General features: G+C 41.2%; 7 protein-coding genes and 1 long non-coding RNA gene across 8 annotated transcripts in view; 7 read left to right on the forward strand and 1 right to left on the reverse strand.

The window, feature by feature from the left end:
* Positions 1 to 82, forward strand: part of LOC107380062 (extracellular calcium-sensing receptor-like) — a 10,756-nt gene extending 10,674 nt beyond the window's left edge. Inside the window, exon 8 of the mRNA XM_015951090.3 lies at positions 1 to 82. This exon is cut by the window's left edge and continues 817 nt beyond it. Coding sequence (XP_015806576.3) covers positions 1 to 82 — 82 coding nt within the window.
* A 3,407-nt stretch (positions 83 to 3,489) lies between these two features.
* LOC107380061 (extracellular calcium-sensing receptor) lies at positions 3,490 to 7,598 on the forward strand. The gene is made up of 8 exons (XM_015951088.3): positions 3,490 to 3,638; positions 4,223 to 4,517; positions 4,633 to 4,922; positions 5,087 to 5,382; positions 5,499 to 5,704; positions 6,092 to 6,313; positions 6,399 to 6,522; positions 6,605 to 7,598. The coding sequence occupies exons 1-8, from the start codon at positions 3,532 to 3,534 to the stop codon at positions 7,513 to 7,515; spliced, it is 2,451 nt and encodes an 816-aa protein (XP_015806574.3). The 5' UTR covers positions 3,490 to 3,531; the 3' UTR covers positions 7,516 to 7,598.
* A 10,385-nt stretch (positions 7,599 to 17,983) lies between these two features.
* On the forward strand, positions 17,984 to 22,460 carry LOC129163792 (extracellular calcium-sensing receptor-like). The gene is made up of 8 exons (XM_054742499.2): positions 17,984 to 18,238; positions 19,082 to 19,376; positions 19,460 to 19,749; positions 19,916 to 20,211; positions 20,671 to 20,876; positions 20,957 to 21,178; positions 21,268 to 21,391; positions 21,461 to 22,460. Exons 1-8 carry the CDS (start codon positions 18,180 to 18,182, stop codon positions 22,357 to 22,359), a joined length of 2,391 nt encoding a protein of 796 aa, XP_054598474.2. The 5' UTR covers positions 17,984 to 18,179; the 3' UTR covers positions 22,360 to 22,460.
* A 2,850-nt stretch (positions 22,461 to 25,310) lies between these two features.
* Positions 25,311 to 29,907, forward strand: LOC107380588 (extracellular calcium-sensing receptor). Its single transcript, XM_054742505.2, has 10 exons — positions 25,311 to 25,580; positions 25,708 to 25,860; positions 25,941 to 26,141; positions 26,332 to 26,694; positions 26,772 to 26,902; positions 27,014 to 27,110; positions 27,184 to 27,307; positions 27,421 to 27,893; positions 27,975 to 28,055; positions 29,348 to 29,907. The coding sequence occupies exons 1-10, from the start codon at positions 25,311 to 25,313 to the stop codon at positions 29,702 to 29,704; spliced, it is 2,250 nt and encodes a 749-aa protein (XP_054598480.2). The 3' UTR covers positions 29,705 to 29,907.
* Positions 29,908 to 36,000: 6,093 nt separating this feature from the next.
* Positions 36,001 to 40,403, forward strand: LOC107380651 (extracellular calcium-sensing receptor-like). The gene is made up of 10 exons (XM_070543835.1): positions 36,001 to 36,273; positions 36,383 to 36,535; positions 36,619 to 36,819; positions 37,773 to 38,165; positions 38,260 to 38,390; positions 38,634 to 38,730; positions 38,820 to 38,943; positions 39,088 to 39,560; positions 39,651 to 39,731; positions 39,858 to 40,403. Exons 1-10 carry the CDS (start codon positions 36,001 to 36,003, stop codon positions 40,212 to 40,214), a joined length of 2,283 nt encoding a protein of 760 aa, XP_070399936.1. The 3' UTR covers positions 40,215 to 40,403.
* A 6,182-nt stretch (positions 40,404 to 46,585) lies between these two features.
* LOC107380650 (extracellular calcium-sensing receptor-like) lies at positions 46,586 to 50,548 on the forward strand. The gene is made up of 10 exons (XM_070543836.1): positions 46,586 to 46,858; positions 46,975 to 47,127; positions 47,206 to 47,406; positions 47,639 to 48,025; positions 48,109 to 48,239; positions 48,450 to 48,546; positions 48,655 to 48,778; positions 49,371 to 49,843; positions 49,948 to 50,028; positions 50,192 to 50,548. Exons 1-10 carry the CDS (start codon positions 46,586 to 46,588, stop codon positions 50,546 to 50,548), a joined length of 2,277 nt encoding a protein of 758 aa, XP_070399937.1.
* A 3,028-nt stretch (positions 50,549 to 53,576) lies between these two features.
* On the forward strand, positions 53,577 to 56,927 carry LOC107380587 (extracellular calcium-sensing receptor). The gene is made up of 10 exons (XM_070543837.1): positions 53,577 to 53,852; positions 53,964 to 54,116; positions 54,193 to 54,393; positions 54,633 to 55,019; positions 55,102 to 55,232; positions 55,329 to 55,425; positions 55,535 to 55,658; positions 55,772 to 56,244; positions 56,348 to 56,428; positions 56,564 to 56,927. Exons 1-10 carry the CDS (start codon positions 53,577 to 53,579, stop codon positions 56,924 to 56,926), a joined length of 2,286 nt encoding a protein of 761 aa, XP_070399938.1. The 3' UTR covers position 56,927.
* Positions 56,928 to 63,482: 6,555 nt separating this feature from the next.
* Positions 63,483 to 65,804, reverse strand: LOC129163795 (uncharacterized). Its single transcript, XR_008563586.2, has 2 exons — positions 64,184 to 65,804; positions 63,483 to 63,963 (listed from the first exon to the last, which is right to left on the reverse strand). It is a non-coding gene; the product is annotated as an uncharacterized lncRNA (long non-coding RNA).
* Positions 65,805 to 68,975: the final 3,171 nt, after the last annotated feature.

Below are 68,975 nucleotides of genomic sequence, written 5' to 3' on the forward strand. Positions count from 1 at the left end.
GTGTATATTTGCTCCAAAGTGTTTCATCATCTTATTTCAGCCTGAGAAGAATTCTAAGAAACATGTAATGAACAAAAACTGAATTATGACCTGTGTTAAGACTTTAACATCTTAACAATATTTACACCTTTGAACAATTTGAAGAATCAATTTTGATGTGATGTTTTTTTTTCCATAATAAACACTTTTCCTGTTATTCTGTTGGGCACTTGTTGTTTAATGTGTTAAATAAAAGAAATATTGTTCCTATTCATCTCATTAAGATTTCTTTACTATTTCAAAAAGAGAAAACCAATAAACAACAAATGTAGTTATTGTTTCTCAAGAACTGGAGTGATATGGTGAAATGGGCCAGTCAAAAGACAGGCTGAACTCTTTTGAACTAGCTGCAGCCTAGCAATACACTCAATACACCTAACCCTAACCCATGATTAACACCAAAGTAAAGACTATTTCAGTAGTCTAAATGAGATATTATAAATGCATAAGCTTCTCGAAATCATTCCTAATCAAAAAATACTTCACCTTATTAAGATTCCTTAGGTGAAAAAAGCTTACTCGAACCACATTATTGACTTGAACATCAAAATTAAACTGAGAGTCTTTCTCAAAACCCAAATTAGACACAACATCCTTTGCGTCATATGAGAAGCCACTCATCAAAGACTGAGTAACTACAGGAGCACCACTCGGTGCAAACATAATCAACTCAGTCTTAGAATTGTTAATCTGCAGAAAATTACAAACCATCCAATCATTAACCTCACGAAGACACATTAGAGCTACTTTCTTAGCTTTACTAGGAGCATAGACCTGACAGTCATCAGCATAGAAATGAAAGCTCAGCTCATATTTTCTAAAAATGGCCCCAAATGGGAGTAAAAATTGAAAAGCAGAGGACCAAGTACAGAGCTCTGTGGGACCCCAAACTTCAGGGGAACATTACTCGAGCAGAAACTACCAATCTTAACAGTCACATACCTGCCAGACAGGTAGGAACTCATCCAGGATAGCGCTGAACCAGAGAGACCAACACACTTCTCCAGTTGATCGAGAAATATAACATGATAAAGAGTATCAAAAGCAGCTGTCAGATCTAAGAATAATAAAATGGCTATGTAACCCGCATCGGTATAATTGTGAATATCAATGAACACTCTCACAAGTACAATGTCAGTACTATGCTTTGCTCTAAAATCCGATTGAAAAACTTCAAAAATTTGGGAATTATCTAGATGGTTAGACAATTGCTTTAAAACGACTTTCCCAAAGAAATGGTAGTGTAGAAATAGGTTGATAGTTGGATAATACCAAGACATCAAGACTGAGTTTCTGGAGAAGGGATTTGATTACAGCTCATTTCAGACTTTTCGGAACTTACCCAGACTGCAAACTAGAGTTGATGATTTTTTGAACCATATTTGAAATAGCTGGCCAAACGTCCTTAACAATAGAGGACGGAATAATGTCAGGCGCAGAGCTAGACAGTTTCATGCTTTTAACATTTTCATCCAACATAGCTTTGGATACAGACTCCAAAGAATTCAAAGTTGTCGAATCAAAACAGATATCGTCATCAATAAAACAAGATTGCTGGGGAATTTGAGCTCGAATAGCTTCAGTTTTGCCTATAAAATATGTCTGAAACCTCTCAGCAGTAGGCGAAGAGGCTTCTAGTCCACTGACACATGAAGGATTTAAAATCCCATCCATGGTAGAAAAAAGTTATCTTAGGTTATGCTCATTAGAGCTAATAATATCAGATAAAAAAGTAGATTTTGCCTTTTTTTTACAGCCATTTGATAGGAGCACCATGCAGACCTCATGTCTTCAGATGAAGCCTGTGACCTAGATTTTTTCTAGCTCCGCTCACATTTCCTGCAGTGTCTTGCACGAGTGCCATCATTCAGCCATGGCTCCCCCTTACATTTAAATCTGCAAGATCAATAGGTGGCAATTTTATCTAAATCAAGGAGACAAGATGCATTGAGTCTCTCCACCAGCTCAGTAGTAAACAAGTATTCTAAAATAGCAGCATCAGCAGACAAGCCCAAGATGTGACTGTGAAACTCAGTTGAAAACAATTGAGCAATAGAGGAATTTACAATTCTTCTACTGCTAGACTGGACACTGCTTAATGCAGGTAAAAAAGCAACTAAAACTTCAAACAGAGTAGGACAATGATCAGAAAAAAACAGCATCTTGAGCCAATAGATTAGTCACTGACACATCTCTCGTTTAAATGCATATATATATATATATATATATATATATATATATATATATATATATATATATATATATATATAGAGAGAGAGAGAGAGAGAGAGAGAGAGAGAGAGAGAGAGAGAGAGAGAGAGATGTCGATGGTTAAAACAAGATCCAGCAAATGTCCATCAGAATGAGTCGGAACAGAAACAAGTTGATTCCAATCAAAACAGTCCAAAATATTTAAAAATTCCCTCACAAGCGGTTTATTTGGACAGCAAAGGTGAATATTAAAATCACCCATAATAAGAAGTCTATCATATCTAGTAATACAACAAGCCAAAAAAATCAGAAAATTAATCCTTGTTGTATATCGGTGGTCTATAAACCACTGCACAAAGACTTTTGTCTTTTTCATAGTAAAACTTGACCATTTTTGTCACAAAGGGTGTGGCTTAGATGACATCATATTTTGTCATTGGCCAAATGAGGAACAAACGCATCAAGTTTTGTGAATTCATGATCTTCAGAGTTAAAATTATAGGAATTTATATTGTTTGGACAGTAGTCAAAGTTTGAGGCCTACATGCTCAGAAAGTCACAATTTTTAACAACGTTTAACACGTCTTATGAGAAAACCCACTTAATTGCAAGTCAAACGGCCAAGTTCAAATGGCCAAAGGTACAAGTGTACCAAATTTCATAACTCAGCGACGAACTAATGTCAATGAGGACGCTGTTTTGAAACCTTCTAGGGGGTGCTGTTCTTCTATTTCTATTGCAAATTTTCAACATCCTTAAAATGTTAATTTTACCACATGCAGAATTTATTGAGTTTTTCGACATGCTGAAGTCTTCAAAAAGCACGAAAAATTTTGGGAAGAAAAATAATAATAAGCACTTGAAGAGCAGGAGGCCATCACAATGCTTTTGCTGCCCAGGCCTAATAAAATATTATGTAAATAAAAACCTCAAGAGTTAAGTCTAAAACACTGAAAGGATTTAATAAACAGTATCAAAGAACACTGGAGGGATTTTTTTTTAAGAAGGTTGAACTGACGTGCAACAGCTGAGGCATATAAACCGATGCAAACCCACTGGCGCAAACAGACGAAAGGAATGGAGATCTGGACTATTTTTATTGGTCTGAGATTGGCTGTGAGTTTGTTTGAGCTGATGTCAGTTATTGTTCTGGGTGGCTCACTGGAGGGTGAGAAGCAAAGGATCGTGCCTACAAAGGCTCTGGTTGCAGCTGGTGGCAGTACCGAGGCATCATTGATGAAATGTTCCCTACAGGGATCTCCTTGTTTACCTGCATTCTCAATGGATGGAGACTTTGTTGTTGGAGGTGTCTTCTCTTTTCACTATCAGCTGTACACGGTGATTCATAACTACACCATCAAGCCTGAGCCTCTACGATGCACAGGGAGGTTAGTCAGACAGAGAGATTAAAAAGAATTTGCATAAAAATGTGTATATATAGAAATAGCTGTGTGGAAAGTTTGTTGTTAACAAATTCATATTTTTGATGGTTACACAGTATTTTTAACTGGTCAAAAGTGTAGATACAGCATTTATATTGTGCTCATTTGCACTTTATTGGAATATAATTTTACACGTGCAGCTCATCACTAGTAGTGCATTTTGCCTCATGTAAAAAATATTTTATAATACTTTTAGATTTCTGTCTTTTTTGCTTTCTTTGTTATTTCATATGTCCGATACTGACATTACAGTAATATTTAAAAAGGCATTCATTTCACATACATATGAATCACTCAGATATATAAAATTTTGTTAAATTTATCTTTTTTAAATGTTTAAAATGCAACATTTTATTTGAAAATGTTATTTGACTCAGACATTAATTCTTGCTGTTGATTATTTTTTAAACAAAAAACCTTTTCCTTTACCATACTTTGATAGGCTGAAATTTTCAATGATTTTAAGGTTTTTGGTTCATTTTTTTTAATTTCATGTGAATTTTGTCCCCTACCTGATTAACTTTGTGCAGGTTTAATGCAAGAGATCTGCGCTTCTCTTTTACTATGATCTTTGCGATTGAAGAGATCAACAACAGCACAGCGCTGCTGCCAGGCATTAAACTTGGGTACCAGATCTACGATTCATGTGCTTCAGTCCCTATGGCCACCCAGGTGGCATTTCAACTATCAAATGGTCAGGACCCTGTGTTTTATAAAGATAGCAATTGTTCCCAGTCTGAAATGGTGGCGGCAGCTATTGGGGACTCCGGATCCACGCCATCCATCACCATGACACGCATCATTGGGTCCTTCAACATTCCACTGGCAAGTAATTTGAATTTATGGCAAAGTAAAAACCTGAAATGAGTTTAGGTCTGTGATGATTTAAAATCTATGAACCTTTTATGTTAAACAGCTACTTTGATCTTTCTCTCTTCAGGTCAGCCACTTTGCCACTTGTGCCTGTCTGTCAGACAAGCAGCAGTACCCTTCTTTTTTCAGAACCATTCCCAGTGACCAGTTCCAGGCTGATGCACTGGCCAAGCTGGTGAAACACTTTGGCTGGACTTGGATAGGCGCTGTCCGCTCAGACTCAGATTATGGAAATTATGGCATGGCGTCTTTTCTTGCTGCAGCACACAGAGAGGGAATCTGTGTGGAGTACTCCATATCCTTCTATCGAACTGACCCACTAAGCAAGATTCAGAGAGTAGCTGATGTTATCCGCAGGTTTTTGCATATGTTTTATGTGTAATGTGCATGAGAAGGTGCTAAACAAAAATATTAAATGTGTTTAGTAAAACATAAGATTGATTCAAAGTACAGATAGACGTGCTTGTCTTAACAAAATTACACATTATGCAATGCAGGTAAAAAAGTGTGTCTATGTCCAGGTCAACAGCAACAGTAGTTGTGGCTTTTACAGCTTCTGGTGAAACAAGAGTTTTGTTAGAGGAGCTGGCTCGAGAGCTTCCACCGCCTCGTCAGTGGATAGGAAGCGAGGGTTGGATAACTGACCCCAGCTACTTGAGCTACAGCTTCTGTGCAGGAGCCATCGGAGTAGCTATCCAGCGATCTGTCATCCCAGGTCTGAGAGACTTCCTACTGGATCTTTCTCCCTCTGAAGTAGCCACCTCCTCAGTGCTGACTGAGTTCTGGGAGGATGCTTTCAACTGTTCACTGAAAAAAAGTGAGGTGTGCCACATGTGCCTTTATTAATCAGAAATTTTATTTAAATAAATGTACTGTTTTTAGACATAATTATGAACATCTAGAAATCGGCCTCCTGTTTTCTGTCATTTTTAGATGCTAATCCAGATAAAAGAGTGTGTGATGGATTTGAAGACATAAAAACGCTGAAAAACCCGTTCACTGATACATCGCAGTTAAGAATATCTAACATGGTGTACAAGGCTGTTTATGCAATAGCTCATGCTATTCACAATGCAGTGTGTTGGGAAACAAACTTCACAACTCAGTGTGACAAACTCATCAGACGGGATTCTAAACAGGTCAGTTAAAATAGAAAAATGTGATACACTGAATCAGTGGTACACACTGCTGGTCCTGGAGAGCCGATAACCATGTTTCCCTTGTTCTTCTGCTCCAACACACCTAATTCGGCAGCTGAATCACCTGTAGAGCAGCTCATCAGGCACTGCAGAAGCCTGTTAATTACCTGCTGGTTGAAATCAGTGTGTTGAATCAGGGTTGAAACTAAAACATGCTGGATACCAGCACTCCAGGACCAGGAGTGAGTAGTACTGCCCTGGACGGTTTAGTATGTTCTATATTTTTTGAGTGGCAATTGTTTCTTTCCCTTTTTTGATATATTTTTTAAGATGATTTTACCAACATGTGTTAATTTTTGTAACTGAAACACTGATTTCACTTTATAGGTTTTAACTGAACTCAAAATGGTTAACTTTTCTCGAAACGGTTATCCTGTATCATTTGATGCTAATGGAGATCCTGTAGCATTTTATGAGCTGGTCAATTGGCAGAAGAGTGAGAGTGGAGTTGTTGAGCTGGTAACAGTAGGGTACTACGATGCATCACTGCCAGAAGGCCAGCAGTTCCGTCTCATGAGAAACATGAGCTGGGTGGAAGGCAGCAAACACGTAAATAGATGGATACTAAGAAATATTTGTATATTTCGTTTAAATTAATTTTATTTGAACCTATTTAATGTGTTCCCTCTAACAGGTCCCAGTATCAGTGTGCACTGAGAGTTGTCCTCCAGGAACTCGTAAAGTCCTGCAGAAAGGAAAACCCATCTGCTGCTATGATTGTACACCATGTCCTGAAGGAGAGATTAGTAACACAACAGGTTAAGTCAAATACCACTCGTGGTAATGGACATTTTTAATTATTGACAGCTCTTTTTTTTACTTTTTTTTTTTTTTTTGCAGATTCTCCAGACTGTTTGCCATGTCCCAGTGAATTGTGGCCTAATGCACAAAGAGACGCCTGTTTCCCCAAACCTGTGGAGTTTCTTTCCTATGATGAAGTCCTGGCAATCATCCTGGCTGCATTCTCTGTTAGTGGGGCCTGTCTGGCCATCATAACAGCAGCTATTTTCTTTCATCACAGAACAACTCCAATTGTCAGAGCCAACAACTCTGAGCTGAGCTTCCTGCTGCTCTTCTCTCTGACTCTGTGTTTCTTATGTTCATTAACTTTCATCGGAGCTCCCTCTGATTGGTCCTGCATGCTGCGACACACAGCGTTTGGTATCACCTTTGTTCTCTGTATCTCCTGTGTTCTTGGCAAAACTGTAGTGGTTTTAATGGCCTTTAAAGCTACACTTCCAGGTAGTAATGTCATGAAATGGTTTGGGCCTCCACAGCAAAGACTGACTGTTGTTTTTTTTACTTTAATTCAAGTTTTAATCTGTACTGTGTGGTTGTTACTCAGCCCTCCCTACCCAATGAAGAATCTGAGCACATACAAGGAGAAGATCATCCTGGAATGTGCATTAGGTTCTGCTGTTGGGTTCTGGGCTGTGCTCGGGTACATTGGCCTGCTGGCTGTTTTCTGCTTTGTGTTAGCTGTTCTAGCTCGGAAACTACCTGATAATTTTAATGAAGCCAAGCTGATAACCTTCAGCATGCTGATATTCTGTGCAGTGTGGCTCACCTTCATCCCAGCATATGTCAGCTCTCCTGGAAAATTTACTGTAGCTGTGGAGATATTTGCTATTCTGGCCTCCAGTTTTGGACTGATTCTGTGTATATTTGCTCCAAAGTGTTTCATTATCTTATTTCAGCCTGAGAAGAATTCTAAGAAAAATTTAATAAGCAAAACATTACTGCAAGATTAGAAATTTAGAAGTATGACTTGAAATATCTGTAGATTGAGAACAGTAATAAACCCTTTAAATGTTCTGTTTTACTGCAGTTAATAAAATCCTCAGTCACATAAAATGTCTCAGACCATCATTTGCATGACTGTTAAGTTGACTGATCTACTAGAACTACCATCTTACTGTAGTAGAGGAATCTAAGTGCCCTGATGATCAGTATAATGTTATGTTACATTAAGAGTGTTTGCCCCACTGTTTGCTATCTTTATTGAACCACTAGCTGCAGCAGTTAAGCAAACAACAGGTATTAAAAGGGATAAAGTGTAAGAAAATAGAACATAAGATCAGTCTTTATGCAGATGATGTTTTACTCTCTCCGGAATTCTCAATCCTCTCTCATTCAATAGAACTGATAAACTCTTTTTCAAAAGTTTCAGATTACTCTATAAACGGGTTAAAATCCACAGTTCTACCAATTTCTCTTTTGTCAATTTACTTAATACACAATTGGAGTCAGGGAATATCACATACCTGGGAATTGATGTCTCTCCCAAGTTAGCAGATCTAACCAAACTAAACTACATCCCACTTTTAAAGAAAGTGGAAGATGATCTTGCAAGATGGAAATCCTTACCGATATCACTCATGGGGAGAGTTGCTACAATTAAAATGATGGTCTTACCCAGAATAAATTACTTATTTTCAATGATCCCAAACAAACCACCAGCTGACTGGTTTAGATCTCTGGACTCCTCAATTACCAAATTCATTTGGCAGGATAAACCTCCACGAATTAGCTTAAAACGCTTCAGAAGACCAAAGGCAGAGGAGGACTGGATCTACCCAAATTTTATTATTATTTCTTAGCCAACAGGCTGCAATATATACCAAGATGGTTGCAAGATAACCCACTAGATGAGTCTTGGTTAGACATAGAACAGACACTTTGCAATACGATAGAGCTTTCAGACTTACCATCTATTAGCTCAAGCATAAGAAAACATGAAGGCTTCAAAAGTATTAGTATCAGCAGCTCTCTGACAGCATGGTGGGAGTTTCTAAAAATGACAGAGTCTTCACTAGTACCATGCAGATGCGCACCTATCTGGGATAATCCTGATATTTTGCAAAATAATAAAATGATTAACCTTCCAGACTGGAAAAATAAAGAAATCCTATACCTGGAACACATATAAGGATTGGACTTCATCCCATTTAATAGAATAGTCTCCCAATTTGGAATAGATAAGAATAGCTTTTTAGAATACCACCAAATTAAATCTGTGGTCAAACAAAAATTTCAGATCAGTAAAATAGAATTACAAACACCACCAATGGTATTAGACTTCTATAATCTCAAAACCCCCAAACTACTGTCTAAAGTATGTAAGACACTGTCCAAAATAGACAATAGATCCACCTCCCATTTTTCAATAGGGATTGCTATTCTATCAGTCAGCTTTGACCAGAACTTCTGGTCCCAAACTTGTTTAAAAACTTTTAAAATGATCAGACACTCCAATTTACAATTAATTCAGTACAAAATTCTACACAGAGTACACTATACAGGTCATCGGATGTTAAAGATGGGGTTTGTGTCATCTGACACCTGTACACACTGCACAAACAACATTCCTGACAATTACATTGTTTATTTTATGTTTACTAATGTAGCAGACACTTTTATCCAAAGCGACTTACAATTTATAACCTATAGGGCATGTTGTGATAACATTCATGCACTGTGGTCCTGTCCACCAGTCCAGGATTTTTGGGGTAGAGTATGTGAAGACCTGTCAAAGTGTCTGAAATGTCATATCCCAACCGCCCTCTCTCTTTGTTTACTGGTGTTGTGACTTTTGGTCAAACAAATAATTTGTGAGCTTTTACTTACTTTTTGGATTCATCAATAAATTCGTAAATATGGAAATATTTACCGATTTATTAATTAATTTGGATATTAGAATATCCACGGGGCACCACCCCTTTTAACAGGGGAAAAATTGAATTCAAACCTCTTATCAATCTTGTCTAAACGCTCCGTGAATCTTAACGAGCTGCAGTTAAATTTCATACCACACAAATAAACTCAATCTGAGAAAAAAATCTTAACTCGTTCACTGCCAGCCATTTCCTGATCGCTAACGGCCTTCGCTGCCAGCGTTTCTCACCGTTTTTACTGTTTTTTTAAGAGTCACAGAACGTTGCGCGCTAGGATTATGTTGATGCCAAGACAACCAAAACAAAGAGGAGACTCACTTCTTACATCAGGAAGAGTCCGTGTGTTTCGAAAGTTAGCCTGTTCTTTCATAATCCGTTGTTGAATTGTGATTGGCAGAAGCTTTTCCGGTTTGCGCCTCATTTTTTTACAGGAACGGCCCAAAACGATCTCCTAATACATGGATGGTCTGCTTCCTGGTCATGTGATCTGTGACGTATGCGGATGAAGATCGGCTTCAGGGCACAGATGTTTGTTCTCTCAGTGCGGGGGCTCGTTCTGCTGCTCAAACAGTAAAAAAAATGCAAATGACGACTTTAGTCGTCATTGGCAGTGAATGGTTGGATCTAAAATGACGACTTTAGTCGTCAATGGCAGTGAATGAGTTAATTAGCAATACATTTATTAACTAATGATCACTTCAGCTCCTTCTGAAGCGGTTAGCCAATCAATATTAACCAACTTATTTTATCAACAACAATTAACAATGAAACAATGAAATGATCCTGTAAAACAATCTGACCCAATATGTGTGTGTTTTAGTCTTGTGTCCTCCTAAACACTGAAAACAAGTATGTGTGTGTGTGTGTGTGTGTGCATGGGTAACTTGCACTTTAAACTTCCGAAGTCTTTCAATCACAGTAACTTAAAACTGAACTTCAAAAACCGCTTCACAAAAATCAAGAAACAACACAAAAGATCAATCATAAATGAATATCTGATAGTTTGTCAGCCTGGCCACAGCATAAAAACTATTTAAGATATTAAACAATGACGAACAAAACTTACTCTTAAAAAGATCCGATGGGCGTATTTTGGTACGGAGATAGAGAAAGCCGTTGGTATTTTGAAGCAAATTGCGCGGTGTGGTTGCGTATTCTGAACTATATCAGACAGAAGAAAAGATCGATAGGAAGAAAAAAAACTTGCAGGAGCAAACTCTTCTCTGAGCGACTTCAAGGCGTCCCTTGCAATCGCGCTGAGCCAGACGATGATTTTACGCTGCTCCTCAGCGGTTCCGTTGCTTTTCAGCCGTCAGGCCTCGTGCCTGAGTCCGGAGCTGGAAAACGAGTGCCTCTTCACGCCAGTTGAACTGGAACAAAAGACGGAGTTAAGTTTCGTTTCGCTGGGATTTATAGCTTCCGGCAGGAAGACTCTGTGTGGTTCCAGCACATGCGCAGAACTTGTGTTCCGGGTACGACGGTGACGTAATCACGTTGCTTCCAGCTCAAGGAATCATGGGAAATGAAGTCTCTCTTGGCGCTGGAATTTATTATCTGCTTTTTCAGAGCACAGATGACACAGTTTTTGGAGAAAATGCTGCGTAGCAATTTTCTCATGAGGGCAGACGCTCCAGGGCAATTTTGGCACAGTCTTTTGGAGAAATTACTGCATAGTAATTTTCTCATGAGGGCAGACCCTCAACACTGGGAAACCTGGACGACGTCCTGATTGTAACATCGTTGGCTCACGTGGTTCTGACTGCCATACACATCGCTAAGAAAACTATCCTCTTGAATTCTCAAAATAGAGATACTCTTTGCATCAACCAGTATAGAAATCTTTTGTTAGATCATATTACACTTGATATAGCCTCTGCTTCCACTTCAAATCAATCTCTCTGGGCTCCTTTGATCGGTTCCATCACATAGCGATGACGGGGGACCATTGATATTGTCCTGCGGGATGATGTGGGTGGGGGGGTGGAGGGTCTGAGTTTGGAGTATCTGGATGTTCCTTGGAGGTGGGTTCACTGGGGGTGTCTGGGACTGGAGGGCCGTTGCCCCCCTCTGGAGGTGCTTGGGTTGCCTCAGGGGTGGACTACTGGCGATTGTGAGTGGGGCCCCTTGGAGGTCTTGGCGGTGGCCATGGGTTACTGCCCAGCGGCTGCATGGCACCTGGGCGGGTCTGGGTGGGGGCTCGGGGTGGCTGGTCCCATGGGGGGATCTGGGTGGGTCCTTAGGAGTCGGGTCCTGACATTTATGCTGCCGGGGAGAAGGCAGGAACATGCAGCAGTGCCTGACTCGGGTTCAGGGGCCTCCGGTAGACCTTGGCTCCTTTGCTGTCCCATCACAGGGGAGGGGGGAGTCCAGGAAGGGGAGGACCGAACCTTACCTGGATGTCCTATGTCTTTTATAGTCCGGAAGTTGTGCAAATGCAGGGATGGGCGTAGATATTCTGCTGGGTTGGGGCTAGGTTGGTGCCCTCGGACTCCGTGAGGCACTGTGATGCTGCTGCTTTGGGCTCTGGCAGGATGGGCTGGGGTCTCCATGCTCTGGGTGGCATTTTGACCAATGGAGGTGCCTATTGGGGCCAGTGGGGGAGCTGGCTCCCTGGAGGGCTAAGCCCAACCAGCCATTCCTCCCCATCCCCACACATTTCTCTCCTCCTGCTCCCTCACATCATCACACAAACATGCACATAGGACCTTGGGGGGTGGACAAGTCAGGAAGTGCGGGTATGGATCCCATTTCGGCATTCCTGTGGCAACCTGCCCCCCAATTTTTCCTGCACCTTAAACACTTCCACCAACGACATTCCACGCAAACACACACTTAGGGCCTTGGGAGTGAGCACATTCAACGGCATTTGGCAGGGGGATTTCTCAGCCTCATCGCAAGTGCCGGTGCCCACTTCCAATTTTAGACTGCACTTAGACGCTGAGGGCTATGGGTGCAAGTGGGGTGGTGTGGTGGCATCAGCTGGCATAGGCAGGTGGGGCCTTTGACTCCTCCCTTCTTCTGGGACTTCTTTTGATGATATACTGTAGATCTTCGTCCCCCCTCTCCCTGCCACACCTGGTGTGGAGTGCGGTGCCTTGGTCTGCCTGGGTCGTGGCTCCTGGGTCAGGGAGTTTAATATTTTTGGCATCTGTCTGACCAATCCTGGTGGCTGCCTGGTGGGGTCTGGGTCCCTGGGCTCTGCTGGGTCCCCAGCGGGGGTGGTCAGCCCTGGGTCCCGGGTCATTGGGTCCCGGGCTCGGCCGGCTAGGAGGTGGGAGGCTGCGGGCGGGCCTGTGGGCTTGCCGCCGATATCTCCCGGGACTCTGCCGGCTGCTGGTTGTGGGCCCCCGGGGCGATCCTCTGCGCCTCTCGAGGGGAGCGGGGGCTTTTCTGGTCGCAGTCTCCCTGGAGTTCCTGTGCTCTGGGGCAACTCCTGGATCTCTGGGACTTGGAGCTCCCTCCGTCTCCTGCACATCTTTAGGGGGCAGATCTGTGGCCCCTTACACTCTCTATTGGACGCTCCTATAGAGAAACCTTACATAAACAAGCGCGTGTACACACACAGGTGCTCACATGGTGCTCTCATAAGTATGGACTTGGGCAAGTTCAACACAGGTCTTAAGGCTATGGTGGGCACTTAATGCACTGTGATTTATTATCGTGTGATTGTTCAGTTAAACAATGTTGATTAAATATTTCTTCATCAAGTTGACGCAGTGATAGCTTGATGTTGTTGTATTGTTGTTGTGTCCCATTTTTTTTGTTTTTTGCTTTTTTTCTTCTCTTTCTGCAGGTCTAGAAGCAGATTCTTGTTCATTATTATTTTTATTTTCTGAGTCTGATTACAGCTCTGTGATTATTTGCACAAAAAATGGCTTTATTTTGCATGTAATTGGGGTCGAATTGAATTTAGTTGATGATCCTTGTTTTCTTTGAGGGAGAGTGAATGGCCATTTGATTACCATTTGTTTTGAACTATTGATGTATTGCATAACTACTGAATTCAGTTCAACCTAGCAGCAAGGCAGTTGAGAGTTCTTTTCTTGGCCATCTGTATGGAGTTAGCTTGTTCTACATATACATGCATGTGTTTTATCCAGTTTCTGCCCACAGGCCAAAAACTGATGCAGCCTTGAAGCCTGGTGTGCCCCAGGGCTCTGTTTTTGGTCCAATTCAGTTTTCTTTGTACATGTTGCCTCTGGTGTACTGCATGCCTTTCCATTATCTTGCTGATGACTTTCAAGTGTATCTTCCTCTAAAATAGAGAGGGGGTTCTGATTTGACTAATGAAATGCCTCATTGATGTCAAGCATTGGATGGCCCTAAACTTTTAAAAGTGGAATGAGGGTAAAACATAAATATTGTGCAATCTTGCTTGCCTTGATGTTCAGGATATTCCACTAGGCCATTTGTCCTTTGATCACTAGTCTGTGGTGAAAGATCTCAGTGTGTTCATTGATGGGTCACATACATTTTCGAAGCAGGTTTGTGCAGTAGTACAGTCAAGTTTTTTCATCTAAGACTTCTAGCAAAGATTAAGCCATGTCTTCCTGCTAAGGTGTCCAGACAAGTTTTTCACCTGGAGACTAGACTGTTGCAACTGCCTCTATTTCGGTTCAGAGCAGAGCGCTATCGCACTCCTTCAGATGGTCCTGAATGTGGCTGTTTGCTTACTGACAGGTGCAAAGTGAAATGAGTTTCACCAGTCTTGAAGTCTGTTCATTGGCTTTCAGTTCACATCAATCAAGGTTAATAACCCATTGTTTGTCTTTCAATCCATCATTGATCTTGACCCCTCTTATTTGATGGAGCTTTCAGTACCTCATACTCCAGCTCTCAGTTACTTCTGGAGGTCCCAAGAACCAAACTGAAAACCCGTGGTGAAAGAATCAGGCCAGAAACTCTGGAACAGCTTACCATTTTTGGTTAGCTCTGCTCAAACTTTAGAATCTTTTACTGAAGACCTATTGATTTGACCAAACAATGGAGATCATAGTTAGTTTATTTTATTGTAATTTATTGGCTGTTATTAATTTCCTTGTGTATTTTAGTACTAATTCTAGCTTCATTACTGTTTATTGCTTTGATTGTCTCATACACTTTATCCTTGTATTCTGTTTTAGGTTTTGGTCAGCTCAGCTTTTGTTAAATGACATATATAAATACATTTGACCTTGACCCACAAAGGTCGGTCCTCAGACCTAAACTGTTCATATTGTTTATTAATGACCTTATAAATGTATCTAATCTATTTGGTGCAGTTTTATTTGCAGATGATACTACATTGTTTTATTCAGGATCAAATATACGTGATGTAACTCAACAGTGAACTGATAAAAGTAAAAAAAATGGTTTGATATATAAATAGACTGTCACTGAACCTGAACAAAACAAACTTCATACTGTTCAACAACAAAAAAGCTGTGATGTATTTTTAATAATGGATGGAATGGAATTTCAGAGTAAAGCAATAGTAGTATTATATAAATTCAAGTTTCTGCTCAATTGTTCTGGATTATTAATGTTGTATCACTCATTGATTGAACCATACTTAGTTTACTGTGTAGAAATTTGGGAAGAAACATAAAACATTTACACAACCTTTGCCAATTCTACAAAAAAGAGCATTGATAATCATTAATAACTGTCACGGTTTGGTTTGGACCCAAAATGCAGTTACCCAGGATGACATGAGGCAGGAGTAGATGTATAAAGACAAATCCTTTTATTTTAGGAAGAACCCCAAAACTAATATAAAATCCAAAAGGGCAGGAAGGCAAAGTCAAAAATCAGGAAATCCAAAAACACAAGAGGAACGAGCAGACTGAGAATAAATGACGCTGACAACAACAATGAACAGACACCAGACACAGACAAGACAGAGCTTATATACACAGGGAGAAGTGATTAGGGAAAATGGCGGCAGGTGTGTGGAGTAAGAGCTGGAGGGAAGACAGGTGAACCTAATAATCAAAATGGGCAAACAGAAACAGAGGAGGGCCAAATAAACCTAAAAAACTCTAAAACACAAAACTGAACCTAAAGGCTGTGGGAAGGATTAACGCACACACACGCACACACACACACACACACGCACACACACACACACACACACACACACACACACACACACACACACACACACACACACACACACACACACACACACACACACACACACACACACACACACACACACAAAATGAACTGGGTAATGGACACACACCCACACACAGCTGGGGACAAAGAGGCTGGAGCTGCAACTTGGGGCACAGAGGATAACTAAATGAACACTGGACCTGAGGGGATGATAAAAAGGTCTACAAACAGAAGACACCATATAGAGACGCAGACATGACACATGAGGGCGGTAGAGGACAACAAAAGGAGCACCTAGAGAACAAATGGAAGACAAAAGTAGACACATGAGATGAGACGCCGACACAGACCATGACAATAACAGTAACTAGAGTTCACCCTAATCCATTATTCATTAGATATAAAATACTGAAATTTCCTGACCTGGTAGAGTGGAACAGATTACAAATAATGTACAGAGCAAATACAAGTACTTTACCAACTAATATTCAGTAAATGTTCCACTCGATGCATGTTAAAAAGAACTGGTCTTTAAAAAACTTAAATTCAGAACCAAAATGAAGGACAGTAATACTTCTGTAAATGATGTAAGATTATGGTAAATGGTAAATGGCCTGTATTCATATAGCGCTTTCTTAGGGTTAAAAGACCCCCCAAGGTGCTTCACAACACAATCAGTCACACACACATTCACACACTGGTGCCCTGGGGCGCGCTGACAGAGGCGAGGCTGCCGAACACTGGAACCACCAGTCTCTCCGACCACCACCAGCAGGCAAGGTGGGTTAAGTGTCTTGCCCAATAACACAACAGCAGAATTCTTTGGTCAGAGCCAGGATCAAACCTGCAACCTTCCATTTACTGGACAACTGATTGCTGGCTGTCCAGCAACTTTCTTGTCCTAAATGCTAACAAGACAGAGACCCTGATCGCTGCACCCCAGGAACTTCAGCCAAAAATTGAGCAAGAAATTGCCTCCTTTTGCCCATCAGCCAAGGCCAACATTAGAAAACTAGGAGTTATTTTTGATCCAGCCTTAGGTTTAGAGCTCTTAACAACCAGGCTCCAAGCTACCTATCTGAGCTTTTATCCCCACACACCACCTCTCGGAACCTTAGATCCACATCTGAAAACCTCCTGGCTGTTCCTCGAACCAGACTGAAAACCAAAGGGGACAGGGCCTTTCAGACTATTGCACCCAGACTTTGGAACAGTCTACCTTCAAATCTCCATCTCTCTAACACTGTATAGGTCTTTTAAAATCATCTAAAAACTCACCTTTTCATCCAGGCATTCCCTCTCTAAATGTTTCAAAAAGATGGCTTTGTTCGGGTTCACACCTTCACTTTGTTTATACTCATGATTTAATTTTCTACGTTTATCACTGCTATTGTTTTTCTGATGTTTTTATTTGTTAGAGGTATTTGCCCTGATCTTTATCATGTTGTACAGCGCTTTGTGATTTATATCTGTGAAAGGTGCTATATAAATAAACTTTTACTTACTTACTTACTTACTCTACAACCTGCTCCACCTCCTGAGCTACTGCTGTCCCCTGCAATGTCCTTAAAGGGCAAATTAAAGAATCAAGTTAACTTTCTATATTTTAAAATTGCATAAAATCAAATGCATTTATAAATTATGAAAATGTAAATTAAATGCCAATGATTATATAAAGAGATGGTGGTTATATTAGTGTGTATGTTTGACAGATAATTTTCTTTTGTAAAATGGAGCAGAAATTATAAGATTTTTTTCTTCTATCTGCTCCTTTCCATTCAAATGTGGGTTATTTTCCATATGTTTATGTATATTTTATTTGTTTGTGTTTATTTTTATAATTTTTGAATTAAATAAATTTAAAAAAGCTAATTGGTCGCCCTAACATGTGTGTTGTGTGTGAGTATGTGGATGGGTGTTTGTTTCGCTGTGGTCCTGTGATGGACTAACAACCTTGCAGGGTACCCTACTGCATGAGATAGGCACTAGCTCTCTGTGACCCTACTCAGGATAAAATCTTTAGGAAAATTAATCATTTATTGAATTAAAATCAGCTTAAAATTATGTATTACAACTTCAATGATGAAAGTGCTTACCTTTATTGGACAAATGCAGCAAAATTCAGATGTGCTTCCATGCTTTATTAAAATCTGAGATTAAAAGGCTTCATAAACTTGCACAAATGCAAGAAGCTAGTAGGGAAAGAAGAGCTATTTCTGTTTTCACTGGAAACTACAAAAGTATGAAAAAAGAAGAGAGTGATGCCTTTATGCAGATAAAGTAAATGCACTAAATGTTTAAAATTAAACAATATGTCTGTGTGACATCATCTCTAATCCCCTCCTTACACACAAGAAAACGTTAAAAGAGAGCTTGAGCACACCAACATGAACACTGTCAGGGGGATGGAGATCCTAGTTTTCTTTTTTGGCCTGAGACTGGCTCTGAGTCTGTTTGAAGCAAATTCATTTGTTTCACTTAACAAGTCCTTGAACAGTCTGCTAAACGTAGCTAACCTTACTGTTGGTGCTGGTACTGAAGCTTCATCTGCTAAATGTGACTTGCAGGGTCCAGCTCGTTTACCAGCTTTCTCTGCAGACGGAGACTTCAGTGTTGGGGGTGTTTTTTCCATCCACAACAACATGCATACAGTCATGCATAACTACACCGCTGCTCCAGAGCCTCCACGATGCACAGGAAGGTTTGTACTAGGGAGGTTTGATGGAGATAATGTTGTGATTTAGGCAGCTGTTTACTTTAATATCTTAAAAATGTATTACTCTTGCATGCACGTTTATAGACGTTTATAGCTAGTGATTTAAAAAGATGTAGTTCATTTTCCTTGTTTAAAAGTATGTTTAAAACCAAAAGTATTAGAAAAAATATATAAACCAAAAATGAAAAGAGCAATAATAACAATACTCAAACTCTTGATTGTTTTGCTTTGATGTAGTTACTTATCTAAGGTGTAAAGTGTTTTGTTTTGTTTGTTTGTTTGTTCCTGTGTACAGGAGCTGCATGCAAAAAGATCTTTGTTAAAAGGGGTGACGTAATAAGCAAATGCTTCAGCCAATATCTTTTGATTAGCCTTGTTTCATGTTTCTTGCTTTGTGGAAATCTCTATTCTGTATTCACTTAGATATTTGAATGCTAATCAACAAAAAATCAATCAATCTAAATGTGTGTGTGTGTGTGTGTGTGTGTGTGTGTGTGTGTGTGTGTGTGTGTGTGTGTGTGTGTGTGTGTGTGTGTGTGTGTGTGTGTGTGTGTGTGTGTGTGTGTGTGTGTGTGTGTGTAAAATATTCCAGTTTTGTGATTACTATCTACAGAATGGGTTTTATCACTAAACTAACACCTAACCTATTATTTATAGTTTCACTTTTAAATGTTGAACATGTGTTGCAAACAGTTTGTTTCGTGCGTGCACTGAAATGTCTGTCACTGTGCCAGAACGATTTAGCTGGTGTTGTTTGGTTTAAACTATGAAATAGACTTGTTAATATGTCTTTACAACCTTTAAGCAGCATTGACTCTTTGTGTGCAGCATTGACTCCAGGGAGGTACGTTTTTCACGTGCAATGATCTTTGCTATCAAGGAAATAAACAACAGCACAGAGCTGCTGCCGGGCATCAAACTTGGATATCAGATCTATGATTCTTGTGCGTCGGTGCCCGTGGCTGCACATGTGGCCTTTCAAATAACAAACGGTCAGGACCCTGTGTTTTACAAAGACGGAAATTGCTCCCAGTCTGGTGTGGTGCTGGCTGTAGTTGGAGAGTCTGGCTCCACACCGTCCATCAGCATTGCACGCATCATTGGATCTTTTAACATCCCTCTGGTAAATCTAAAAAAATACTGCAGACAAAATATGCTTGTAAAAGTGTAAAAAAGCATTTTGCTGACTTTAATTTTTTTCTTTAGGTGAGTCATTACGCCACGTGTGCCTGTCTGTCAAATAAGCAGCAGTTCCCAACGTTTTTCAGAACAATTCCCAGTGACCAGTTCCAGGCTGATGCACTGGCCAAGCTGGTGAAACACTTTGGCTGGACTTGGATAGGCGCTGTCCGCTCAGACTCTGATTATGGAAACTATGGCATGGCGTCTTTTCTTGCAGCAGCGCAGAGAGAGGGAATCTGTGTGGAATATTCTGAATCGTTCTATCGGACCAACCCACGTAGCAAGATCCAGAGAGTAGCCGATGTCATCCGCAGGTTTCAACATCACTGATTTGTTGTGTTTTCAAGCTCATGAGAGTAATTGTCACGACTACCTAAGTAGGCAATATATTAGAATTAGTTTATCATATGATTAAAATGTCTTGATATAATGAAATGAATAAAACAAATGAATGGCAAATGTATCTAAATGTTTCCCCAGGTCAACAGCAAGGGTTGTTGTGGCTTTTGCAGCTGTAGGGGACATGACTATTCTGTTAGAAGAGCTGGCTCGTGATCCTCCACCACCTCGTCAGTGGATAGGAAGTGAGGCCTGGGCAACTGACCCCCTCTTGATGAGCTTCAGTTTCTGTGCAGGAGCCATCGGAGTAGCTATTCAGCGATCTGTCATCCCAGGTCTGAGAGACTTCCTGCTGGATCTTTCTCCCACTGAAGCAGCCGCCTCCTCGGTGCTTACTGAGTTCTGGGAAGATGCTTTCAACTGTTCACTGACAAAAAGTGAGACAGCAGTTATAACAGGCTGTTGCTTTATATTTTATTAGTGTTTTTTTAATAAAAACAAAAAGTGTAGCCATTTGACATAATATAAAAAAAGAGATAAGTGCATGAATAATAATTTGAACATAATGCAATGGAGACATGTACCTTTTAGCATGGAAGAATGTTTACTTCTGTAAGTGCAAAAACTCATAAAATCACTTTACTCTTTTCCAGATGAGATTCATAAAATATTAATACAAAACAAGCATTTCTAACAGAAATAAGGTGAAAACCAGTATAGGTCGTCCATTTTTATTTGCTAGGAAAATATTTCATTTTTCATCACTTTTTACAGATTTTGAGACTTTAATTAGACACGTTTTCCAATGTAATCCTATGAGCATACATTTGCAAAAAGAGAAGAATACTGAGGAGATGCAGTTTTTAAAAGATTTATCTTTTTTCTCCCTTTTTTAGCTGCAGATTCAAAAAAGAGAGTTTGTACTGGAAGTGAAGACATCAAGACCCTCAAAAGCCCGTACACAGAAACATCTCAGTTAAGAATTACCAACATGATGTACAAGGCTGTTTATGCAATAGCTCATGCCTTTCACAATGCTGTGTGTCAGGAAACTAATTTCACCATTCAGTGTGACAAACACTACAGACTGGACTCCAAACAGGTCTGTTGAAATAGGAGCTATTCTTAAGATTTTCATGACCTGCACATTTCTGTAAATTAAACACTAATTTCACTTCAAAGGTTTTCACCAAAATACAAAATGTCAACTTTTCCCGTAATGGTTATCCTGTATCATTTGATGCTAACGGGGATCCTGTAGCTTTTTATGAGCTGGTCAACTGGCAGAAGAGTGAGAGTGGAGTTATTGAGCCGGTAACAGTAGGGTACTATGATGCATCACTGCCTAAAGGACAGGAGTTTCATATCAACAGGAACATAACCTGGATGGATGGTGGCACACAAGTAATTACAATTATGCAAAGAAAAAACTAATCTTTCATTTTAAGTTACATTTTAAAATTGATAATGTTTCACTTTTTCTTTTGCAACAGGTCCCAGTATCAGTGTGCTCTGAGAGTTGTTATCCAGGAACTCGTAAAGTCCTGCAGAAAGGAAAACCCATCTGCTGCTATGATTGTATACCATGTCCTGAAGGAGAGATTAGTAACATGACAAGTAAAGTAAAGCATTTATTTCCCCCAAAAGTATTACATATTCCTGTGTTAACACATTTTTATTTGACAGATTCTCCAGACTGTTTCCCGTGTCCCAGTGAATCGTGGCCTAATGCACAAAGAGACGCTTGTTTCCCCAAACCTGTGGAGTTTCTTTCCTATGATGAAGTCCTGGCAATCATCCTGGCTGCATTCTCTGTTAGTGGGGCCTGTCTGGCCATCATAACAGCAGCTATTTTCTTTCATCACAGGACAACTCCAATTGTCAGAGCCAACAACTCTGAGCTGAGCTTCCTGCTGCTCTTCTCTCTGACTCTGTGTTTCTTATGTTCATTAACTTTCATCGGAGCTCCCTCTGATTGGTCCTGCATGCTGCGACACACAGCGTTTGGTGTCACCTTTGTTCTCTGTATCTCCTGTGTTCTTGGCAAAACTGTAGTGGTTTTAATGGCCTTTAAAGCTACACTTCCAGGTAGTAATGTCATGAAATGGTTTGGGCCTCCACAACAAAAAATGACTGTTGTGTTTTTTACTTTAGTTCAAATTATAATCTGTACTGTGTGGCTGTTACTCAGCCCTCCATACCCAATGAAGAATCTGAGCACATACAAGGAGAAGATCATCCTGGAATGTGCATTAGGTTCTGCTGTTGGGTTCTGGGCTGTGCTCGGGTACATTGGCCTGCTGGCTGTTTTCTGCTTTGTGTTAGCTGTTCTAGCTCGGAAACTACCTGATAATTTTAATGAAGCCAAGCTGATAACCTTCAGCATGCTGATATTCTGTGCAGTGTGGCTCACCTTCATCCCAGCATATGTCAGCTCTCCTGGAAATTTTACTGTAGCTGTGGAGATATTTGCTATTCTGGCCTCCAGTTTTGGACTGATTCTGTGTATATTTGCTCCAAAGTGTTTCATCATCTTGTTTCAGCCTGAGAAGAACTCTAAGAAACATGTAATGAACAAAAACTGACAATGGCAGAAAGTATGTGTAAACCTATTTTGAACGAATGTTCTGTTGGATCTGCTTGATCCGTTACGTGAATCTAGTTGATGCTTTCGTTTATTTAGAATATTTGGTAATATTTTGATTGGGTTCTTTTTTGTTTTGACAGAATACAATTTAAAATTGTTGTCACAACACAGTGGTGTTTTTTCCCCTTCCGTGCAGATTGCAGCCCAGTAACTCCTAAAGCAGTAATTTGACAACTGTAACTACATGGATCTTTTGTTGTCCTTGCTTCCTGACTTTTCGCTGTATGTCTTTTATGGCCATATTATTATTTAAAAAAATTAAAATATAAAAAAAGAAATGTGGTTAATGTATCTTTTACCCACATATATGTGTGTGTCCTTAATAAAGTGGACATCAGCAATTGACTATGATAGACCAGTTTCAGTATCCCAGGTCTCCGCCCGCTCATTATTTCCATTTTCCCTTATGCTCATTTGTTAGATTTCTTTTCATCCATGCAAGAAGGGAAGTGTTTACGAAACTCTATTATCAAAAAAATGGATTCCCATTATGTAACCCAGAGTTCTTTATATATATTTTTACTTGTTCTGTGCTTAAATGGCAGATTTTGCCCACTCCTGGATCACTTGTCCATCCTGAGGTAGTGCACTGCAGCAACAACTGCTTATCTCTCACGACGGTTTCACACTGGAAGCATCGGCGGCGTGAAACGGCAGTGGAACGGTTTACTCGCGACCTTCAAAGCGGTCCATTTCACGTCGGGAGAGTCTCGGCAGCAGCACGGCTTCCTCGCTGTGCTCTTCCCTGGACTCACGAGATCACAAGATCTCGAGTCTTCAGGTCACTGTTTGTTTCTGCAATCCGCCATTAAACCATAAAATGGAAATCACGTTTTATATTTATTTTTGATGTCATGTATGATGTTGTTCCTTTCCACTGCCAGGAATAAAGTCGCACACCGCTGCACTTCTGGAACGATGCTGTAAATAAATAAGACGCTGGGTCACACGTAAGCTTCATACATATGAAACTGCATTGCTGCAGTACTTTTATTTTGAAATTCACCAGTGATTTTACACTGAAACGTGTGTGATTTCCTGTCTAGTCCTATGTTAACTGCGGAAATGGATGCATCCCAGAAGTGGCATGCGGCAAAAATAGAACCTGATCCTATCTTTAGCGGCGCCGCAGCTGGTTTGAAATACTCCATAGACTATAATGGCTTTTGTCTGAAATAGTGACGTTCTACAGCCGTTCCGCGCCGCTGATGCTTTCAGTGTGAAACCGGGTTTACGCCTGGAACGCACCAGACACAGAAGCGTGTCGATGCACCGCAAAGCACAGTGGCATGACCAGCGCATCTATTCGGCGCCCTTGTTAACTTACGCCCTCGGTGAAATCAGCTGCAAAGCGCCGAGAAGCGCCACGAAGACTTGCGCCGTGCAGCAATCGTTTCAGTGTGAGCTCAAATTTTTTCAGAAGCCGCGAGTGAGCCGCATCAATTCTGGCAGGAAGTCAAACCAAAACAGAAAAAGCAGGCTGGTAAATTTAACCAAATAAATAAATTTTTCTAAAGGAAAACGTCAGCCTTACGCCCGGAACACAACAGCTGCAAAGAGTCAGGTAAACTCTTGACAAGGTTCAGGTGAAACATGAAATGATGACAATGGCAGGCGGAAGTGGGGCACTTCCGTGTATGGGTGGGGTTGGAGAAATGAGTAGGAACTCCAGTGTGGTGCATGCTGGGCAGTGGAGCTCTGGGGTAGATCAGGTGTGAATTGGAGGCCGGGGAGTCGGGACCATGGCACCGTTATCCAGCATGTTCTAGTTGTTTCCCTGTTCCAACACACCTGATTTTAATCGACAGCTGATTATCAGGCTTTGCTGAGCTTGTTGACCTGCTGAACAGGTGATTCAACCACTGAATCAGCAGCGTTACAACTAAAACATGCTCAATAGTGGCACCCGAGGACCAGGATTGCCCACCCCTGCAATAGAGCAATATGTGCACCAATAAAAATCACTATTTTTCTAATAGCCCTTTTATTTTCCTTGGCAACCCCATAGTTTATATATGCTGTGTTGTGCATTATCATTGCATCTACATGTTTCATGTCTCCATATAATTTATATTTCCAGCGACAAAGGAAACATTTTTCTACAAGTCTATTGTCAATTTTCAAACTGGTACATGAACAGTAACTCATGGGGCACCTTCAACAATGCTGGGTGTGAAATCAGCCAAGGTAATGGAAGCCAAAACTATTGGTTAAAGTTCACCGTGGAGTTGCAAGTGTCTGTAATTGGTTGTTTGTGAGATGACTCGTGTGGCCAATGAACAGAGGCGTATAGATGTGCCCTCGCCTGTTTTTATAACCCCTTTAACCAACTTGCCTGTCAGATGCTGCGTCAGGAAACAGCGTGAGCAAATCAAACTTCTTTATGGGGTTAGTGTGGGAAAAGCAGCCATTCCTTCATGGGCCTTTTATGTTAGTGCTTCTTTGTCTTTCATTGTGCCTTTATTTTAACGTGCTGTCTGCTGTTGAATCGATGAAAATGAGAGCTACTATGACTGCAGAGGAAGAGGTTGGAAAAGCAAAGGAGGGAAAAAAAGACAGGATGGAAGCTAATAGTGTTAATTTCCATGTGTCTCAGTGTGTGAAACTAAAGGAAAGCGAGCTTTTGGCTTTGCAGTCTGAGGGGGATGTTGTTATTGGAGGGTTTTTTCATCTGCACTACGATGCTCCAGAGCCACAGCAGAACTACAACAGCAAACCCCATAAGATTGCTTGCAGCGGGTCAGTGCATGAGCATGTCTGCTTTTGGTCAACTTTATTCTGCATTACACCTTAAAACATTCATTCTATATGTTATTTGATGTACTCATCATACGCCTCTGCTGTTCACAAATGATTCCCTGCAGGTTTGACCTTAGAGCATTTCGGTGGATGATGACTATGGTGTTTGCAGTGGAGGAAATTAATAAGTCTGATCTGTTACCGGGGGTCAAACTAGGCTATCGCATCATGGACTGTTGTGATAACATCCACACAGCTTTGAGAGCTTTTTCGTCTTTGGTCAGTTTCTCTGAGGTGACAGCACAGTTTGAACCTCCCACCTGCTTCTTTGATTCTCCCATTCCTGCAATTATTGGTCTCGCATCGTCTTCCCCATCGAGAGCTGTAGCTCAAACTCTTGGTTCATTCAACATCCCACTGGTAAGGGAGAAAAAAATGACTAAATGTGCAAACTTTTTATAATAGGTTGTGTTGAATTTCACTTTTTATAGTTATGACTTAAAATTATTTTTGTTTTGATAATTAAATGTACTCGGTCTCATCCTAGGTGAGTTATTTTGCCACTTGTACTTGTCTAAGCGACAAGCAAACATACCCATCATTCCTGAGAACTGTGCCGAGTGACTTTTTTCAAGTTAAAGGTCTCGTGCAGCTGGTTACGTTCTTTGACTGGTTCTGGGTGGGCACAGTCGGAACCACGGTGAGATGTTTTGTTTTAATCTTCCAGAATTTTTCTGCTTCACTCAACAAAACTAATTGCAAAATCGTCATCTTTTACAGGACGACTACAGTATATATGGGATCCAAGCTTTCACAGATCAGTTCAGATCACATGGTGGTTGTGTGGAATATCATCTCACTATTCCAACGTCCCCTACAGTGTCTGAGATGCAATACATTGCAAATAGAGTTCAGGGTTCCACCGCAAACGTCGTTGTGGCTTTTGCTTCCGAGGGTCAAATACTACATCTGTTTTTAGAAGTAAGAACCGCATCAATTTGTCAATGTGAGACATGACAGAGGTTTGTTTGTAACTTGAAACTAATGCATTTTTTAACTCATATCTTTCCAGCTAGCTCAACGAAATGTAACAGGAATCCAGTGGATAGCAAGTGAATCGTGGGTAGCGGCCACTCTTCTGTCCCAACCACACTTCCACCGTCTTTTACAGGGGACACTTGGCTTCTCTTTTCCTGGAGTCAGAATACCTGGATTAAAAGATTTCTTACTGAGCGTCCGGCCATCTCCGGAACCAGGAATGGAATTTATCAACATGTTTTGGGAAGAGCAGTTTGGTTGTAAGCTCAAGTTTGAAGGAGAAGTGATGAAAGATAATGGGACTGCATGCACAGGTTTAGAAGATCTGAGTCTCACTTCCAGCAGGTATACGGATGTATCCAAGGTCAGAATATCCTACAATGTCTATAAAGCTGTCTTTGCCATTGCACATGCTCTGCATGCTTTACTGGACTGTAAAACAGAAGGGCCTTTCAGCGGAACATGTGAGAAGCAGAAACAGTTCACCTCTAAGCAGGTAAGAAAAACGTAATCAGTGTTATTATTTCTGTTTAGTAGGGTTTTTGATGAGATACGTTGCTTATGTTCAAACAGCTGCTGTATCATCTTAAAAAAGTCAATTTCACCAACCAGTTTGGAGAGAGAATTTATTTCAACTCCAACGGAGAGCCGGCACCTCTCTATGAGGTCGTTAACTGGCAGAAGGACAGCAGCGGTGAAATCAGGTCTGTTTTCAGGAGATATTTAGTAGTAGTATGTAGTAGATGTAACTGGGTTGAATGATGAGCTGGTACCACAATTATCAAAACTGCATATTGTACACATTTTTTTAATAGATTTGTCAAAGTGGGAAGTTATGATAGTTCAGCAGCACCTGGACAGAAGCTGCAGGTTCAGCAGAGCAGCATTATATGGACTAGAGGAGACTCACAGGTGGAGGAATTATTACAACTTTTATGTTAACCTTGCCTATTTTATTAAAAGAAATGTTAATGGAATTGTCCAGGTCCCTACATCCCAGTGTAGTGCTCCATGTCCTCCTGGCAGCAGACAGGCCACACGTCCAGGAGAGCCTCTCTGCTGCTTTGACTGTTTACCTTGTGCAGATGGAGAGATCAGCAACCAGACTGGTATCCTGTTTCCTTCATTCTTACACTGATTTTTATATTCCACAGGAAGAATAAAGTGGTAAACAAACTTTTCACCCTTAATTCACCACAGGTCTACTTTATTGTCTCCAAAGGTTCGACTGAGTGCATCAAATGTCCAGAGTTCTTCTGGTCAGACCCAGATAAAGTCAAATGTGTTGCAGGGGTTGAAGAATTTTTGTCTTTCACTGAGACCATGGGTATCATCTTAGTTACCCTCACTCTGCTGGGTGTTATCCTGACAATCATCATCACTGCCATCTTTCACCATTTTCGGACCACACCCATCGTCAAGGCCAACAACTCAGAAATCAGCTTCTTGCTGCTCCTGTCCCTCAAGCTCTGTTTCCTGTGTTCCCTGTTGTTCATTGGCCAACCGTCTGTGTGGACATGTATGTTTCGCCAGGCAGCGTTTGGGGTCAGCTTTGTCATCTGTCTGTCGTGTCTTCTAGTCAAGACTATTGTGGTTCTTTTGGCTTTCCGGGCTAATGTACCTGGCCCCAAGAGTCTGAGGATGTTTGGTCCTTCTCAGCAGAGAACCTTGATCTTCTGTACAACAGCTCCTCAGGTGGAAAAAAAAATCCTGTTGTATTTTGCCTTTATTTGATTTAGGATTCACGGTTTCAAAGTAACTGTTTGTTGCCCCCAGATTTGTCTCTGTACAGGCTGGCTGTTGGGGTCTCCGCCCATCCCGTTCAGAAATCCTACCTTCCAAGCCTCAAATGGAAAAGTAAGAACCAAGAGCATCCGTTTGTTTATTTATTTATTTATCTTTTGCTGGGGACAATAACCATAAACTCATGACTCACTGGGGATCGAGAAGACTGAGCACACACACACACACACACACACACACACACACACACACACACACACACACACACACACACACACACACACACCAAGTAGTGTAGATATTCTAAAATGTTATCAGGTGAGGGAGGATTTAACGGCAGCGTGCCAGCCGATGGCCCCCTCCATGATGCTACCACAGCTCAGCAGAACACCATCGTAGCTTCTTATGATGAGAAAAACACTCAGACAGAAAATAAAGTTAACAGTTGATGGTGGAAATGGAAATGATGCAATTAGTGAGTAGTGGTAGGAGAAAGTAGAAGAGTGTGGAAAGTGGTCAGTATGTTTTCCATTCAACAAATAAAAATGAAAAACTCAGGATCAGTTCCTCAAACTGCTGACTACAAGGCAAGTTGCTAACCCCTGAGCCACAGTAGCAGCTTTTAAGAAAAACACTTAAAATAATATGTAGCTTACCGTGTATGCCAGAATTATGAGTTTACCATACCATGTTCATTTATATAGCACATTTAAAAACAGCATGACAGCTGACCAAAGTGCTGTACAGTAAAAGGAGAAACCCCAAGATTAAAACAGATAAAAGTCATACAGGAGGTAAGAGGTAAAATCTAAAAAAATTGTAAAAGAAACATACAACAATAAAATACAGAGTCACAATAAAACGTAAAAACACTAAAAACTAGATCATTGAATAAAAGCTAAATGATAGAAGAAGGGCTTCAGTACTGACTTAAATGGACCCAGTTCTGGGGCCTGTCGAACACTAAGGGGGAGGGCATTCCAGAGTTTAGGAGCAGCAAAGGCCCGCTCTCCACGAGATTTATACCTCATTTTCGGGATGCACAAAAGCAAATGATCTGCAGATCTCAGGTTTCTGGTTGGAGCATAAGGCCTTATCAGTTCTGAAAGATAAGCCGGGGCTTGACCATTCAGAATGTTGTAGAAAAAGGTCAAAACCTTAAATTGGATGCGATATTTAACATGCAGCTAGTGCAAACGTGCAAGGACGGATGAAATGTGACAGCATCTCGAGATGTTTGTCAAGAACCTAGCCGCCGCATTTTGCTCTGTCTGTAGACGCTGGATTGCTGAGGCGCTGACACCAACAAGTAGTGAGTTGGCATAGTCTAAAGGTGTGGTTACAAAGGCATGAACAACAGACTCCAGCTGAGGTCGTTTGACTATTGACTGTTTTTCCCTGATCAGATTTTTGTAGAGTGTAAGGAGCCATGGCCTGCTGGTTTCTACCTGGTTCTCGGCTACATCGGCCTGCTAGCCTTCGTCTGCCTCCTGCTGGCGTTCCTCGGTCGGAAGCTGCCAGATACTTTCAACGAAGCCAAATTCATCACCTTCAGCATGCTGATTTTTATTGCTGTGTGGATCTCTTTCATTCCAGCTTATGTTAGCTCTCCTGGGAAGTTCTCAGTAGCTGTAGAAATATTTGCAATATTAGCCTCCAGTTTTGGTCTCTTGTTGTGTATTTTTGTGCCCAAATGTTACATTATTTTATTACATCCTGAGAGGAACATTAAAAAAGGCATGACTGGAAAATTTAGTAATTAAGCTGTTATTTGTTATTTTTTAAGGACTTCAGGTAAATCCAAATACAAGTTGTTTTGGGTTATTTATATTTATTGTAAAAATAAATGCCATTACATTTTAAATGAAACCTGCTTTTTTTCCCAATAAAAATATAAAATGCAATTTATAAAGCACGACAGCCCATGGTGAATTGTGGTTGGCATTGGACTGAACATAGAAACCAACCAAAGAATAACAAAAAGGGAATGTTACTGCAATAAAAGCTTAAAAATCCATAAATTTCATTCAAGAAAAAAAAATGATAGATTTAATCTAAACTTCAATTAAAGCAGGAGCAAAACAACCTCATTAAAGAAAAGGGGGCAAAAAACAGTAAAATGTTTTTTCTGGAAATTTTCTAATTTACACTTTTATATATCAGACAAAAAATTTTTATAAAATGACACAATCATGGTAGTCTGAAGACCAGGGGTGGAGATTGTTGATGTAGTCAAAGGCAGCAGGACGCCAGGAATGAACAACATTGGACAACCAAAAACTAGGTTTGCAAATTATCTGGTGAGGAAACCTCTGTACAAATTAATGGTTGCTTTGCCCTTACATGTACATGTCTTTTGTGCCGTCATTATTCAATAAACCTAAACTAAACTACGTACATTAAGGAGTTACCATGGCTGATCTGCATATTTATTAGTATTTGTGGGGCTTAGACAACACCTTCTGAGTGACTGACCAGGATGGTAGTCTCAGTTGTTAAACATGTGGACCAGGGAGTGTGCTTCTGCTAGTGGGGGATAACGCTCTCATCTCAGAGTTTTCAAGATGTTGGAAAGATTATCCAATTGACTGTCACGCCTTGTATTCAGGAGTAACAAAGTCTAGGTCACTTTAAAGCCGGGTCCACCCTGGAGGCATCAGCGAGCGGAACGGCAGCAGAAATGTGCTGCTTTCAATAGAATGAATTAAAATCCATAGGGTTGATCCAAATCGACCATGCCACTAAACCTAAGATCGGGTTCTATTTTTGGTGTGAGACTCTTTTGGGACATAAATGTGATTTCCTTCTTCCTGGTATAATGGCGGACGGCAGGGGCGGATTTAGGACTGAAAAAGATCCGGGGCTTAACACACGCGCGCACGCGCACACGCGTGACACGCACTAGTCAACATCATATATATATATATCTTGTACCACATCATTTTTAATCTGAAGCTACAAATTAAGCATATTCAGGGCAGAGTGTTGTTCCTGTTAGTGTTTAGTGTGAGATGATAGTAAATATTCCCTTTCTTTCTCCAACAACTTTACCTGATAAGCTAACTTTAGGCAAACCATCAGCACAACAAATATTTTCAAATAAGACTCACAAACCTGAGTCAACACCAGTCTCATCAAAGCTGGGGTTCTGTCGTTGTACTTTTGGTCCAAAAAAACGTCCTTATGTCCATCTTCACTCATGCGTTTCAGGCAGAGAGTGTAGAAGAAGCCAGCTGCTGAAGGGCTTCTTCTTCAGTGGTGGAGGCTCAGGCAGGCTGTTTACAAACTACTGCCAGCTGCGCCCTCTCTGTTGGACTTTGGTACTGCATGTTACTTCCGCGATTTAGATCCGGGGCTTAACATGAAAGATCCGGGGCTTCAGCCCAAGTAGCCGGGCCTAACGCCGCCCCTGGCGGACGGTATAAACAAATCATGATGTCTGAAGTTTCGAGAGATTCTGTGATCTTGCTGTTCTAGGAAGGAGGACGGCGTAGAAGTCGCTCCCTGCTGAGACTCCCTCGGTTTGGACTGATGCACAGCGAAACACACGAGTAAAACATCCGTGCCACTGATGTCTCCAGTGTGGACCCGGTCTAGGAGGTATCTGCGTGCAACCATAAGTATGAGCTTTCTTCATTGTATGCACAAAGTCGAGATTTTTTTGTGCACTTAAACTCTGCCATGGTTGCATTTTCTCTGTGATCCTGTCTGTGGTAATTATGGACAAAATGTATGATGCTGTTGGCACTATTCATGAAGAGGAGCTCAAGACAGTGTGTGTCTGATTTAGAACCTCAGAGTCACATCGACAGGTGAAATTCACTGTGGTAGCCTCATGGAGGGGGCCATAGGCTAGCTAGCCCTCTCTAGACTTCCCTCAGGTGTCCTCCTAATCACTCCCTAATAATTCCTAGTTAATCTTATTTTAGTCCTCCTCACCCATCTAGTTATTAGTTGTTTATTTTTGCCCTCAGTCTTTAGGTTTAGTTTCATCCGTGTGTTGTTTATTTCCCCCATTTAGATTATTGTATGCACCTGCCTTCCCTCCAGCTCTCACTACTCACACCTGTCACCAGTTCCCCTGATCACCACCCTCTGTGTTTAAAAACCCTGTCTTGTCCTTCAGTATTTGTCGGTCCATTGTTGTGTCTGTGTTGTTCTGTTCCCTCGTCATGTTCTAGTCTTTGAGTTCATAACCAAGCTTTGGTTTTTTGGCTTCCTGATTTTCAGTTTTCTGGATTTGACTCCTTCATCTAAGTGATTTTTGTGCTGCCGCCTTAATAAAAGGATTTTACATTTTTCAAATGCTCCTGCCTCGAGTCCTTCTTGGTTGCTGCGTTTTGGGTCCGACCTCCTGCTGTATCGTGAGATCTACCACTAAAAACCATGAAAGAAAAGCAAAAGAAAAATTGTGTTCCAATGCTATGCAGCATACTGCAAGAGACACGGACATGCAACGCAAATCCGGCATTGCATAAGTATTGAACACATAGTGCATATTGCATTGGTGTTATTGTGTAACAGGAAAAGGCCAGTATAGTTTACCAGGAGTTATACACTCTTTTTTTATTTTTATTTTATTTTTTTTACCGTGTCCTGTCTGGCTCTGAAGCAAACAGAATTGATGTCTGAATGCTGGTGACAAGCCTTACAGATTTACTCTCAGGTGGAGCATCAAAGTGTCTGCTTTTAATGTCACACCGGATACTTAAAACTTTATTGTTATTGAATGCTTTGTAATTCCGACCAGACACGAAGACAGAGGTGAAAGAGATAGGAAAAGAAAAGGTGGGGAGAAAGGAGGGGGGGGGGGGGGTTCCACAAAAATAAACAATAATGAACAAGAGTCTGCTTCTAGACCTGCAGAAAAAGACAAAAAAAAAGCAAAAGGGAAAAAAATGGGACACAACAATACAACAAGGTCAAGCTATCACTGCGTCAACTTGATGAAGAAATATATAATCAACATTGCTTAACTGAAGAATCACGATAATAAATCACAGTGCAGTAAGTGCCCACCATAGTCTTAAGACCTGTGTTTAACGTGCCCAAACCCATACTTTTGAGAGTACCATGTGAGCACCTGTGTGTGTACACGCGCTTGTTTATGTAAGGTTTCTCTATAGGAGCATCCAATAGAGAGTGTGAGGGACCACAAATCCGCCCCCCAAAAATGCGCAGGAGACGGGGGAGCTCCAAGTCTCAGAGATCCAGGTGCTGCCCCAGAACACAGGAACCCCAAGGAGACTGCAACCAGAAAGGCCCCCGCCCCCCTCGAGAGGCACAGAGGATCGCCCCGGGGGGCCACAAACAGCAGCCGGCAGAGTCCCGGGAGACATCAGCGGCAAGCCCTCAAGCCCGCCCGCAGCCTCCCACCCCCTAGCCGGCCGAGCCCTGGACCCAGCAACCCGGGACCCAGGGGCGACCACCCCCCGCCGGGGACCCAGCAGAGCCCAGGGACCCAGACCCCACCATGCAGCCACCGGGATCTATCAGGCAGATGCCAAAATCTTAAACCCCCAGACTCGGTTGCCACGAACACTCAGGCAGACGAAGGTACAACCCCTCACACCAGGTGTGGCAGGGGGGAGGGGGGGCGAAGATCTATATCATCAAAAAAAGTTCCAGGAGAAGGGAGGAGTCAAAGGCCCCACCTGACATATACAGTCATACACAAACACAGTCACAGACTCCCTCCCTCATGCTCACACATACACATACAACCAAAGACTTACAAAAATGCACGCCGGACACCCACTCATGCTCCCCATACACACCCTATTAACTCTGGTCCCGGTACTGCTGCACATGGGGTACAACCATCACCGGTAACCAGAGTTTGACCCTTTCTGCTGGGGTACTGATGAGCAGGCTCCCCCGCCCAACACTGAGCACAGCAATCTACCACCCCAGACCCCAACCAGACGGCCAGATCTCCCTCCTAGCCTCCAGCCCCAGGAAGCCAAGCAACAACAGAGGTGGCTAAGACCCCTAGTCTCCCTCCGCCTGCTCCAATATAGTGTTGTGTGATCATGAGGTGTATTCCATGGCTGTGGTGAGCGGGCAGTGTGGGCATCATCTGGCCTATGCCAGCTGATGCCACTACACCACCCCACTTACACCCTCAGCCCTCGGTGTCTAAGTGCGGTTTAAAATTGGAAGTGGGCACCGGCACCTGGGAGGAGGCTGAGATATCCCCCTGCCAAATGCCGTTGAATGTGCTCACTCCCAAGGCCCTAAGTGTGTGTTTTTGTGGAATGTCATCAGTGGTGGAAGTGGAAGTGTATAAGGTGCAAATAAAATTGGGGGGCAGGTTGCCACAGGAATGCGGAAATGGGGTCCATACCCGCACTCCCTGACTTGCCCACCCCCGAAGGTCCTATGTGCATGTTTGTGTGATGATGTGAGGGAGCAGGAGGAGAGAAACATGGGAGTTATACACTCTTACAGCAGAGGGGATGAATGACCTACGGTAGCATTCCGTTTTACCTCTGGGATGTCCCAGTCTGCTTCTGGAGGGGATATCCATGGTCTCCACAGTGGAATGCAGAGGGTGTGAGGGATTTTTTAAGATGGTGGTCATCTTCCCCAACCTCATCTTTTCACATGTCTCCTCAACTCTATCCAGACGGCAGCTCAGAACCAAGTTAGCTTTGTAACTAGCTTGTTCGGTCTCTTCCTGTCTCGGTCAGAGCTGCCTGCACCCTAACAGACCACATCAGAGTGGATAACAGAACCAACCACAGAGTGATAAAAGGATTTTAGCAGCTGGGAATTGACGCCGAAGGACTCCAGCCTCCTCGGGAGGTGGTCTTGGCCCTTCTTTGAAGAGTGTTGCAAATGAGAAACGGCTGAACCGCACTGCCTAGAAACAAAAATATAAACCTTTTCCCTATCAAAGAGTTATATCTGCTTGGCTTGTAGAACATACCAAGCCTTACATAAAAGTCTCTGCAAATGTCAGAAATGAGCTTCCTTCCTTCTTAACTAACAGATTAAGGAGTCGTGCCATCAAGAGGAACCTTGAAGTAGAGCCACCACTTAGTTGCATTGCATCAGTTGATGTTGTTTGGGCATTTGGTGAGGATCACTCCTGCTTTGATCCCTCTGAAGGTTTTCAAAACTCATCCAATTCGGAGGACCCTAGCAGATCCATGACTTATTGGAATAACTTCATGTCCTCTTCGGCCTGGGAAGGCTTTGGGTGTCCCTCGAGGAACTGGAGGCTGTTTCTGGAAAAGGGACGGCTGTATTTTTCTGTTGCCACATTTGCCAAACTTCCAATAAGCATTGGGAAGTAAATGAGTGGATGATTGGATTTTATATTTGTTTATTTTTTTTGTAGGATGAAGCTCCACCCAACATGCTTTTTTTTACCATGTTCAAAATCTTGTGTTTGTGATTGGATTTTCATGTGTTGACTCATGAGGACCAGTGAAAAGAAGAGCCATTCATCTTTTGAAACCACTAAACTATTAACATGTCGGAGACATTGCTAGAGAACCATTAATTGCAGCATTTGCAAAATCCTTATGGGGTCTTTGACAGGAAAACAAATAACTCTTTTTGGGTCGAGTGTATTAGTGAAACTTTGTGTTTTATTTTGCCTACTCATTAGTTTGAAGTCTAGTTTTAGCCACTCTGTAAATATAACAATGGTTTTGAGTTTAGATGTGGATGCTGTGAAAGGACAGGCTGCACAGCGCTGGCTAACAGACTTAGGAAAAAAACAACTTTCTAATTTACAAGAGTGTGTAAAAATAAAAGACGACAAGCCTCTGGCTTTGCAGCGGGATGGGGACGTTGTTCTAGGGGGCTTTTTTCGTCTGCACTTTGTGGCCCCAGAACTACAAAGAAGCTACCACAGCAAACCTCAACTGACTGCTTGCAGCGGGTGAGCACGAGGATGTTCACACCTGTTATAGTTAGACTTCAGTCTATTTCCCTTCACAACACTTTACTCTGCTCTTTATTTTTGCAAGTTGTTTGCATGTTCACCTTACTTTACACGTGTTCGAATTGTGATGGCTGCAGGTTTGACAGCAGAGCATTTCGTTGGATGATGACTATGGCGTTTGCAGTGGAGGAAATTAACAATAAAACAGATCTATTACCAGGAATTAAATTAGGCTATCGGATCATGGACAGCTGTGATAACATATACCCTAGCTTGAATGGACTTTTTTCACTTGTCAGTTTCTCTGAGGTGCCAACACAGTTTGAATCTCCCACATGTCTGTCTGATTCTCCTATCCCTGCTATCGTTGGCCTCGCATCTTCTTCGCCCACAAAAGCTGTAGCTCAAACTCTTGGCTCATTTAACATCCCACTGGTAAGACAGAGAGGGAAAAGGACAACCATACACAAGCTGCTTCATTCCATCTTCACTTTGGGAATAGTGACAAGACACTGTGAAATTGTTTTATTCTGTCTCATCCTAGGTGAGTTATTTTGCTACTTGTACTTGTCTTAGTGACAAGCAAATTTACCCATCATTCCTGAGAACCGTGCCGAGTGATTTTTTTCAAGTTAAAGCTCTTGTACAGCTGGTTACTTCCTTTGACTGGATTTGGGTGGGCACAATAGGAACTACGGTGAGATTATCCTGTTTTTTTTATATCTCCACAATTTTTCAGCATGACACCTGTGTGAATGGCTAACTCTTCCCTTGTTCCAGGATGACTACAGTCACTATGGGATCCAAGAGTTCTCCAATCAGTTCAGATCACGAGGTGGATGTGTTGCATTTCATCTCACAATTCCAAAATCTCCAACAGTGGCTGAGATACGAGAAATTGCAACCAGACTGCAGAGTTCAACTGCACAGGTCGTTGTGGCTTTTGCTTCGGAGGGACAACTGCTGGATCTGTTTTTAGAAGTATGCACCAAAGCTGATTCAAAAAATACTGCATCCATGTAAACCCCTTAGCCCTCTTTAGCTCGTGTCTTCTTAACTTTGTGTTCCCAGTCAAGAATAATATTCTCAATAGGTATTTCTGTATAAATTATGAACATTTTTATTTATAGATTACAATTAATTGCTGCACAATTACTTATTTTATTATTTCCCTGTGCCTGTTCAGCTGTAAAGCAAGCAGAACTGATGTGCCCAAAACAAGCTTTACTGTGTTAATCTAATGATACTAATGTCATTATAGTGTTTTCATCAACCATGCACATTTTGATTATCTGTTAGAAAATATCACTGTAAAATACGGTCATGTGTTTTGTTAGATTTTCAGGCCAATGTCACCTTTTCTATTAATCTGAACACTAAACAAAATGGAACAAATAACATGAAAATGAGAATATTGCTAAAAAAAATAGTACAATGAAACGTTGTTATTTATGTGTCAGATATTGAACAGAATTAGATGGTAATTACATGTGATTTGCAAATGAATGTAAAGCATTCACAGTGTATTATGCTTGTCTGGTGTTACTTGCAGCTCTAAGTGTGTGTGTGTGCATGAAAGTGTGTGTCTGCATGCACATGTGTGTCTTGTGCATCGTAGTGTGTGGAAAATATCGACTTCTGCTTCAAACGTAATTGGTCCATTTGTTTTACCAAGAAAAGCACAAAACACTTAAAAAAAGCTTTCTTGTGAAAAACGATCAGATAAAATAACATATTTTAAAAAGAAAACATGCAAAACATTCAGATATGGCCAGAATGCAACACAGGGGTTACGGAAACTACTGTTCATTTACTAACCAATACATTTCACCATGCTTTTCCAGCTCGTTGATAGAAACGTCACAGGACTCCAGTGGGTGGCGAGTGAAGCCTGGGTAACGGCTTCTGTTCTGACCTCACCACACTTCCACCAGCTATTAGAAGGCACCATTGGCTTCTCCTTCCCTGGAGTGTGGATACCTGGGTTAAAGGAGTTTCTATTGAAAGTTCGACCATCCCCTAAACCAGGGATGGAATTAATCAACACATTCTGGGAAGAGCAGTTTGGCTGTAAGCTCAAATTTGAGGAAAACAACAAAGGAAATGGGACTTCTACTCTCGATGACATCAGGCCTGTATGTACAGGTTCTGAAAACCTGAGCCTAACATCCAGCAGCTACACTGATGTATCCAAGGTCAGAATCTCCTATAATGTGTACAAGGCTGTTTCTGCTGTTGCCCATGCTCTGCACACTGTATTGGACTGTAAAACCGAAGGCCCTGATGGTGGAACATGTGACAAACAGAAAACCTTCACCTCTAAGCAGGTAGATTTTTACTTTTAAAAAGGACAATTTCATGCTTATTATGCTTCATAGATTAAGATGTTTGTATTTGTTTTTGCCAATTATTCTCAAACAGCTGCTGTATCATCTGAAGAAAGTCAACTTCACCAACCAGTTTGCTGACAGAATATATTTCAATTCAAATGGAGAGCCAGCACCTCTCTATGAGATCATTAACTGGCAGAAAGACAGCAAGGGTGAAATCAGGTTCAAATCACTCATGGTTATTAGTTTGTTAAAGTGGGTATGGTTATGGGTTATTGCCCATGTTGCCTACATTTTTGCATGTTGGACAACTGAAACTGTCTTTCTAACGTTATGTTTTGTCCAATAGAAAGTTGTGCAGGTCATCCAGGATTGTTTTACTTGCTCTCTTGATTCTACTGGATGGTTACAGGTTGATACTGTAGATCCATACATTTTGTTGCATCTCAATTCAAATGCTTACAGATTTATAAAAGTAGGAAGTTATGATGGCTCAGCGCCACCGTTACAGGAGCTCCAGATTAAGCGAAGCAACGTTACATGGACTAGAGGAGAAGCACAGGTAGGGATGGTGCTTTTAAATTGAGTATTTTGTTCAAATACCTATAGGTGGCATTGTTTAGTTTCCAAATTCTCTTCGTAATTGTCCAGGTCCCTACATCCCAGTGTAGTGCTCCGTGTCCTCCTGGCAGCAGACAGGCCACACGTCCAGGAGAGCCTCTCTGCTGCTTTGATTGTTTACCTTGTGCAGATGGAGAGATCAGCAACCAGACTGGTATCCTGTTTCTGCCGACATATCCATATATTAAATCATATTTATATGTTATTTATTTTATGTAAAGTAAGAAGTGGTAAATGTGAATATGAAGAATGGAATGTTAATGTTCTTATCATAATGCTTCTTATGTTGTCTCCAAAGGTTCGACTGAGTGCATCAAATGTCCAGAGTTATTCTGGTCATTCCCAGATAAAGTCAAATGTGTTGCAGGGGTTGACGAATTTTTGTCTTTCAATGAGACCATGGGTATCATCTTAGTTACCCTCACGCTGCTGGGTGTTATCCTGACAATCATCATCACTGCCATCTTTCACCATTTTCGGACCACACCCATCGTCAAGGCCAACAACTCAGAAATCAGCTTCTTGCTGCTCCTGTCCCTCAAGCTCTGTTTCCTGTGTTCCCTGGTGTTCATTGGCCAACCGTCTGTGTGGACATGTATGCTTCGCCAGGCAGCGTTTGGGGTCAGCTTTGTCATCTGTCTGTCGTGTCTTCTAATCAAGACGATTGTGGTTCTTTTGGCTTTCCGGGCTAATGTACCTGGCCCCAAGAGTCTGAGGATGTTTGGTCCATCTCAGCAGAGAACCTTGATCTTCTGTACAACAGCTCCTCAGGTGGAAAACTTCATGCAACAGGCATTTAGATTTTATTTTGACACATTCTGAGAATTTTGGCACATTGAAATGATTTGTTTTTGTCATTAGATTTGTCTCTGCACTGGTTGGCTGCTGGGGGCTCCTCCCATCCCATTCAGGAATCCAACATACCAATCCCTAATTGGAAAGGTGAGTCCAAAAGGTCTCAGTGGTGTTATGTAATGCCAAAGGAAGAGAAACAGTAAGATGTTATTAACTTCTTCATTAACATGCGTTCTAAATGATCATCAACACTGTGCTGTTTGGCCCTTTTAGATTGTCGTGGAGTGTAAGGAGCCATGGCCTCCTGGTTTCTACCTCGTCCTCGGCTACATCGGCCTGCTAGCCTTCGTCTGCCTCCTGCTGGCGTTCCTCGGTCGGAAGCTACCAGATACTTTCAACGAAGCTAAATTCATCACCTTCAGCATGCTGATTTTTATTGCTGTGTGGATCTCTTTCATTCCAGCTTATGTTAGCTCTCCTGGGAAGTTCTCAGTAGCTGTGGAAATATTTGCAATATTAGCCTCCAGTTTTGGTCTCTTGTTGTGTATTTTTGTGCCTAAATGTTACATTATTTTATTTCATCCTGAGAGGAACATTAAAAAAGGCATGACTGGAAAATATAACAGATGAGTTTGAAATGTGTGTATTTTTCAAGTGTACTTCAAGTAAATTCTAAGCCAAGTTAATTGTTTAATGTAAATCTCTGAAATCTAAATATCTTCACTGTATTTTCTGCATGCTCCTTTTAAATTAAATCTAATAAAAATGTGTGTATTTCTGTATCAGCATTTTTAATTAAATCAGTTTCTTTTACTAGAAAGTTGATCAGACTAGAGAGCCTATGCCACACCCATGGGTCCTCAAATGCCAAAGAAAAAAATAATGATACTAAATAAATCAATATGAACTTATGAAGGGATAAAAGTCATTTTCTGATCCCGTCAGATATGTGCCATAGACTTTATCTTACTTTCACAAGGACTACCAATGCTCGTTTCTCCAAATGTCATCAAACCACACATGGAAAAGAAAAAATGTATGAGTTTAGCAAGATTTGAATCATTCTTTGAGCGGAAAAGAAGTCTTACTCCACCCACATTTTTTAAATGTGCCAAAAGGAGGCATCTCCTGGCAGACCAACAAACACGCACGCATATAAAACTAGTTTGAACAGAGCTGCTAACACGCACACCAACAAATTCCTTCACTCGAAGCGGCTAAAACTGTCGATGGGTGACCTAACATTTGCTTCCGATGCGTTGGGGCTCCCGACACGACGGGAGGCGCTGCGTGGATGTCAGAGCATCGGTTTCCGGAGCCTGCGGAAAACGCGCCTTTAACCAACATTTTACCTCTAACCTCCTGCTATTTGACCTTCCCCTCGCTCCCATCCTAACCTTTACCCAGTTTCTAATTCTAAATGTCTCGTTAACCGTGTTTGAGACGGACGACACAACGAGAAACAATGTTTTGCATGTGCAAGTGGGTTAGGGTTAGGATGGGGATGAGGGGAAGGTTAAATCGCAATAGAGTAAAGGTCACAAATCAGCAAAATCACCATTTTACCGCAGGCCTCACAAAGCGACACTCTTGGCACAGCGCGTCCTCTCCTGATGCGCTGGGAGCCCCGTTGTCTGTTTTAGCTGCTTCAGGTGTGAAAATGTGTTACACAACACGAGCACGCATTTGGATGGAGTCACTAAAAAACACATGCACACACCTGCTCACTAGCTCTGAGCCGCTGAAGAACACATACACACCCCACTCAGCACTGTCTTCACCAGAGGACAAAGGAATGTTTGAGTTAAGTTGTTTGTAAGCAAGTACATTTTATTTATAAAGAACTTATCACAGAAAGAGAATCACAAAGTTCTACACTTAGATCAAAAACAAAACAAAACGTAAAAACATAAAATCACGATCTTTAAACAGAAACTAATTTAAACCTGAAAACTAACTAATGAAATTATAAATTTATCATAATTCCTTCTACACCAACTATTAAGTCACAACGGAGAAGTTGCCAAGTCTGAGACTTAGCTGATTTTATACCCCACAGCAGCAGTGTAGCTGACGTCATATGATACCAGCTGTCACAAGGTACCGCTTAGCCAATGAGAAGAAGAAATTAAAGCTGCAAGCAGCGTCGTTCGGCCCTCGCAGCAAAGCTGCTCGCCCTCCGTCCGCACCCCCTCCGCTCTCCAAACCCAGCTCCGCGCTGCTCGCCCTTCTTCTGCAACCCCTCCGCTCCATCCCCAACGCTCTCCAAACCCAGCTCCGCGCCACTCCGTCCTGGCCGGCAGCCCGGGGCACCAGGGCACGTCCGCGGAACAGAAACTTCCACCACCCCGACACCAGAAACCGCTAACGGTCACCTCGTCCACACCTCAACCTGACTCAGCATCCCCTCTGAGGCCACCATTACATTACACGTCTCACCACTAGGGAATACTCTATCTTTACCACACTGGTGGTGTGATGGCACAGACCAACTTTGATGCTTTTCTGACCATGTTTTTTAAAGTTATAGAAAGTTAAAGTTATCCAGGGGGCGCTGTGATCAACTACAGAAAATCCCATTGAGGTCAGCTTTGGTTGACAAAGACAGTTTTCTGTTATTTTAGCATCAAACGGACATTGTGTGTGTTATCTAGAGCCAGTGAGCTGAAGGGGGGCAGAGCTACAGGGATTTGAACCAACAACCACATCAATGTGTTTGGTGCAGTCATGTGATGTCACAAGCCAAGTATAATGCCATTCTGACTTTGTCTTTAGAAGTTAATAATAAACGGAGCAGTTACAATAGGCCTTCGCAGCTTCGCTGCTCGGGCCTAAATATTATTTCTATAGCGCCTCTCAAAATAAAAATCATAAGGTACTTTACAAAAACAAAAAATGTAAAAATATAAAAAATAATTTATAAAATGGTTAAAATATATTTAAAATGAGCAAAAATAGACAACTGTGATTAAAAAAATGTAAAGAAAGAGAGATAGGAAAGAGGGAAATCAGTGGATCATGAGGAAGGTGGAATAGGTAGGGAGGGCAGAATAAAGAGAGCCAGCTTGAGCAGGTGAGTTTTCAGCAGCTTTTTAAAGGAGTCCACTGAGTCCACTGATCTCAGGCTCAGGGGGAGAGAGTTCCAGAGGCTGGGAGCCACAGCAGCAAATGATCTGTCACCTTTGGTCTTTAGCCTGGTGAGCTGCAAAACCAGTAGGCTTTGATCACTGGACCTCAGGAACCTGCTGGGGGTGTAGGGACTAAGAAGATTACCAGTGTAAGATGGTGCTTCTCCATGTAAGGCCCTGTAGACCAGAACCAGGATCTTGAAATTAACCCTGAATTTGACTGGCAGCCAATGAAGCTGGAGGAGAAGCGGGGTGATGTGGGTGTGTTTGGAGGACTTTCAGGGACGTTTTGCTCAGACATGTGAAAAGAGAGTTACATTAGTCTAAGTGTGAGGAGATGAAGGTGTGGATAATTGTCTCAAGTTCAGGGTGGGACAGAATGGGACTCAGCTTAGCAATGTTCCTGAGATGGAAGAAGGAAGACCAAACAAGAGAACTGACATGAGAATCCAGGGTGAGAGCTGGGTCAAAAGTCACGCCAAGATACCTGACAGAGGTTTTGGTGTGAGAAGCAAGCTGACCAACAGAGTCTCTGACTTTGGGAACCAGCTTATCTGGGGCACAGATGAGGATCTCAGTCTTATCTTCATTCGGCTGTAGAAAGCTCCCAGCCATCCAGGTTTTGATAAAGTCTAAGCAGGTGTGTAACAGCTGCAGTTTAGACATCTCATGGGGCTTGAAGGAGATGTACAGTTGGATGTCATCTGCATAAAGATGGTAGGAGCCTCCTTTGAAGGAGCTCAGGATGTGCTGAAGAGAAAGCAGATAGAGGAGGAAGAGCAGAGGCCCCAGCACAGAACCTTGTGGGACACCATGGGTAAGAGAGGTGGTGGAGGACCTAAACTTGGAGACGGCCACAGAAAAGGAGCGTTCAGAAAGATAAGATGAGAACCACTGCAGAGCAGTTTCTGATAGGCCTACCCAGTCTCTCAGCCTCTCCAGTAGCAGGTGATGGTCAACAGTGTCAAAGGCTGCAGTCAGGTCCAGCAGGACCAGAACAGAACAGTCCCCTGAATCATTGTGAGTAAGAAGGTCATTAGAGACCCTTAGAAGAGCGGTTTCAGTAGAATGAGCTCTACAAAAACCTGACTGGAAGCAATCATAGATGTTATGTTCATCAAGAGCAGCTGTTGAGTTGTTTAGGCACAACCTTTTCCAAGATGTGTATGTTTATTTGTTTAGCAGATACTTTTATCCAAAGCGACTTACAATTTATAACCCATAGGGCATGTTGTGATCTGTTGGGGAAACCAGAGTCTCCGGAGGAAACCCACGCATGCATGGGGAGAACACGCAACTCCACGCAGAAAGGCTGCAGCCGAGTTTTGAACCTGCGTCCTTCGTGCTGCGAGGCAACAGTGCTAACCACTGCGCCACCATGCAGCCCAATCCTGGAGATGAACTGAAGTTTAGAGATGGGTCTGAAGCTGTTATGGAGAGAGGCGTCAAGACTTGTTTTTTTTAAGAAGCGGGTGAATTACAACATTCTTAAAGTAAGCAGGGACCTGACCAGAAACCAGAGAAGCATTAATTATGGAGAGCACGCTGGGACCGATGGACTGAAAAGCACCTTTAAACAAAGATGAAGATAAGATGTCGAGGGGCATGCAGAGGTCTTCATAGAGTTAACTAGTTTGGTTAACTCAGGCAGAGAAACAGGAGCAAAGCTATCTAGGATGATGGGCCTGGTTGGAGTTGGGAGAGGCAGCGATAAGGCTGAGAGAGAGATGCTAGATCAAACCTTACTGACTTTGTCCACAAAGAAAGACAGAAAGTTCTCACAGTCTGTAACAGAGTGGATGGAGGCCGTAGGAGTAGCAGGAATGACGATGCTGCTGATGGTGTTAAACAGCACCTTGGGGTTCCCTTTGCTCTGGGACACCAGGTTGGAAAAATCTGAAACCCTAGCATCTCTGACTGCAGAGTTAAAGGATGTCAGAAGATCCTTTAGGTGCAGCAGATTGACGTGGAGATGGGGTTTCTTCCACAAACGCTCAATTTTTCTGCATTGGCGCTTCAGGCTGCGAAGGCTGTCATCAAACCAGGGAGTAGGGTTCTCTGCAGGAACTGATCTGGTTCTGACAGGACAGATGTTATCCAGAATGGAGAGGCGGTGCTCGTTGAACTGAGAAGTTAAGGAATGTGGGTCGTTATCAGAAGAACAGGGTGGATCAAAAGCAGCAGAAAAATTGCTAGCTGTGCTCTCATTAAGAAAATGAGAAACAACCATACGGCGAGCAGGAGGTGGGGACGCAGAAACTGACAAGTTAAAGAAAATGTAATGGTGATACGAAATGTAAACATCCTCAGGACAAACACTGTCAGCATTTAGACTCAGGGTAAAAACAAAGTCCAGAGTGTGCCTCCTGGTGTGTGTGGGGCCAAAAACATGCTGGGTAAAGCTGAAGGAGTCCGTAAGGCTGGAGAAATTGGTCAGAGGGATCATCAACGTGGATGTTAAAGTCACCAACAATCACCAGTCTGGACAGCTTCACAGTGGAGGATAGAAAGTCACTAAACTCCTGCAGGAAAGAACTGTTTAGACCAGGTGGACGATAAACCACAGCACAGTAGAACGGGTCCTTACGCCTGACTTTAATCAGCTGCAGTTCAAAGGAAGCAAAGTGACCAGAGGTTGTAGAGCTACATGGAAGATGGTCTCTGAAAACAACAGCTAGGCCTCCACCACGACCAGAACCCCGAGGCTGGTGATGGTGGATTCAAATTCAATGTAGTGCAGTTTTAACCTGAAGAGGGCACAACACTGACTATTCAGGCTGAATATTTGTATTTTAAATAGGATGAACTACACTGCCAAAATAATGACGACATGCCTAAAGCCCTATTAGTCATTAATTTACCCAGTTTATCAGCTAAAAGTTTGAATTGAGGGTGACATACTTTTTACTTAATGAATTCAATATTGTAGTTCTTCAACGATAATTTAAAACAGTGAGCCGGTTCCGTAAATCTCCTATCCAGTGTGTTTGATTCGTTCCCTGCTCCAGCACACCTGGTTCAATGGCTGAATCACCTGTTCACCAGGTCATCAAGCTCTGCAGAAGCCTGTTAAGTGACATTCACTGGCCAAGGACATGTATTTGAAATTTTTAGTAACATTTACACAATCATGCATGAAATGATCACTCAATTGTAAATAATAATTTATAGTATTAATATTCTTACAATGACAAATGTCACATGCCATTTGCTCTAACTTGTTACATTGTAACATTGCTTAACTTTGATTGGTTGATACTGTTGTGAATCACCTGACTAATGAAAAGATGAATCCATTCATGGTTTAAAAATAGTCAAGCTCTTTAGATTGTCAGAGACAAAGAACCATCAGGTCCAAAGTCTTTATGGGGTCAGCATGCACATTTGGGTTTGGTCTGTTGTTCCAGGTTTATGTTGTTTTTTGGCTTCTCTTTGTTGTCTTGTCTGGGATTGGAAAATTCACAGAAAACAGAAACGTGTGGAGTGGAGAGGAAGGGAATGACAAAGAACAAGAGGCTTTCAAAGACAGGCTGAAGGATTTAGGGAGAGAAGAGGCTGTTAATGGTGATTCTAATTTACCTCTGTGTGTAAAACTGGGAAATGATGAGTCTCCGGCTTTGCAGATGGAAGGAGATGTTGTTATAGGAGGACTTTTCCGCCTTCACTTTATGGCTCCAGAGCTACGACACAGCTATCACAAAAAGCCCCAAATGATTGCCTGCAGCGGGTGAGAATGGTGTCTAATTAACAGTTTACCTGTTTTTCTAAACTTACTGAAAACAAAAGCTGATTTATGTACATATAACATGTCTGTGCTTTAAACCTATTTTTATTTTTAACGTCTGCAGGTTTGATCACAGGGCATTTCGATGGATGATGACTATGGCGTTTGCTGTGGAGGAAATTAACAGCAAGTCTGATCTGTTACCGGGGGTAAAATTAGGCTACCGGATCATGGACAGCTGTGACAGCATCCACACTAGCTTGCAGGCTTTTTTCTCTTTAGTCAGTTTCTCAAATGTCGAGACACATTTAGAAAATTCTACGTGTTTGTCCGATTCTCCCATTCCTGCTATTGTTGGTCTGGCATCTTCTTCTCCATCACGAGCTGTAGCTCAAACTCTTGGCTCATTTAACATCCCGCTGGTAAGAGAGACAGAAAAACAACGACAATGTACCAACTTTCATGTTTACCTTCGTAAGATTTTTTTCTTCAGATTCATTTTAGGGTTAAATTAATATGTCTTTCTCTCTCATCCTAGGTGAGTTACTTTGCAACTTGCACGTGTCTTAGTGACAAGCAAATATACCCATCATTCCTGAGAACTGTGCCGAGTGACTTTTTTCAAGTTAAAGGTCTCATACAGCTGGTTACATTTTTTAGCTGGTTCTGGGTGGGCACAATAGGAACCACAGTGAGATTACGCTCTCTTTTTAGTGGATTTAATACTTAAACGCACAATTGTAAACTACAAATGTACTCTTTACTCCAGGATGACTACAGTCGCTATGGGATCCAAGCATTCTCTGATCAGTTTAGATTACAGGGTGGTTGTGTGGAATATCATCTCACTATTCCAGCATCACCCACAACAGATGAGATCCAAACAATGGCTAACACAGTGCAGCGTTCAACTGCACAGGTTGTTGTGGCCTTTTCCAACGAGGGACAACTCCTGGATTTGTTTTTAGAAGTAGGTAAAGATTAACAAAATGAAAAATGCAACACTGAGTTTTATCATGTGGGAGGATGCTTTTAAAATGTTTATTTAAAGGCTTGATGGAGTGATTTCCTGTCATTAAATGTAGTTAACTGTGCCTTTCCAGCTTGCTCAGCAAAATGTAACAGGAATCCAGTGGATAGCGAGTGAATCCTGGGTAGCTGCAACCCTTCTGACATCACCACACTTCCACCATCTGTTAGAGGGAACGCTGGGATTCACCTTCCCTGGAGTCAGAATACCTGGATTAAAAGAGTTCTTACTGAGCGTGAAACCATCCCCCAAACCTGGGATGGAATTTGTCAACATGTTCTGGGAAGAGCAGTTTGGCTGTAAGCTCAGGTTTGAAGGAGAAAGACTCGGTGAAAATGGCACTGATTCTCTGGATAATGTCACACCTGTGTGTACAGGGTCAGAAGATCTGAGTCTCGCTTCCAGCAGTTATACAGATGTTTCTAAAGTCAGAATATCCTACAATGTCTATAAAGCTGTATTTGCCATTGCCCACGCTCTGCATGCTTTACTGAATTGTGATTCTGAAGGAGTCAAAAACAGTTCATGCAACAAAATGAAACATTTTACTTCTGAGCAAGTATGTATGGAAACCAAGAAAGGACAACATTTTAAAAAGCAATTAAATCCATGTTGAGATGTTTTTGTTCTTTTGTGGAACAGCTGCTGTCTCATCTAAAGAAAGTCATTTTTACCAACCAGTTTGAGGAGAGAATTTATTTCAACTCCAATGGGGAGCCAGCACCTCTCTATGAGATTGTTAACTGGCAGAAGGACAGCAGTGGTGAAATCAGGTATGATGTCGTGGTTATTTTGATGCATTTGACTTGATTTTAAAAAGCTCATAGTCAGTGGCTCTTACTGTAGTTGGTCACCCTGCTGATAGTTTCATGTATGGTGAACGACTGTTGTTGTTACACCCTCGCCATTTCCTGTTCACTAATTTCACAGCATGAACAGAAACTGCACAGTCTGAAAATAAATGTATTTTTAATCATTTATAGGTTTGTCAAAGTAGGAAACTATGATGGATCAGCTGCAATGGGACAACAGCTAAGAGTTTTGCAGAGCAGGATCATATGGACAGGAGGGGAGTTGCAGGTAGGGGTGGAGTGGAACTTCGACAGTATGCTTGATAAGTTTTTGTTTTTAAACTAAAATTAAAGGTATATTTTCATGTAATGTTTACACGTTTTGGTAATTGTTCAGGTCCCTACATCCCAGTGTAGTGCTCCGTGTCCTCCTGGCAGCAGACAGGCCACACGTCCTGGAGAGCCTCACTGCTGCTTTGACTGTTTACCTTGTGCAGATGGAGAGATCAGCAACCAGACTGGTAGTGGATGCCTGTTTATTCTCACATTTATACTTTATGACCTTCCATAAGAAGTATAATGGAAGTCAAACACACATTCTCTGACCCCCACTTTCCACTGTTCGCAAAACAGCCGCAGAACGTACTTTAACCAATTAGCCGCTGCTATACAGGACACGTTTCATTCCACCAGCCACGAGGCGTTACTTTTTAGACACTCCCAGAAGCAAAGGGGTGTGAGGCTTACGTTTCAAGTCTAGTTCACACGCCACACTTCCATTACACATCAAACTCCAAAGTTTAGCTCGGTCCAAAAAGGAAGTCAATCATGAAAACAGTGTAAAACCTCCAGAAACTTCTCTAGGACACATGCAACCCTTCTTGCTTGTCTATATGGACTTCCGAAATCATGTGTGGTGTTGCAATTCTCCCATGGTTTTGTGACTTAGCTGGACCAGAGGCGTAGAACGCTTTTCTCCATGTCTCGCCTCTGAAACACTCTCCATTAGAAAAGAGCTCGGCGATAAAACGCCACTGTTACGCTGCTTTCACATCCAGTGGAAAGGAGGGACAAGTGTTTGTTCACCACATGCTTGTTTTATTGTCTCCAAAGGTTCGACTGAGTGCATCAAATGTCCAGAGTTCTTCTGGTCAGACCCAGATAAAGTCAAATGTGTTGCAGGGGTTGAAGAATTCTTGAATTTCACTGAGACCATGGGTATCATCTTAGTTACCCTCACTCTGCTGGGTGTTATCATGACAGTCATCATCACTGCCATCTTTTACCATTTTCGGACCACACCCATCGTCAAGGCCAACAACTCAGAAATCAGCTTCTTGCTGCTCCTGTCCCTCAAGCTCTGTTTCCTGTGTTCCCTGGTGTTCATTGGCCAGCCGTCTGTGTGGACATGCATGTTTCGCCAGGCAGCGTTTGGGATCAGTTTTGTCATCTGTCTGTCGTGTCTTCTAATTAAGACGATTGTGGTTCTTTTGGCTTTCCGGGCTAATTTTCCTGGCCTCAATAGTAAAGGGATGTTTGGTCCAACTCAGCAAAAAACATTTATCTTTTGTACAACTGCCCCTCAGGTAAAATGAAAAATGCATCAGTCGTTCTTCTTGTGCATCATGCTCATATAGGGTGTGACAAAAAATACAAAGCCTTTTAAAGAACTTTGTATTTTTGCCTGTAGATTTGTCTCTGTACAGGCTGGCTGTTAGGGGGTCCTCCCTTTCCATTCAGGAACCCTGCATACCAGGCCTCAAATGGAAAAGTAAGAATACCAGGCTTTATATACTCAAAAACGTAAAAAAGATACAAAAATATCAAAATAACAAAAGACAAGAAATATACAGAAAGCTTAATGTTTGTTGTGACATTTGTGTCAAAGAAACATATTACAGTTTTTAATATTATTGAGCTTTTGGCCCTTTTAGATTGTCGTGGAGTGTAAGGAGCCATGGCCTCCTGGTTTTTACCTCGTCCTCGGCTACATCGGCCTGCTAGCCTTCATCTGCCTCCTGCTGGCGTTCCTCGGTCGGAAGCTACCAGATACTTTCAACGAAGCTAAATTCATCACCTTCAGCATGCTGATTTTTATTGCTGTGTGGATCTCTTTCATTCCAGCGTATGTTAGCTCTCCTGGGAAGTTCTCAGTAGCTGTGGAAATATTTGCAATATTAGCCTCCAGTTTTGGTCTCTTGTTGTGCATTTTTGTGCCCAAATGTTACATTATTTTATTACATCCTGAGAGGAACATTAAAAAAGGCATGACTGGAAAATATAACAGATGAACTTCTAATTTATATATTTTCATTAATAGGTAGTTAGTAAAATGAAATACATGTTGATTTGCTAAGTAAAGAATTGTAAACAAAATGGATTTGCAAAGTCAAAATTCAGTTTAATACTTTATATATTTTGTTTGGGATAAAATACAGATTGTTAAGTGTTTTTATGGAATTTATCAAGTAAATGTGGACACACACACACAGAGTGTACAAAATGCTAAGTTTCAGTGCAGGAAAATGTTTTTATTTTCGAAATACATATCCAGTGATGAGAAAGCACCAGACTAGATTAACTCGCTTGCCGTTTCCTGATTGGTAAATTCCTTTGCTGCCAGCGTTTCTCACCGTTTTTACTGTTTTTATAAGAGTCACAGAACATTGCATGCTAAGATGATGTTGACTCCAAAACAACCAAAACAAAGAGGAGAATCACCTCTTACATCAGGAAGAATCCATGCGTTTTGAACGTTATGCGTTCTTTCATGATCCGTTGTGATCAGCAGAAGCTTTTCCGGTTCGCGCCTCATTTTTTTACAGGAACGGCCCAAAACGATCTCCTAACACATGGATGTTCTGCTTCATGATCATGTGACGTGTGACGTATGCGGATGAAGATCGGCTTCAGAGCTGAGATGTTTGTTCTCTCAGTGCGGGGGCTCGTTCCGATGCCCTAACAGTAAAAAAAATGCTAAGGATGACTTTAGCCGTCATTGGCAGTGAATGAGTTAATGGAATGATTTGAGTGAAAATGTAAAACAGAGCATAAATAAACATTTTTGCAAAATAACTTTAAAAATCTGTTATTTACATTGAGGAACATAAGTATTTGAACATCCTGCAGGTGGATTCCCATTGTGAGAGACAGAATTTAAAAAATATTCCAGCAAATCACATTGTATGATTTTGAAATAATATATTTGCATTGCACTGTTGCACATAAGTTCAGACAGCATGGGATACACTTCCACTGTTATGCTCATGATACAGTTATATGTATCCATTAACCTTGATGAACCTAATCAGACAGATTCCAGTCTTGTCTCTAAAACATAAAAATCTGGATGACTCTAAACTTTCTGCTGGTAAATTCAGACAAGACTGAAGTTTTCATCTTTGGACCAGAACCTCTGAAAGAGAAACTGCTTAATCAATCACCTGATCTGAACAGAATGAAATTAGCCTTGGGGAGCAAAGTGAAGAACCTTGGTGTTATCTTTGACCAGGACATTCAAATCCAATGTTAAACAGGTTTGTAGGACTTCTTTCTTCCACCTTCGCAATATTGCTAAGATTAGAAACTTCATTTCCAGGAGCGATGCTGAAAAACTAGTCCATGCATTTATTACCTCAAGACTGGATTACTGTAATTCATTACTGTCAGAATGTCATGAACGTTTGTTGAAGTAGGACCCAAATGCAGGGAATCCAGGAAGCAGCCAGGTAATTTCCTTTATTTAGTGAGATGAGGTCAGGAGCACACACAGGCAGTAGCCAAATATTTGAGGGTGGCACATAAGATTGGTCGGTGAGGTAACTCTAGTAGAGTTTAGCTCGTGGCGATGTATCACATGCTCCTTTATTCTTTTTCATTTAAAAAACAATATGCATCACACACTTACCTCAAATTTAACAAGCAAAATAAACAATACATTTCCAACAGTTATTTGGAATGTCATTTTTAAATGTGTTGTACATTTTTTGAACACTTACTTAATCTACCTGTTGTGGTCTTCAAAGACACCCCCCCCCCCCCCCCCCCCAAAAAATATAGAGATTGAAACTTTTGTTTTGAAAATGATGAGTTGGAGAAACGTCTTCCACCCCACTTTTGCTACATGCTTACTTGGTGTAGGGATTAGTGTAAAGTCCTTATAAAATTCCTTATATTGAAAACTTAACAAATTTGCATATTGAACTGAACTCGATTAGAATGTTTTATTTAGTGAAGTGTCTTGAGACAACTAATATAAATATAGAAATAAACTGAAATGAATCGATTTAAAGCTGAAAAATGATTGCTGTATATAGTTGAAAAGAAATCATGGTAATACTTTTTTTATTCTGCCTACTTCTTTTCAGGTGCTTTTTTCTGTTCTAAGTTTAAAAAATAGTTTGTGTTTGAAATAAAATAAAAAATGTGTTAAAGTGAAACAATGACCTTTGCACATTGTAACCTTTTGATTTTTATTCTTATTTTATTCTATTTTTTCTACAACAGATACAGATGGATGATAGGGTTTTTTTGTTTATTTGGATCAAAAATGTTTATTCCTTAAATATATACATCGTTTTTTTTCCTATTATAGTTCTGAAACAAGTAATGTCACACATCATTCAGTTTTTTTTAACACGATGAGCAGATATTGTGATTGGTTGTTCTTGTGATAACTCATATGACCAGCAAGACAAAGCAGCAACAGCAGCTTTAAAACCAGTTTATCTTATTAGCCTTTCAGAGGCTTTGTTGCAGTACCAGCTCCAAAGACTCATGGGGTCGGCATGGGCAACACTATCAACGTTTTTTGGGTCTTGTGTATTGGTGCATTTTTGTGTTTTGTTTTGCCTTCACTTTAATTTCCTGACTGGTTTTGGTCAGGCTGCAGAAAAAAGAAAAGCTCTGAAAATAGAAGAAGATGGCGAGAAAGAAGATGCCACAAGAGACACGCTGAAAGAGTTGAGGAAAGAGGATGTAAATGCTGTGAATTCCAGTTTACCTCATTGTGTCAACCTAGGAAATACTGAGCCTCTAACTTTGCAGTTAGAAGGGGATGTTGTTATTGGAGGGATGTTTCCTCTGCACTATGTGGCCCCAGAACCAGAACAGAGCTACCACAGCAAACCCCAAATGGCTGCTTGCAGTGGGTGAGAACAGAGGTGGAATCACATGCAGTATATTTAAACATCAATCTGGTAGTCTGCATATTGAAAATTAATGTCCTTTGTACACATTTTTTGTTGTACTTACAGTACTTCTGCGCTGTAAATATAAATTAATTTTTTTCCCAGGTTTGACCCCCGAGCTTTCCGATGGATGATGACCATGGCGTTCGCTGTGGAAGAAATAAACAATAACTCTGATCTGCTACAAGGCATAAAGTTAGGTTATCGTATCGTGGACAGCTGTGACAGCATCCACACCAGCTTGCAAGCTTTTTTCTCATTAGTCAGTTTCTCAGAAGTTGTGTCAACACAACTTGGATCTTTCAAATGTTTGTCTGAATCTCCCATTTCTGCTGTTATTGGTCTGGCATCCTCTTCTCCAACAAGAGCTATGGCTCAAACTCTTGGCTCGTTCAACATCCCACTGGTAAGAAAGGGACACCGAGGTGATGTACAAAACATCAATTATAACTTGTTTTTATATCATGACATTAATAGAGATAAACAAGTGTAAATAATAATGTAATTTCTCCTTCAGGTGAGCTATTTTGCTACTTGTACTTGTCTCACTGACAAGCAAATATACCCATCATTCCTGAGAACTGTGCCGAGTGATCTTTTTCAAGTTAAAGGTCTCGTACAGCTGGTCACATACTTTGGCTGGTTCTGGGTGGGCACAGTTGGAATCACAGTAAGATTTCTCCTTTTTCATGTCCAGCATTTATAAGTAACAGAAATGTTTCATGCGAAATGTTCCTCTCTCGCAGGATGACTACAGTCGCTATGGAATCCAAGAATTCTCAAATCAGTTTAAATTACAGGGTGGTTGTGTGGAATATCATCTCACTATCCCACCATCGCCCACAGCGGCCGACATCCGGAAAATGGCAGATACAGTGCAGATGTCAACAGCACAGGTTGTTGTGGTGTTTTCTAATGAAGGACAACTACTGGAGCTGTTTTCAGAAGTATGCACTGCAGTAAATGTACAGATTATATTAGACCTATTGTATTTAAAATAACAATGTTACAAATTGAGAAAATAACAGATTTCAGAGATTTATTTTCCAACGTTTAACCTTTAAATGCATTCACCCAACTTTCCCAGCTTGCTCAACGAAATGTAACAGGACTCCAGTGGCTAGCGAGTGAATCCTGGGTAGCAGCCACTCTTCTGACCACACCACACTTCCATCATCTTTTAGAGGGAACACTGGGATTCACCTTCCCAGGAGTGTGGATACCTGGGTTGAAGGAATTCCTGCTGAATGTTCGACCATCTCCCAAACCAGGGATGGAACTGATTAACATGTTCTGGGAAGAACAGTTTGGCTGTAAGCTCAAGTTTGAAGGAGACAATTTAAAAGAAACTGAGACTGATGCTCCGGACAACATCAGACCTGTATGTACAGGGTCAGAAGACCTGAGTCTGGCCTCCAGCAGTTATACAGATGTGTCTAAGGTCAGAATATCCTACAACGTGTATAAAGCAGTTTTCACCATTGCACATGCTCTGCATGCTTTATTGAGTTGTGACTCAGCAGGGCCTAACAAAGGAACATGTGCCAAACAGAGACAGTTCACACCAGACCAGGTAGGTAAAAAAAGCTGTTGACGAAAACTCAAAGTTCACCGTTTTGTCACCATTTGTGTTTTTTTTTTCCTCTTTAACACAGTTGTTGTATTATTTGAAGAATGTGAATTTCACAAGCCAGTTTGGGGAGAAAATATATTTTGACTCTAATGGAGAGCCAGTCCCACGCTATGACATCATCAACTGGCAGAAGGACACGCAGGGTCACATGAGGTGAAATCAGACGTTTGGTAAAGAGCTGACTGATCGCAGTTTAAGAAAAGAACAGCATAACAATATGTTTTTGTTTATTTGACACGTTGTTAAAAGATTTATTAAAGTAGGAAGTTTTGATGGTTCAGCACCACAGGGACAGCAGCTGCAGGTTCAGCAGAGCAACATTAAATGGACTAGAGGAGACTCACAGGTGGGGATAGTGGGATTTTTGCCACTTTTATAATTTTCAAAAAAAAAAATTAAGTTTGATAGAAAAGCATAGATGTGATATGTACTATCAACCCCCTTTGTTTGTCCAGGTCCCTACATCCCAGTGTAGTGTTCCATGTCCTCCTGGCAGCAGACAGGCCACACGTCCAGGAGAGCCTCTCTGCTGCTTTGATTGCTTACCTTGTGCAGATGGAGAGATCAGCAACCAGACTGGTAAACAATGCCTATTTATTTATTTATTTACTTTCCATAAGAAGTAATATAAAAGTCAGCCTCACACACTTTCTCCAAGTTTTCACCACATACCTATTTTATTGTCTCCAAAGGTTCGACTGAGTGCATCAAATGTCCAGAGTTCTTCTGGTCAGACCCAGATAAAGTCAAATGTGTTGCAGGGGTTGAAGAATTTTTGTCTTTCAATGAGACCATGGGTATCATCTTAGTTACCCTCACTCTGCTGGGTGTTATCCTGACAATCATCATCACTGCCATCTTTCACCATTTTCGGACCACACCCATCGTCAAGGCCAACAACTCTGACATAAGTTTCTTGCTGCTCCTGTCACTCAAGCTCTGTTTCCTGTGTTCGTTGATGTTCATTGGCCAACCGTCCCTATGGACATGTATGTTTCGCCAGGCAGCGTTTGGCATCAGTTTTGTCATCTGTCTGTCGTGCCTTTTAGTCAAGACTATTGTGGTTCTTTTGGCTTTCCGGGCTAATGTACCTGGCACCAAGGGTCAAGGGATGTTTGGTCCATCTCAGCAAAGGACTTTGATCGTCGGTACAACAGCTCCTCAGGTAGAAGAAGTTTGTAACAGTCATTCTAACTGTATTTTGAAAGCCCATGCAAGAGTGGAATTTTTTATTTCCACTTTTTATAAATAATGTTTTTTGGCCTCAGATGTGTCTGAGCTCAGGCTGGCTGTTGGGGGCTCCTCCGTTCCCCTTCAGGAATCCAACATACCAGGCCCTAAATGGAAAAGTAAGAAAAACTAATTCAACATTAAATAACATTAAAGACATACTAGAATATTTGGAAAGGCCATTCTCAGTTGTAAAATTCAGTCAGAATACTTACTAAAAAAACACCATTATTTTGTTTTAATCACACATTTAGATTGTCTTGGAGTGTAAGGAGCCATGGCCTCCTGGTTTCTACCTCGTCCTCGGCTACATCGGCCTGCTAGCCTTCGTCTGCCTCCTGCTGGCGTTCCTCGGTCGGAAGCTGCCAGATACTTTCAACGAAGCCAAATTCATCACCTTCAGCATGCTGATTTTTATTGCTGTGTGGATCTCTTTCATTCCAGCTTATGTTAGCTCTCCTGGGAAGTTCTCAGTAGCTGTGGAAATATTTGCAATATTAGCCTCCAGTTTTGGTCTCTTGTTGTGCATTTTTGTGCCCAAATGTTACATTATTTTATTACATCCTGAGAGGAACATTAAAAAAGGCATGACTGGAAAATGTAATAGATGGACCTGACACCGATCAATGTCTTTTATACTTCAAGGAACCTGAAAAGCATTCCTTTTTTCATTTTTTGGGTAAATTAAAAGAATGTTTACGAATTAAAGTTGCATTTGACCTTCATTTTTGCACATTTGAGAAAATAATAAAAAACGCACAACTGCAAAATTTAACAGTTGCTTTGAAATCTGCGCGCCTTCTCTAAATGCAAATAATTGTTATATTTGTTCAATAATTAATGATAATGAAAATACAAAAAAAAAAACTTGAGTTCATTTGCTTTGCAAAATAAATGTTTTAACTAAATGTTCCCGAAGGCTTGGGATAGCTCCAATGATATTACCATCTTAGGCTCCATCTGACCACTTATTTTTACACGTTTTAATGATTTTTTTATTGGCTGTGATCGCTCCCTGGCTCCACAGCTCACCGCTGCAGAAACGTGCCGCCACTTGTGGGAACTAAACGTCATGCCTCAGAGCCTGGATTTCTATCTCTATTGTCATGGTTGCTCAAAACATGCGATCCATAAGCATGTTTATTTATATACACAATATTGATAATGTTTGCATTGTCCATTTATTGCATGAAGTTGGTGTGTAAGAGACGGGTGATGAGACAGAAACACCATAGGGTTTTAGCAACGATGTTTTATGAATGAGGCTCCCGGCGGTCCAGAGGTTTGCGGTCAGACTGGTGGGGTCACCGGACGTCGAAACCACAATACCACTACTGGCTGACCCTGATCTCTCTGACAGCACCTGCACATTGACCGAGGGCCCTCCAGAGCGCACATCTGCGCCGAACCCTCGTAAGGCCGTGCCTGTGCCAGTCTACAGTCTAAAGCATTCTTGGTTTCAGTTTTCGGGGCTGACAAAGTATCATGCGCTAGTTGCGTGTGTCTGTCTGATGTCAAAGGTGGCTAAGCTTCCTCCACAGCCTCCCTGACGCGACTGTACAAACCTGGGCCCTCTTCGGGTGTCACGCTCCAAGAGCGACCAGGCCTGTTAATGACTAACTACCGCCTGTTCACAAAAAAGATTTTTGTTAAATTTGACCCTGCAATGGAGTGTTCTCAGAAACTGATGAGTGCCTTTGGCAACCTCTCGGAAACCGGGGACCACTGGACTCGCACAATGGCGTGGCACTCTGAATCTGACATCTCTCACATATTACTCCAGGCACTTAAACTCACGGTTTCAAATAATGATCTTTCAGGTACCCACGTTAGAGTGAAGCGTTTCCTGCAAGAGTTCTTCTCATTGGCTAATACAATTGGCTGACTTTGGAAATTTGGGTTCTCATCAGTCAACTCGGTCAAGATCAACACCACATTGATGAGCTTCACAGAGAATACCCATCGCTGCGTAAACAAGTACTGCAACAATGGCATGCGTTGAAGCAACTGGGCACGACTGAACGCGATACAATGGTGGACATCCCTTTGGTTCCAGATCTGTGTGTGTGTTCCCTCACTCGTGGCCTTCACTTCTTGTGTCCAGGTACCCCTTTTCTACATGACAAAGCCGCGGATGTGTGGTATAGGTGAGTTGTCTAGAGATTCTAAATGTCCTATGTAGAGAAGATGGTCTTGCATTTAATTAGAAACCATAAAATGTGAAATATCACGAAGTATGAAATATCACAAGACTAACTTTAACACTAGGTGTATGGTGTAACTAAGGTGAAGTAAGACTGAGGATGGTGTATGTGTGAATATGTTCAGAACCAGCAGATATGGAGAAACGATTAGTTCTGATGGGAGTGAAGATGATGTTTCACACTAAGCTTGGTTTGGGAGATTTATAACACACATTGAGACACCATCTGTCCGTCTACGTACCGTTTGCGGAAGTCCCCATCAGATCAGGAATGTCGAGGTCCAGCTTGACCTTCTCTAGAACCGAAGCCGGTAGGAAAAGCAGTGGTTGCCGACCAGACCAGTCTTGAAATACTTCCGGGTCACGACAGTTTTATTGGCATCTAGCGAGACCCAATAAGGGGTCGTGATAATTCAGCTTTTATTCTGGAAGGAACTGTTGCAGCAGTTGGAACAGCAACAGATTTTATCCAGCTTGTTGTTAGATTCTTTCGGCTGAAGAGGAAAGTTACGAATTGGCCACTCCGACAACTTCTCTAGAAAGCTTTGAACTGAACTTAAGAAGACGTAGGCATATAGGCATAGTTTTATAATTTGGATGTTTTGATTTACGGTCGAATCAAAAAAGGACATATTTACCAAGCACCAACAAAACCATGCCTGCGTCAGATCTGGAAGGTTCTGAATGGATCAGAAAAAGGAAATGTGTCATGTGACTTAACATTACGTGGATGAGAATGTCTAGTAGAAATATTTAAAGTTATATTACTTATTAAAATCTACTAATCATAAACATTGTCATTTCACAGATTGGTTCACATTTTATTATTGGACAAACACTTTGATTAGCTTTATTAAAAATAGAGTTCTTCTGATTTATTAAAATAAATAGTTATTTGACTTCATTCTTCTCTTGAGCTGGAAAGGAAGACACAGTTAGAGGCAGAGCATGAGACCTTGAGCAATATCTCATGCAGATTAGTTCTGTGTCGGAAATCTTCTGGTTTTGCTTTGAGCAGAGCAAAACAGAGCAGGGCCTTTTAGGTCAGAAATGGGCAATTCATCACGCTACACCTATGACCGTAACTCCACTTTCGCATGTAGTTCGAACTACGGCTGTTGTTGTTGGTCGGCACTGGTTGGTTAACACCCCCGCCCTTGAAGCAGACGTTTTCCATGATCGACGTGGCGTGTCCACTCAAGTTGAGCTTCCGTCCCAAACCCTATGGTTGTCGGTTCTGCGTGGCACTGTGGTCCATGTAGGTGAGGTCTCACTGTATTACTTAGATCCTGATGAGCACAAATCCATTGTGGAGTTTTCTCCTTTTTATTATAATGTCTCCTTTGCTCTTTATCCAGCTATAGTGGAACGCCTTACGTTCAATGGTCCGACCATGGTTCAGGTTGGTGCGATAGACAGGGTGCTTTGTGAGTTGTCGGCAGATTCTGGTCTCAGTTTTCAATTGGTGTCTTACTCCTGGTCCTCCTCTGACTCTGTCGTTTTCTTCACTGCATGCTTCAACTGTTATTTGTGTCTTGGGTTGGCATTTGTCCTGTTCCGTCACTTCTCCGCAGGATTGGCCTCCTTAAGGGACTCAGTCTGCAGCTTGGGAAACCGCCTATCTAGAGCTCTTGTACCAACAGTGCCAGTCCGTGATGGTTCGACTGACCAGGGACCTCCGCCTGCGCCGGTCGATCCGGTACCTCCGATTCAATCGTCACCTTCCAAAGGCGGGTGATTTCATTTGTTTAGATGTTTCTGTCCCATAGTTCTCTGTTTCAGGTTACACAAGTTCTGTTTGTGTTTGTATGTGTGTGCATGGATATATTTCCTGTCTAAACATGCAGACTTGGGTGACTTGAGATGGTCATGCTGTGGGTTCCTGAAGTTCTGTGATGACTAAGTCAACAACAGTTAAAGGCGAGTAATCCCGCTAAGTGTTGTGTTAATCCAAATTCCATTTTCTTTTATTTTTCAATTCTTAGATCCTTTGGGGTTTTTCAATATTTTTACATAATTTTAACTGCTTTAAGTTCAATTTTTATTCAACTTTACAATACTAATCACTGATTCCTTATGTGGTACATTCACATATCCAGCAGACGAGCTCACATCACCCCAGTTTTACAGTCCCTCCACTGGCTCCCAGTAGAACATAGAATACAGTTTAAAGTTTTAGTCCTGACCTATAGAGCTCTTAACAACCAGGCTCCAAGCTACCTATCTGAGCTTTTATCCTCACACACCACCTCTCGGAACCTTAGATCCACATCTGAAAACCTCCTGGCTGTTCCTCGAACCAGACTGAAAACCAAAGGGGACAGGGCCTTTCAGACTATTGCACCCAGACTTTGGAACAGTCTACCTTCAAATCTCCGTCTCTCTAACACTGTAGAGGTCTTTAAAAATCATCTAAAAACTCACCTTTTCCTCCAGGCGTTCCCTCCCTAAATGTTTCAGAATGATGGCTTTGTTTGGGTTCACACCTTCACTTTGTTTATACTCATGATTTTATTTTCTACGTTTATCACTGCTATTGTTTTTCTGATGTTTCTGGTTAGAGGTATTTGCCCTGATCTTTATCATGTTGTACAGCGCTTTGTGATTCATATCTGAGAAATGAAAATATATGTAACTCTCATATAAGCTCTTTTATTATTCATTCTTACATGCTACTCTTTTCATTATGGGATCATGTTATAATATAAAGGTCTCTCTGTGTTTCTCTCCTGCACAAGCTCTTAAAACAGCTGCAGGAACTCCAAAAGGGAGTGAGACATTGCAGTCTCTTCTTGTACCAGGTTACCAAGGATGTTTCTGCTTATCTTAAGAATTACAAGTTCTTGTGACATGTTAGATCCTGCCTAACAAGGCAATATATATATATATTTACCTTATAAGCTCATTTTATTATCTATGCTATGGAAACTCGCTCAGATACTCAAGGCCTTCACACAAAGATTAATAGCCGTGTATCTTCTCCTGCACAAGAGAAAGGAGTGTGCACATTCCATCTCCACTCAGTGCCTCTCGGTACCAGTGAATGTATCTTCTCCTGTCATGAATATATCAGGATGTTCCTGGTAATCTCAAGGATGTATGTTCTATTGATGTATTAAACTGTCCGCTAACAAGGCTGTTATTTTCACCTGTCATGATCATTGACGTATGTACATGGCAAACTGCGTATGTAACATTCCTGTAATCTTCAATAAAAATCAGCCGTTTTCAGTAGAACGGCGAGAGTCTGTCCGAAGCATCTGGCAAGAGCAGGTCGCGGGACTTGCTGCAGAGGCTCTCCCCCTCATGAGCGGCGAAACAGTGAATGGACTTCTGATCATTTGTCTCCTCGTTCTGTCAACTTAAAAGGTGTTTAACTCCATCTACTCCGTACCCGTGCTTGGTCTAAAGGAAGAGAGACCAACAAATTTGGCGTCACGAACAGGATTTTTTCTTTTTGAAGAAAAAGGAGTTTTTGGAGGACGATTCGACCCACTGACCCAGCGAACAGATCTTGGCACAAAAACACCGCGGTGGAAATAAGGTAAGCAGAGCCTATTATCTAAAATCTGCTCATTGGATTTATCCAAAGCATTTGTGTCCAGAATCACAGTAGCTGTGGTCCTAAAATAATAGTTGGAGAAGAAAGTGGAGACAAGTGCAGAAAGAATAAGAGATTTTTTTTGTAATGATTTAATGGTGAAATGAAATGAGGATTTTTCTAATGGTATAATGAGTAAATGAGAAAAGGAAATAGTACAGATGAAGGGATGGTGACCCAGGGCTAATAGAATAGCCCTAAAGTTCCATTTCCAGGTCGTGGCTGACCACACTATTTGCTGACGAGCGGATAGAATATATAACGAGGTTATATAATGCTTGGCTGGATCCATAGGTGTGGGAACCCTAAAAGTCCACAGGTCAAGGACCTGGTTTTATGTTAAGGGAAGGGGAGGCTAAAGAGAGCTCCCTGGATTTTAAGGTCAAGGACCTGGTTTTGTGTTAAGGGAAGGGGAGGCTAAAGAGAGCTCCCTGGATTTTAAGGTCAAGGACCTGGTTTTGTGTTAAGGGAAGGGGAGGCTAAAGAGAGCTCCCTGGATTTTTAAGGTCAAGGACCTTTTGCATGAGATGAGAAAAATGTTCTGAGGTAACTGTTTTTGCATAAGATGATAAATGTTTTGACTGCTTCTGTGTGAAGAGAGCAGTGCTTTTGGCTATTTCTGCGTGCTTTTGGCTGTTTTTGCATAAAATGAGCAATGTTTAAATATGACAAGCAGCCCAGTTGAAGCCACGAGAAATAAGGTTTTATTGAGAAAGTCAGCGGAAGAGGCGATGAAGAAAAAAGGGGTAGATGTTAACAGTAGAGGTAACTGGAGAAAGATTTGGGAAGTGAAGGCTGCAGAATCGAGAGAAAAAAGGCACAGCTGTAGACAAGCTTCACTGTGTGTGTAAGCTGAGTTCAGCCTGTGTGTGTGAGGCGCAGCAAGAGGCTGCTTACGGCTCTGGATTGAAAGTGCAGCACTAGGAGAGTGCAGAATGCAGAGCAGAGTTTTGGGAGCTCCATGTGTGTGCGTGTGAGTGTACAGCGCTGGGTGTGTGTGTGAAGGCCTGATGCGGTACCAGAAAATAAATAAATAAGATAAATAAGAGCTTTAAAAAGTTGCAACTCGTATATGTAAATTACACTGCAGTGCTAAAAATTAATGTTTGGAGCTACGCAAAATTCAAATTCTGCAACCCTGTTCTGATCAGTCTTTGAACAGAACACCATAAGTTAATAAATAAAAGGTTTTTAAAGTAACATATGCATATGTATGTGTGTATGTATGTATATGTGTATACATATATATACATATGTAGTGTAGAAGCGTGATAATCATTTGTGTGTGGGGCAGCATGTGAGTGACCCCGATCTGGGGGTTAAGTGACCTGGAGATGAAAAAAGGGAAAAAACCACCAAGAAACGCAAGTAAGGATGTAAATGACAGCTTTATTTTAGAAATATAGTCATATAGCTGCTAAACAGTAAAATCAAAACAGATCTGCAGAAAATAAATATATAAACTATTCCTCAGAGCGCTCTCAAAAAAATTGCAATTGGATTTGCTCTAATGTTACATAAGGCCTGCTTAAAAGCATAGTAAGCATTAAATTCTGAAAATAACCAGTGCAGTGTTAAATAAATTCTGTGCTTAAAATATTATATATATATAGAGAGAGAATAAATAAGTGACGAACTGACTTACCTTAAAAAAATAATAATAATAATAAAAAGAGACTGTGACAAACAAAGAATGTCTCTGTGCCTTGTGAATGAGTGAATGTGTGTCTTCTTGCATGAGCTGCTTTCGCTGGATCTTCTGAATGATTCAGTTTTTAATAGAGGGAGCAGCTGCTTGAGAAACAGGGTGCGGTCCATGTTTTTACTAGACGGTTATTTAGTTCGAGAGACTGTGGAAACAATAGAAAAAGAATTTATCGTTAGTGTGAGGACAAGAAAATCCTTTAAAATACAAAAGTTGTATGGTCGTGGTTATAAAGGAAGTATTTTGTCTGATTATGGGCCGTGGAGTCAGCTGGACTCCCTCGCTCTCACAGTTTTTCTGTGTAACATGCAGTTTTAAGCAATTTGTGACTTTAGAAAGGATATTTTTCGGTGTTTTGGACGTACCTTAAGGCTTCTGGTTAGGGTATTCAGGAGATCCTTCCTCTCGGACAGATCTAGTGAGAATGACTGGAGTTTCAGCCTGGGGACCTGACTCCACCCACTTTTACACACAGGAGTTCCGCAGTCTAAAAATAGCACAGGGTGCTGCGAAAAGCAGCTCTGAACCTCTCAGGATCATCTTTATGAAAACCATAAAATTAACAAATAATCAGTAAGGAAATAAAATATTTGTTAAATCTTGCTATAAAACAAAATCCAATAATTGTCTTGCCTCAACTTTAAGAACCATTAACGTTAATGGCTGGATTTTGGGACGCTGAATAATGAAAAAACAGATAAACTAAGTATTATTTCCTGTAACCTGGCTAGAAACTGTACTAGGCTGTTTTGAGTTAAAAACTGGTAGTTATTTTCCCAAAATAAAATAGATAAATAAAAAATGAAAGGAGGGATCTTGCATTTGGGATAGATTGTGCTTAATGTTTAAAACCTGTGTAGAACTGATTTGATGATTCAGAACAAATTGTGCATAGGAAGTAGTTCAGATTTATTTTTGAGTCAATAAAGTCGACTAAATATTAGAAACCATCGTTGATTTTGATTTGTAAAAGAGAAAGTTCTGTCATTTCAACTCAATCAACATATTTAAGGAAAACGTTTGCTGTGCATTGTGGCGGGCATGAACTTTACTGGGTGGGCCTGTCACAACCAGCTGCAAAGAATGTTTGGGTCTGACTTCTATACAAAGAGAACCTGGAAGCCCTCACCAAAAACTGTGACTTATAACATCAAGACGGGGAGCACTACAAGATGGACAAAGAGGCAGAAACTTATTTGCCCTGCTGCTGATGAAACAAAGTACAAAAGGGGGAGCATGTGTGCTAACATGTGAACTTTAATCAATGACGGTGGTCATCCTGGACTTACAAAGAGAGGCTCAAAAGAGACTGTTTCCTATGGTTACACCCAGTAAAAGAGTGCTTGCTGCAGTCAGGTAATGAACAAGGCTTTTTGGCAACAACCAGTTGAATTGATGAAATGTCAGAACTGTGGAAAATTTACTAAACTACTGTAGAACATAGTTAACTGAGAAAGTTAGCCTAAAAAAAGATAATAATAATATCAATAAATAAATAAATAATAGGATTAGTAACCTGGATTTCAGCCCAACTCACCATTGGACGTCAATATAATCTTTATTGTCCTAGGATTCTCAGCTGCAGCGGACATGCAGTAAAGCCTTATTTTCTTTTCAAAACGGAATACATCAGCGTCATCACTTATTTTCATTGGTTAAGGAAACGGTGTCTATTTATAAGTCTAGGAGAACGCTTTAGGCTTCAACAGTTCTCTCCTTCGAGCAAACATGCGCAAATTTCCGGATAGTTTATAGTAACGTTCCATCCCATTCCATTCATTGCATAAAAATAAACATTAAATGAATAATTTGGCATCCAGCTGACTAAATGATTCATGGAACATCTCATCCGAGACAACAGTGTTGTTTCAGCTCCGTTGAGTTTCCCAACAGATCTAGCCAAACCTAGCTGATCCTATATTTTTCTATCAGCTGTAAGTTCTAACGTAGAAAATAATGTCACAAAAATATTGAATAATTGTACCCCTCATTCGATAAAAATTATGTTCACATTTTAATCTTGTGAAATCTTTAACATAATATTTTTAAATGGCCTTTTTGACGACAATTGGCTAAAAAGTCTTTAAGATTATCATCACAGGATGGCATGATAAATAAGTAAATAACATAAATAAATAAATAGACAAAAATAAGAGAGAAAAAGCAAAATTAATTAAATGAAACGTAATAGTGATAAAACGTTAAATTGATCTAAAATCTGTCATTCAGCGCCACTGGAAAAAGGAAGAGGATAGGGGAGTATTTCTTAGCACAAATCACGTTATTGATTTAGCAATGCAGCTTAATTTCAGATGCTTTAAGGATGATACTAACTTGTGTTATAGATGGAGGAGTAGCACAGAAACACTTCTAGATGAGGAGATAAGGAAAAAAAAACTGCTGATTACCAATACTATGCACAAACAAACCTGTAACTGCAGTTTCGTTATTTATGAATTAACCTTAAGTAGTGAATTAATTCTTAGGATTTCTTGTGCTAAGTGAGGTTCTTAAAAAAATAATAAAATAAAGAAGGTAAGAAAGACAAGTAGTTTAGGTAAGGGACAACCTGAAACTATTTGGTTGAATTGATAGTAAAAGTGGTTGTCCTAATTTCTAATTGGAGAGATCACACCGCAACATGAGTTTAGAACGGCAGTTATGGGAAGTTTTGTTGGATTAATTTGATTACACGCTTTAGGTCTTGTTTTTTTCTTTCCACTGATTTAGCGTTAGGTTAAGTGTTTTCACACTTTCGCTTCAGTCTGACATTTGCTTGGTGTGTGAGGGCACAGAGACGTGTATGGACCGTGTGTTTGACTGTGTTTGTCTTGTTTGTTTGTTTATTTATCTATATGGGCGTGGCTGAGCCTTGAGAAACATCAACAAAGCCATTGGGCTATTCTGAGTAAATTGACCAATTCAAATTCAGGATCCTGAAACAATTTGGCTATAACCTCTAATTGATGAAGGACATCTTAAGAATTCATTATACAAGGCTTCCTCTCCAGTGTTGCCGGAACTGTTATAAAACCCATGCATGGTTGTATATTTTAGTTTGATCATTTATACTCATTGAATTATTGTTGTTTGCTTTATGTTTTAATTTCTTTGTAATTTTTTCCCTGTGACACAGGTGGAGATGCTGGTGGCAAAGTGGATCCCACTCATTTCTTTCTCCCACACACATTCTTACTCTCTCCCTCTCTCTGTGTGTGTATGTGCATGTGTATGTGTTTGTGTGTCTGTGTGTGTCCATGTCGTGATGTCACTGTACCTTTAATTGCGCTTGCTGTTCGTAACTGTATGTGTCTGATGTTGAAGGTATCAGAGGCTAGGGCCAGTAAGAGCTAGGACATTTTTGTGCATAACCTTTAATCCCTAGGCGATCGGTTCGGGGAACTTCTGGTCCGGCCGGAGTGTGAATCTTCCTACCAACTATCTGCCGAGATCAAGGACTGCACAAGCCGAGAAAGCCTTCATTGGACCAAAACTACACACACGAAGAGGCTTCGTCTTCGGTGCCAGGCGTCTGGGTCCTGCTAAAAGTCACCAAAAGGAAGTGGACGGAACCGAGGTGGACCGAGCCATACAGGATCACGGAGAGGACGTCACACGCTGTCCGGCTGGACGGGAGGAGCCTAACCTGGAAGAGAAGCAGCTGACATCTGCCTAACCAGAGAAAGGATCCAAAAAACCAGGAAGAGAAGTAGCTGACTACAGTAGCATGCCAAGCTGCCACCACATCCTGCAGGACGAGAATCTTGACATCATCACCCCCTGCAGCTGCCTGGAGCCAGTGAAAGGACCTCAACAGGGGGAAGAAGTAACCACCCTATGAACATTCTACAAGGGTTCTATTTAACACCCTCATTTATTTTACAAGGATTATATTTTATACCCACTACTCATTTTATATTATTATTCATTTACCTGTTTAGTATTAGATATATGTTTACACTCATTGCATTTCCAAACTCAATTCTGAATGCACATATTGATCACCACTGCCATCTCTCCTCCACCTGCTGACCCAATTATCCAGATGCCCTTGTTACTAGCCAATCCTAAAATCTATTTGGGAGGGGAACCCTCTGATGAAAGTGATGACTCTCATGATGAAGAAGATGTTGTTAGAGTGTGAGAATATTGAGTGATTTCTGTAACAATCCCTTAAACTGTTTATTTCTATGAGTTTTTTGATTGTGTTGTTTTTATTTCTTTTGATCATTGATGTCCTAGGCATGCACACTCTATGCCAACAGGCGTTCGCCCCAAAATTGAGATATGACAAATGGGGGGACATGGGGGAATTTTCCCTATAAACATATGATAATTAGGGTTTTTCGCCCTCATATGGAGTTGCATGCGATCCATACATGTTGTAACATGTTCAGTTGAAAGTATGATCATGTTTTTTGTATTAGTTTACTGCTAGAAAGATGAGTAAATGTAATCTGATTGGTTGTATGTATTGGTATTTTAAAACTTTGCTTATTGGATTCTTTTTGATGGAATTTGGTGTTATTGTTTTGATTTCTTATATCTTTATTGAACTCTTAAAAGAGTTCAAAAGGGGGATTGAAAATATATGTAACTCTCATATAAGCTCTTTTATTATTCATTCTTACATGCTACTCTTTTCATTATGGGATCATGTTATAATATAAAGGTCTCTCTGTGTTTCTCTCCTGCACAAGCTCTTAAAACAGCTGCAGGAACTCCAAAAGGGAGTGAGACATTGCAGTCTCTTCTTGTACCAGGTTACCAAGGATGTTTCTGCTTATCTTAAGAATTACAAGTTCTTGTGACATGTTAGATCCTGCCTAACAAGGCAATATATATATATATTTACCTTATAAGCTCATTTTATTATCTATGCTATGGAAACTCGCTCAGATACTCAAGGCCTTCACACAAAGATTAATAGCCGTGTATCTTCTCCTGCACAAGAGAAAGGAGTGTGCACATTCCATCTCCACTCAGTGCCTCTCGGTACCAGTGAATGTATCTTCTCCTGTCATGAATATATCAGGATGTTCCTGGTAATCTCAAGGATGTATGTTCTATTGATGTATTAAACTGTCCGCTAACAAGGCTGTTATTTTCACCTGTCATGATCATTGACGTATGTACATGGCAAACTGCGTATGTAAC

This window comes from Nothobranchius furzeri, chromosome 13 (genome assembly GCF_043380555.1).
Source record: "Nothobranchius furzeri strain GRZ-AD chromosome 13, NfurGRZ-RIMD1, whole genome shotgun sequence".
Lineage (NCBI taxonomy): Eukaryota > Metazoa > Chordata > Actinopteri > Cyprinodontiformes > Nothobranchiidae > Nothobranchius > Nothobranchius furzeri.

What these genes read in the sequence shown, in the direction of transcription:
- LOC107380061 (XM_015951088.3), top strand. Translation starts at nt 3,532, where the DNA reads ATGGATGGAGACTTTGTTGTTGGAGGTGTCTTCTCTTTTCACTATCAG. An exon ending in TCAGACGGGATTCTAAACAG is followed by an intron (nt 5,705 to 6,091) that starts GTCAGTTAAAAT and finishes TTCACTTTATAG; the next exon opens with GTTTTAACTGAACTCAAAAT. An exon ending in AGAGATTAGTAACACAACAG is followed by an intron (nt 6,523 to 6,604) that starts GTTAAGTCAAAT and finishes TTTTTTTTGCAG; the next exon opens with ATTCTCCAGACTGTTTGCCA.
- LOC129163792 (XM_054742499.2), top strand. Translation starts at nt 18,180, where the DNA reads ATGCATACAGTCATGCATAACTACACCGCTGCTCCAGAGCCTCCACGA. An exon ending in GATCTTTTAACATCCCTCTG is followed by an intron (nt 19,377 to 19,459) that starts GTAAATCTAAAA and finishes TTTTTTCTTTAG; the next exon opens with GTGAGTCATTACGCCACGTG. An exon ending in CAACTGTTCACTGACAAAAA is followed by an intron (nt 20,212 to 20,670) that starts GTGAGACAGCAG and finishes TCCCTTTTTTAG; the next exon opens with CTGCAGATTCAAAAAAGAGA.
- LOC107380588 (XM_054742505.2), top strand. Translation starts at nt 25,311, where the DNA reads ATGATGACTATGGTGTTTGCAGTGGAGGAAATTAATAAGTCTGATCTG. An exon ending in GTTCATTCAACATCCCACTG is followed by an intron (nt 25,581 to 25,707) that starts GTAAGGGAGAAA and finishes GTCTCATCCTAG; the next exon opens with GTGAGTTATTTTGCCACTTG. An exon ending in GGACTAGAGGAGACTCACAG is followed by an intron (nt 27,111 to 27,183) that starts GTGGAGGAATTA and finishes GGAATTGTCCAG; the next exon opens with GTCCCTACATCCCAGTGTAG.
- LOC107380650 (XM_070543836.1), top strand. Translation starts at nt 46,586, where the DNA reads ATGATGACTATGGCGTTTGCTGTGGAGGAAATTAACAGCAAGTCTGAT. An exon ending in TCCTGGATTTGTTTTTAGAA is followed by an intron (nt 47,407 to 47,638) that starts GTAGGTAAAGAT and finishes CATCTGTTAGAG; the next exon opens with GGAACGCTGGGATTCACCTT. An exon ending in ACCAGGCCTCAAATGGAAAA is followed by an intron (nt 50,029 to 50,191) that starts GTAAGAATACCA and finishes TGGCCCTTTTAG; the next exon opens with ATTGTCGTGGAGTGTAAGGA.
- LOC107380587 (XM_070543837.1), top strand. Translation starts at nt 53,577, where the DNA reads ATGATGACCATGGCGTTCGCTGTGGAAGAAATAAACAATAACTCTGAT. An exon ending in GACACGCAGGGTCACATGAG is followed by an intron (nt 55,233 to 55,328) that starts GTGAAATCAGAC and finishes CGTTGTTAAAAG; the next exon opens with ATTTATTAAAGTAGGAAGTT. An exon ending in ACCAGGCCCTAAATGGAAAA is followed by an intron (nt 56,429 to 56,563) that starts GTAAGAAAAACT and finishes TCACACATTTAG; the next exon opens with ATTGTCTTGGAGTGTAAGGA.
- LOC107380651 (XM_070543835.1), top strand. Translation starts at nt 36,001, where the DNA reads ATGATGACTATGGCGTTTGCAGTGGAGGAAATTAACAATAAAACAGAT. An exon ending in GACAGCAAGGGTGAAATCAG is followed by an intron (nt 38,391 to 38,633) that starts GTTCAAATCACT and finishes AAATGCTTACAG; the next exon opens with ATTTATAAAAGTAGGAAGTT. An exon ending in ACCAATCCCTAATTGGAAAG is followed by an intron (nt 39,732 to 39,857) that starts GTGAGTCCAAAA and finishes TGGCCCTTTTAG; the next exon opens with ATTGTCGTGGAGTGTAAGGA.